Source organism: Mustela erminea, chromosome 8, assembly GCF_009829155.1.
Source record: "Mustela erminea isolate mMusErm1 chromosome 8, mMusErm1.Pri, whole genome shotgun sequence".
In the NCBI taxonomy this organism is placed as follows: Eukaryota; Metazoa; Chordata; class Mammalia; order Carnivora; family Mustelidae; genus Mustela; species Mustela erminea.
The window spans coordinates 69,261,245-69,333,333 of NC_045621.1; the positions used below are offsets into that span (position 1 = coordinate 69,261,245).

Genomic DNA, 72,089 nt, shown 5'->3' on the forward strand with positions numbered 1-72,089 from the left:
ATCCTACAGATTTGGCTGCTCAGATAGGCTGACTGATGTTCAGATATTTATGAGTAAGCACATAACTGAGGGATACCCTTATAATGCAATAATTCTTAAGTCCACATCTGCCAACCTCCAGGGCATAATTAACATTATTTTATTTTATTTTATTTTTAAAATTGCGCCCTGTACAACACAGCCCTCAGGTGCTTCTAGAGAAAATGAGCACATTATAACAAATATAATATTATAGAATAATAGCTTCAGCGAATTAAAAATAAGAACCCATAAAATAGTCCTATTGCCAGGCCACAGGGGAGGACCAAGTCCTTTAACCACTAAGACCATTAGATGCTTTAAGACTTTTCCTTTCTTCAAGCCAGAGACACTGGAGTTGGTAGAGGGAAGAACAACTAGAAGAGGAAAGCCGTGAGCTTCATTCAGAGCGCACGGTTTCCTAGCGGGACCACGACAAGTTCCTGAGTCACTTACGGTAAAGGGCTGACGATGCCCTGATGCCCATAGAGTCAGGTTTGGTTTCTTTTCTCGAGACGCATGGTCCAACTTTAAATAACTAACTGAAGACTTCAGTGCTTCGCTTTCCTGCTAGACTTAGATCTGATGTCATTTTCTTCATTTTCCCAAATAGGAAAAGTTCCATATTATTTTAAAACTTAAATAGACCCTATCTATTCCATACTACAAATCATAACACTGACTATAAATATATAAATGTACACACGCATACACACAGGTACACACATACACTCCCACGTCTACACCTGAACTTACAGCCCTTCTGTGGATGACCACACAGGATAACAGGACTCATCGACTAGCCAAGATACAAAGCCAGTCCACTAGGGGTTTTTAAATTAAGAGTGTACTCTAATTTTTCCTTAAGCCTCCACAAAGTTTTGCATTGCTATCAAAATATTTTTGGAAATTCTGTAATGTTTCTCCTTTTCCCTTGGCTTCTTATTTCTGGCAAGGACTAAACCCCAAAATATCTTTCCTCTGGGACACTGAAATAACTGTCCCAAAGCAGCTGCCAGAGCCATAGCTATTCAGAGATTTGGGACAGATTTCCAAGGAAGGCCACTTGCAACTTGAATTTTTTAGTCAAAAGCTCCACTTTCTGAGATTCTCAAAGAACAGGTGTGCGAGGCGGGGGGTGGGGTGTTGCTGTCTCCTGGATTCTCTCATTTTCGTTCATGACTCCTTCTGCAGTTTCACTTCCCTTTCTTCCCTCCTCTTGTCTGCCGCCCACCCTCCTCTGGGTTTTATTTTAGATGTAAAGAAAAAAATCAACTCATCTCTCCTTCTCCCTGGCCCCCGCCTGCCCCCGCCCCCCGCCCCGTGCTCTGAGGTTGTATCTCTCCTCTGCTGATTTTCCAAAAGCTCCCTTACTATAATGGTGCCATTACTGGGTTCTTCTTACCCAGCGCTGCCTCCCTTAAGTTTAGAACTCTGCAGAGGGCGTATCTGGTAGACTGAGAGAAGAAGAAAGAGGTCTCCACCACCAAGCCCAGCTGCCTGACTGGCCCAGACTTGGGGGTTTCCTGCAGACAAATAAGGTTTGGACTCGTTATGTAGCACACGGGGACCTTTACATCAGTGGTTCTCAACCCTAGTCACATCTCAGAAGCGCCTGGGAATTGTTCCCAAAAATACCTTTGTCAAAAAAAGGAGAAAAAAAAAAAAAAACCCTTTGTCCAGGCCCCGTTGAACTGAATCTCTGGCCTGGGCCTGCGCGTTGCAATTTTTTTTAACAGCTCCCAGATGATTCTATTGTGCAGCAGGATTAAAAACCACTGATTTAGAGTCCGCTTGTGGAAGTTATCCAAGCCTGAGCTTTCTCCCTTCCTTCCAAATACACCCCAGGAGATTCCTCTGCCTGCTCTCACACCAGAGATTTCTGGGAGCCAGGAAATCGAGTATGGCAGCCTCGGGAATGCAGTTTAGTTTTAGAAAATAAGAAGGCTGAAGAGAGAGGATGGTGCCAGGACTGGAGGAGGCTGGTCCTGGAGGTCCCCCCACCCTGCCCAGCCTCCTCCCCCCTGGGCTGCAGCGGCACACAGCTGGTGTACATGAGGCCACCTCCTCTCCCTGGGGCCTGAAACTCCTAGAACTTGGCAGATGAGACACTTCAAGCATCGTGATGCTCAGTTTCTTGCTTGCCTGCGTGGGAGAGAGGAAAAGCGAAGTCGTGGAGAACAACTGGAGACTCAGAAACTACGATACAGAGACTCGGGAGAGGAGCACATCCCAGTCAGCAAAAGCACAACTTAAAAATGAAGTCATAGCTATCTTGAAAGGGTTAGGATGCAGGAACAAGAATGATTTCACATGCAGATTGCAGTCAGAGAGACAGACGCTCAGCTGCTGCGGTGACATAGTCCACTCCTGGTCACACAAAAGCTGGGAAGAAAGTGGTTCCTGAAGCCCAAATCACCACGACGGTCCCTTCAGACTCTCCAGCTGCTCACCAGGCTGTTAGGAAAGGATAAGGAGTCCCTCCCTTGAAGCCCAGAGTTCTCACAAACTCCAGGGGTTTTCAAACCTCCCCCACCCCCCACCCCTGTTGCTGAGGCAACTGGCAGGCACCATCCAGCTCTTCTAGGCCAGTGACTCTGCTGGGCCAGGGGCCTGCCCCATGCTTAGCTTTTGCTCAGAGTTCCTTGGCTCTCTGCCTGCCTTCTTCTGGCACACTGATGGCTGATGTTGCACTCTTGGCTTAGTCCAAACAGAGAAGGTTCTCCCTGCCTCCACCCATCGTTCCTCCAATCTCTCTCTCTCTCTCTCTCCCCAGACGTCTCCGAGTTTACATGGGAAAGCATACTCTCACAGCCTATTAAAGAAACCTTCTAAAGTCATGCCTTCCCCACAGCCTCTGGCATCCAGTGTATCCCCTGTATCCAGGCAGTGTGTCAAGTGGGCTGAATGGGAGGGGGTGACTCTTTTGCATGCTCCGGATTGAGCTCCTAAATGTTTCTGGGTTTCCTCTGCCATGGTTTCGATTTCTGAACATTTAGAACTCAGGTCCTCGCCCTGAGAAACAGCCATGAAAAGCATGGGCAGAAGGACTGATGCAGATGTGCGATGTGGATGTGTTCCAGACACCAGGGAGTGAGGGCTTTCCGTTGTCTGTCCCTCCCCCGTTCACGCAACCTTGGCGCTTCCAACATAAAAAAGTTCCATTACTTAGAACTTACAGTATGTTTCTTCCATGTTTCTTCCCTCCCCCTCCCGCCGAAAGCAAATTCAAGCAAAGGTCAGAAGTAACTGAATGATCTCTCTTTCAGATTATGAACTGCCAAGAGTCCTGGCCCCTGCTGAAAAGTACCCCAAACCAACAAATGTCTACCTGGGCTGGTCTCCAGTGCTCCTTCCCGGAAGGACACTAGTCACCCAGCCTGATGCCTCTGGGGCTAGGGCTGGGCCCTTCATAAAGCTTCATCATAAATTAGCAAACATGTGCGGCTCCCAACTTTAAGATAAAGGTTTTTTGTTTTTATTTATTAATGAAATGAAACCATGTAACCTACTGCATTTTTATTTAACGCCAATAGTTAGATCTGGACACTGAATGTGATATATCTTTTAAACTTGCCAGAGTGATCACATACCAAGATTGGGGTCAGGGAATGCCTTAAGGCAGACCCTCCTACAGGAGGAGCCCAGCAGGGAATGCCCTCCTGGAACTAAGGCTCCCTGCTGCAGGGGTTTCTTGCCTTGTTTCATTTTTAGAAACCAGAAAAACACAGAAGGGTTCCAGTTCTAACCATCCCACTCAGGCCTGGCCTCAGGCAAAGGAAACAAGCCAGGAGAGTCAGGCCAGGCTTCCAGCCCCTACCTGTCACCATGAAAGTCAAGGACCCAGTCAGCGACCCTATACTCCCTAGCCCCGGGTAGACAGAAGTAGCTCAGGGGCACACACATTCCAGAAATCTCTGAGTACAGGACAGAAGGGAAGAAAAAGCAGAGAAGTATGTCAGAAAGTCAATATAATAATCATGATGATGATGATTATGATAATAATAATAATAAACATAATGGCCACTAGGACTCTTATCCTGGCTCTCCTACTTAGAGGCTTGGTGACTTGAGCATTTCACCTCTCTCTTTCTCCACCTGTTACATGATGATGATTATCTACCCAGAACCTTGTCCCAAGAGCCGTGATAAGAACCAGATGAGATCACGTAAAAAAAAATTTTTTGAAGACGACAAAGTTGGTTTGTAAACTGTTCAGAATATTCATTCTTTTTAAGACTATTTAACATCAGTATGCAAAACCAGATACCACACCTAAATATTATACCAGGTAAATGAAATCTTAGCCATCTATTGATGGTTAAATAGGCATACTGTATATTTCTTAAAATAAATTAATGTTACTGGGAAATACATAAATACCCCCATTGCATAAAGCCAGTTACAGCATTTGCTAAAGTGGGCTTCTACCTCTTGGGCCAGTACAGTTTCAAGGGTCCCTAAGGCGTGCTCTATACAACTTTGAGTGGGTGGTGCAAGTCTTTAGCTAAACCACATAAAAATTGTTTCTATTCTCATTGAATGCTGCTATCTCTATGATTTGTGAGTAGGCTGCTCAATGAGTTCAGAAAAACATTTCCTTCTAGCTCCAGCTGGCAAGATGTCAAGATTGAAAAACACATTTCCTGATTCTCTTTCTTGCCCCAATTGGGATGGATGACCCTAATTCTCACCACCCCATTTCCTTAAGCCATTAGCAGTGATTGAATCTCTGCCCATCCCAATGAGCCTCACACAGACGATTTTAATGCACAGCGGCACCCGTAATAGAGAGAACTATGTTGTGAAACTTCAAATTCACTTTTAATTTCATCTTTGACAGACCAAATTGAAGCCATGGGTTATACTTTGTTATGGCCGCTTAACACTAGCTGGAGATTTCAGGCACCCTCTGCTTTGTAAGTTTCCCTCTCCCATTAGCCTCAGATCAACTAAGAAATCTTCCACCTCTCTCCTGATGGCTTTCAGTTCACAGGAGTCCATCCATCATCATGGGGGGAGGTCATATAGAAAGACAGCCAGAAGCCAATGTCCTTGAGGAGTTGGGGATCCAGCAGAAGAAACGAGACAGTCAAGTGTCCTCTGCCTCTCCATACATTCACACACACTTGTTGCATGCTGCTGAGTGAGGAAGGAGTTTCATGAAACACACAAGAGCACTGCCAGCAAGATTCACTCATTCTTAACCAGGCACCACTTGCCGCAGAAGCTTGAGAGAAGACAAAGATAATACAGGCAACCCCACCATGGACTGCTCCCCCTTGCCACACCATGGACTGCTCCCCCTTGCCACTCTCTCAATAAGCCCACAATGAACTATGATCCCCATTAGATCCCCACTAGACAGATGAGGCACCAGAAGGCTTGCAAAGGTTGTGTACTGGGGGCACCTGGGTGGCTCAGTTGGTTAAGCATCCGCCTTTGGCTGAATCCAGGGATCAAGCCCTGCCAAACCTCCGGCTCCCTGCTCAGCGGGAGTCTGCTTCTCCCTCTAACTCTCTCGCTTCTCATGCTCTCCCTCTCTCTCTCCCAAATACATAAATAAAATCTTTAAAAAAAAAAAAAAAAGCTTGCATACCTTGCCTAGTATATCATAGATGCTTGCTGCAGAGCAAAATTCCAACCGAGATTTATCTGATTCCCAAGCTTCTGCTTCTAAACCCTTATACTCAGCCGGCTTCCTTGTCTACAGGAGTCAGTCAGGAAACCTTTGGGCTCTTCAGGGCGGTGTGTGCCTTGCACTGAGGGAAAAGAGGGGATGACGTCACGCAAACTGCACAGTGTGTATACCCAGGGCCCAAAACGCTGCCCAGTATACGGTAGAAGCTCAATGTCTATTGAATGAATGAACAGAAGGAAAAATGAGAAATGGTACAAACAAAGGCAAGAGATCAGTATAAGGACAGAGAGCAAAGGCGGGGAAAGGGAAAACGAGAATGTAGAAGGGGAAAGAAGAGCAGAGACCGCAGCGCAGCGGAGCTCACGGCAGCAAGGCTTAGGTACCGAGGTCAGCCAAGCCCAGTGGAGTGAAGAAGGCTGCAAATTCTGGGGTGAGGGGCTTGATTCCGTTCTATGCATGACTGCTAACTAAATTCCAAAAGAGGGGCCTCATAAGGCGGACGCCATCACTGAGAAGGATTAGTCCAGCTCTGTTGCGTGGGAGGGGCTGGAGGTAGAAGGACCAGAGACTGTGACACCAGCAGGTGACTGATGAACTCACTAGGGAGGACCCCGGGGGCTCTGACAGGTGACCCAGGTAAGAGTTGAGCACAAAAAAAAAAAACCCAAAAACAAAAAACAAACAAGCAAACAAAAGCAAAACAAAAGAAAATGGAGCTAAGCACCAACTTGTGTCTCAGTTAAACAGACGAGAGCGTTGGGCCTGCCATTGTGTCCGCATTGTTTCCAGCAAGCAGAGGACAGCGGGGTCCTGCAAGCCCTCTTCCTCCCAAGCAAGCAAGGAGATGGACATACTAAGAAAATAAGCAGCTCAGCCTCATGGCACAAAGAATTACTTCTAAAAATCTCTGGTCGCCAGGTCAAAAGAATTGGCGAATTGGCTACCAGTCTGAGCAAGTGGTTGGTTGCAAGTGCTTTTAATAATCTTCACGCACCAGAGAATTTTTTTTTTTTAAAGCCCTCAAATAGGAGCAGTTCCTTTGTCAAATTTAGATGGATCATCTCACTAATAAGAGTCATGAACCATAGGTAGCCATTGCTATAAAGACTCCCCCAGCCAATGGCAAACATGTTGAGAACAAAGGCAGAGCCTTCTCCTTTTGGGGGAACCTCACAGTGGGTTCAGGTCAGAGGATGCAGAAATGAGAGCCTCACAAATATTTACTACACTGGAGTTTTAACAACAAGAGCAATCAGAAAACTTAATTTTCTGGGGTAGAATGTGCTAAAATACCACCCCCAAATCCTTTCTGTGTAATGAAGCTCTCCCTGTGAAAACTCGGGCCCTACCTTGCAGGGCTATTCTCTGTCAGGTACCATTTCTCCTCCGAGAACTACAATCACGGCTGCTCTTTTCTCAGGATGAAAAACAGATACCAAGCAAGTCTTTGCGTTAATTCAGCAGCACAAGAACGAGTTGTGAAAATTCCCTTTGCCAGAGAAGCAATCGGCTGTTTTACTACTCACCCAGCAGCCTCTATTTCCCACTTGGTACTATATTTATGGCTTTTATGGGGCTAAAAGAGGCTAGGAACTCCGTGTTGGACAAATTTGATATCTGTCCAACTAATGATAACAATTCACATTTAAGTGCATATTGTTAAAATCGTAATCTCTGTCCCAGACTCGAAGCTATTTTGTAATACAGGTATTTTCAAGACTTTCAGATGCCAAACGGCTCCCCACTCTAGCAAATGATCTTACTGTTCAGCCAGTCAGGGGTTTGGTCTTGCACAGAGTCAGTTTCGACAAAGTTCCTGAAACACAACGTGATCTGAGAAATCAGAAAGTAGGCAGTGCATGTTGCTGTTATGTGATTATCACTCAGTTTCTGGGGGGGGGGGCTCGTGCTGAGTGGTTCTGCTCCAGCATTCACCCCCAACACCTCCACGCACTTACCTACCTGCCCGCTTTCCTCTGGTGGCTCATAGACCTTTGCTTTGGACTTTGCACGACACAGTTCGGGCCTTCCCTAATTCTGAGCTGCCAAGACTACAGTACGTAGCTGAAACACTTGAACACTCATGTGGAAGGAACTCAGCTTCTGCTTTTGGGTCATTTAGTAACGGTTGCTCTATTTCCTTTTCTTCTGTTAAGCAACTCTATTTCCACAGAAAAAAAATATAACCAATGAATGATTCTTTTTATTGTTGTCTTACCAAGTACTGAAAGCAGTGATCATGAACTAAACCATGCCAGACGGTTCCATAACCTACCCTGTGCTCAGAAAGCAATGTCACATCTGGCTGTGTGACAGGAGCCCTTTCAGACGGGAAATAAGAAAGAACTTAAATGACACAAAAAATTGTTTTTACAAGGGAAAAAGAAGCATGGTTTAATTGTGATTTGATTCGACAGGAGACACACGTCCTGCTTGGAGCAAAAATACTGAGACTCTTGGGCAAATTATCAGGTTGATATTGAGTACACCTGTTTATTTTTTCTGCCTTTTGCCAGATGCTCAGCTCCACGGCCTGGTCTAGAACCTAAATATATCCTGTTAAAATATAGGAGGAAAGTGGTTGCTTTCTTCCACAGGAAGACTTAACCTATAAATAAACACTATCACTGCCGCCATCCATTCTCAGGACTGCATTCCTGACTTCCTACCTGCACCAAGCAAAGCTGTGTCTCGGTATCACCTCAACCACCCTGCTATTGTGTAGGTGAATTAACTGCGACAAGATGAAGCGATTTTCTCGAGACCCAATCACCAAAGCTAGAACCCAGGTGTTCTTTGACCCAAGGTTATACAAGTAATGATTGAAAGGTGGTATCATTCCCTGATTTCCAGCTTCCAGCAACACCCAACTTTCCGGCCCATAGCGTCCGCCTCAACACACCTAACCTGGGCGTTGCACCCAAAGGGAATGTCTTACTGTTGTTGTACCATGTGTTTGGATGTAGTTTCTTCTAGGCCATTTGGTTGACTGCTGCCTGTCTCAGATGCAGGGGTAATATACAAAATACTTAACAACTAAGATGGCCTAGGCACTCACCAATCAGAATGGATACTGGGAAAACTCCAGAGCCCTGCTCCCTGGGAGCCCTCTCATTTTTCATCGCTTCCCAGGCATCCCTCCCCCCACTTCTGACCCTACTAGAGAACAGGCAGGCATTGGCCAAATGGCTTAAGGGTTACATGCCCTTGCCGGGCTCTAATGGGCCAGGGAAGAACTGGTGACTGCACACGGCCCTTGGAATCGCTGCCTGGGAACAGGATGCCTGGCCCGATTGGAGGCAGCCCAGCACTGAGTCTGGCTCCAATCCAGGCTGGTTCCAAGCCAGGAGGGAGTATGTGACAATGGGTGGCGAGTGCTCCCCAGTTCCTCAGTTGAGGCTGGAGGTGAAAAAGGGGAGGGTTTGTTAAAGGCAGATCTAAAATAGGAGTAGCCAGAGAATATGGGGTGAAGTCATTAGAGAAGAATGATGGATTCTCAGAGTCTGCTGTAGACTGCACTGGAAGAGATTTTTTTTTTAAAGTTGCTTTTATCATCTCCTAGAGAATATAAGGGTCCCTCATAATTTTAGTTCAGTGATAGAAACTAGGCACATGCTAACTGGAAAGAGCATGCATAGGCTTTAGTGTTCCACCAATCTGGTCCAAGCTCCTTCCTCGTCAGGAAGAGAGCACACTTCCTATTTACCTAGAAATGATGCATTGGCAGAGAGAGTTCACGGATTCCAGATGAGTGTAGGAAAAAGGAAGTTAGTGGATAATAATTTGTCAGTGCTTCTCTACCATAATGCAAGAAAGATGGAACTCTGTTCTCCATGACTGGTAGTTTTAAACAGAAGCATTTGTAGGAAAAGTACAGCTAGGATAACAAGCTCCCCTTGTCTACAGGCTATGTTCCCTGAGAACAGCCAACTCCCTCTGCCCTTATTCTACACCCAACAATCTGCCTTCAGATCTACAATCCAGTTTCCTGAGTAGACTTGCTTTAGAGCATCCTGTATACATAACTGGCCCCAATGTTCAAACAAAGCCTTCTCCTATTGCATTGTTTTTCATACTGGAGTCTTTAATCAAATACTCAGAAGTCCATGAATTCCTTAGGATAATCTTCAAATGTTGTGTTTTCATTTGAAAGATACATACAAAAATGTTAGCAAAAGTATCACCTGGATCACCACCTTTTTACAGAGTAATGCCATGTACTATCAATGCCCACACTGGATTTACCTTTAGGGCTGTCTCAATCAGGTGACCATTTAACGTCTCATAATGTAAGTATGAAAGCAGTATTTGTCAAATGGGGATATAGTCAACGGTCCACAAGTTCAAGTCTGAGAAACACTTCCTATTATAAATAACATGACAAGCCAATTTATACATCAGTCTCTTGTAAGTTTGACTATGATGAATTAATCCCTCTCAACTTAATCATCCTGAGTGAAAGGGCCCAATAATTCTTGCATTTGGAAAGCTAAGGATCAGATCTGTGGTATCTGTCCCAATACACTTCCAGTCAGTGAAGCAACAAGCCAGGTGGCCTCCTCCTGCAAAGCTCTGCTCTCTTCTATGTGACACATGGTTTGTGACCAGCTAATCAGACAAACTAATCTTAGAATTGAAATAGAAGACCTTTTGATCTCAGGTAAGCCCTCTAATCTCCGCTCTCAACTTTGTCAAATGCAGGCACAGCTACTCCTACTACTAACAGGGATGTTGGGCTGATCACTTCAGACTTTCTGCCGTGCCAGTCTGTCTGGCCTTGCTCCTGCAGTACCCTTAAGGGGATGACAAATGTGCCAAGGGACCGATGAGACGGGAGAAGGATGAGAAAGAACATTTGTAGAAAGACCCCTGAGGTGTGAAGGGTAGCTCTGACAGGACTCTGAGAAGTTTCTTTAGGCAAATGGTGGATCTGAAAGACACCTCCCAGTCTGCCGGCAGAATAGCAGTCTGGGATGCAAAAAACAAAGAAAGGGGACTGGTTGGCTCTTGTGTGTGACTGGAAGGGCAGAGGTGGATCAGGCTTCAGGTGTGGGCTCAGCACTGCCCTCAGAACAATTTCTTCCTGCTACTCTGCCCTGCCAAACACAGCATTGGCTCCACCCTCAGGCTGGCTCCCCTCATGAACACAGGATGGCTGCCAGCAACATGCAGACCACACAGGCTTCCTTATTGGGACATGTTTCTGCTCAGCATTCCAAGTGAAAATTCCAAGATTCACCCTGATTAGAGTCCTCATTGATACCTCTCTTCTCCAACATTCACATCTAATCAGTCAGAAAAAGATTGGTTCTGCCTTCAAAATATATACAGCATGCAACCACCTCTCCCCACATCCACTGCTACCCTCTGTTCCCAGCCATCAGCATTTCATCAGGCTTATCAGAGGCATTTTCCGGCTTCTGCTCCTTTCCCCCCTATAGCAGCCTGGATGATACTTTAAAAATGTAAGTCAGATCATGTCACTGCTCAGAATCTTCCAGTGGCTCCCCATCTCACATGAGTATAAGCAAATGGCCTTGCAATACCCTGTAAACACATGACCTGGCTTCCTGTACTCTTTCAGACCTCAGCATCCATCACAACCTTCCTTTCTCATGCTAGGTGTACTCAGATTCTGATCAGGGACATTAGACTGACTGTCCTCTTTGCCTGGGACATGCAGCTTCTGAAGAGCCACATGGCTCACCTTCAAGTCACTCTGCCAATGAGACCTACCCAGGATGGCCCATTGAAAACCAAAAGGCCCACAAGACTCCCTGCACTCAAAACCTCCCTATCCTCCTTATTTTTTCCTACAGTACTGCCCAACTCATGTATTTATCAATTTATCAGTTCTTTCCTCCTAGTTAGAAGGTAAGAGATCTATGTCTGTTTGTTTCACTGATACAGGTGCTCAAAAAACTTTGTTGAATGGTTGGTTGGATGGATGGATGGATGGATGGATGAATGGGACAGGCTCTGACACCCTATCTACCTCTGAACTCTTTGTAGCGGGGAATGCCTACGGCCATGAAGTTAGGAGTGGGACCTACCAAAGTTGGGCCATGCTGTGTGTCTCCAAAGCCTGGAATTTCAATTATGCTCTAAGAAAGAAACTGATAAGAATCAACAGATAATCAATGAGGTGAGCCGTACCTGTGGTGCTTATTAAAAATGATCACTCTCAGATCTAACCACAAACTTACAAATCAAAATTTCAAAGGGCAGGGATTATAAATCTCCTTCATTAGTCACGTGTATAAACACATGGCAGGAGCAATACAGGTATACTATGAAGCATAACAAGTATGACAAAGAGAACTGAGATATAATAAACAGTATTAACTCATGAGAAGAAAGAGAGTTTAAATGGAGCAAAGAAGATGTTCTTGGATTTAGGAAAAGGAAACCCAAAGGCTCAAACCTGGGAACAGTTTTCTAGTACCACCAAAGGGACAAAAACTAGATCTTGGGATTACAGATAATCTGGTCCCTAGACAGGACTCTGAGGTAATTCATCAGACTCCACAGTGGGAACCAGTCTGCAGAAGCATCATATCAGCTTATTAGGGCTACCCTAACAAAGCTTAAACTAACTAGCTGGTTTAAACAGTTTATTATCCCACAGTTCTGGAGACTAGACCTTTGAGATCAAAGTGTCAGCAAAATTGATTCCATCTGAGTAAGGGCTGTGAGGAAGCATTCCTTCTGTGCCTGTCCCTCAGCTTTTGATGGTTCACTGCTAATCTTGGGTAACCTATAATCTTGGTGTGTAGAAGTATCACCCCAATTCCTGAATCTCTGCCTTCATCTTCACATCATTTCCTCCCTCTGTATGTATCTGTGCCCAAATTTCACTTCTTTTTTAAAATTTATTTATTTATTTATCTGAGAGCAAGTGAGCAGGGCAGGGGGTGGGGGGGGGTAGGTGGAGAGAGAAAGAGAAGCAGACTCCATGCTGCACATGAAGCCCGACCCGGGGCTCAATCTCAGGACCCTGAGATCATGACCTGAGCCAAAACCAAGAATCAGCAGCTCAACTAACTGCACCACCCTGGGGGCCTCTCCACTTTTTGCTATTATAAAGAGATGTTATGGGGGGGAAGGCGGATGTGGAGAGGGTGGTTGGGTTATGGACACTGGGGAGAGTATGTGCTATGGTGAGTGCTACGAAGTGTGTAAGCCTGATGATTCACAGACCTGTACCCCTGGGGCAAATAATACATTACATGTTAATAAAAATAATTAATTTAAATAAATAAATAAATAAATACAGGATAATTGTATTTATTGTAATGTTTAAAAAGAAAAGGTAATGTTACAGAAGCATATGTACTGATGTATACGGCTGTTTACATCCTATTGTTAAGGAACAAATGCAGGATTTATATTTATACATATATATGTCTATATGTGTAATTATACATTTAAAATATTTCCTTTTGGGGACACCTGGGTAGTTCAGTCAGTTAAACATCTGCCTTTGGCTCGGGTCATGATCCTAAGGTCCTGGGATGGAGTCTTGCTTCAGGCTCCTTGCTCAGCAAGGAGTCTGCTTCTCCCTCTCCCCCTCCCCCTGCTTGTGCGCTTGCTCTCTCTCTCTCTCTCTCTCTGACAAATAAATAAATACTTTAAAAATTTTTCCTTCTAAATATTTACACACACAGGCAAAAATCTGGAAGAATATATATATTTTTTAATTTGCAGGAGAGAGAAAACACAAGAAGGAGGGCAGAGAGAGAGAGAGGAGAAAAAGAAACTTAAGCAGACCCTGCACTGACACAGAGTCCAACACGGGGCTCGATCTCATGACCCTGAGATCATGACCTGAGCAGAAACCAAGAGTCAGTCTCTTAATAGACTGTGCCATCCAGGTTCCCCATGGAAGAATATTTCTAAGTTGAAACTGTTATGATTTTTGGGAGCTGGGGTTCTGGTTAGATTATTATTTCCTTTTGTTTGCTTAAATCTCTATTTCTTGATTTTTCCACATAAATATGCAATATTCAAAAATGGTATTTTTGTCACTTATATATAATTAGATTACCATTTTGTTAAATTTCATGCCAGTTTATAGGACTAGAATTTGCTTTTCACATTTTTATAGTCATATTTAATTAATCTCTGCATCTGAAGGAGAGTTTTTAAGTGTTTCTTCTTTGTTCAACAATAAAATTATCATTGTTTTTATTCTATTTATTTAAACTAAAAAAGAAGAAATGTTCACCCATTTCTCTTACTTCCACCAGCCTTGCCCCTGTTCTCTGTATCTATGAGCTTATTTATATATTTTTTTGGTTTATATGCCATATATAACAGAGATCATAGGATATTTGTCTTTGTCTTATTTCACTTAGCACAATACTCTTAAGTTCTGTCCATGTTGTCACAAATGGCAATATTTCAGTCTTTTTTATGGCTAAGTAATATTCTGGGGGGGAGGGGTATACCCTAATTTCTTTAGCCATTTAGCCATTTATCCATGAATGGATACTTAGGCTGCTTACATGTCTCACATTGTAAATAATGCAGCAACGAACATGAGGGTGCATGTATCTTTTTGAATTAGTGTTTTCATTTTCTTCAAATAAATACCTAGAACCAGAATTGCCAGATCATGTAGTAGCTCTATTTTTAATTTTTTTGAGGATCCTCCACACTATTTTTTATCATAGCTCTGCTAATTTACATTCCCATCAAGGGTACAGAAGGGCTCCCTTTGCTCCACAACCTCACCAACATTTGTTATTTCTTCTTTTTGATAACAGTCATTCTAACATGTGTGAGGTGTTATCTCCTTGTAGTTTTCATCTGCATTACCCTGATGATTAGTGATGATTACCTTTCCAAGAACCTCCTGGCCATCTGTGTGTCTTCTTTGGAAAAATGTCCAGATTCTCTACCCATTTTTTAAATTGGATTCTTTGGGTTTTTGCTATTGAGTTGTGGAGTCCTTTCTGTATTTTGGAGACTAGACCCTTATTAGAGATATGATTTGCAAGTATTTTGCCCCATTCAGTAGGTTGAGCTTTCATTTTGTTGATTGTTTCCTTTGCTGTGCAGAAGCTTTTCAGTTTGATGTAGTTCAACGTGATTATTTTGCTCTTGTTGCTGTTGCTTTTGGTGTCAGATTTAAAAAATAATCACTAAGGGGAGCCTGGGTGGCTCACTCAGTTCAGTGTCTGACTCTTGATTTTGGCTCAGGTCATGATCTCAGGGTCGTGGGATCAAGCCCTGTAACGGGCTCTGCACTGAGCGTGGAGCTTGCTTAAGATTCTTTCTGCCCCTCCCCTCACTCCCTGTTCTCACATGCACTCTCTCTCTCTCTAAGATTTTATTTATTTACTTGACACAGAGACAGAGAGATCACAAGTAGGCAGAGAGGCAGGCAGAGAGAGAGGGGGAAGCAGGCTCCCTACTAAGCAGAGAGCCCGATGCAGGGCTCGATCCCAGGACTCTGAGATCATGACTCAGACGAAAGCGGAGGCTTAATCCACTGAGACACCCACGCATCCCCTCTCTCTCTCAAAAAAAAAATCATCACCAAGACCTATGTCAAGATCTTACCATCTATGTTTTCTTCTAGCAGTTTCACAGTGTCAGGTCTTACATTCAAGTATTTAATATTTTAATTTAATTTTTGTGCGTGTTTTAAGATAGTGGTCTAGTTTCATTCTTTAGCATGGGACTGTCCAATTTTCCTAAGACCATTTGCTAAAGAGACAGTCCTTACCCCATCGTATATTCTTTGCTTTTATAATTGACCGTATGTTTGTGGGTTTATTTCTGGACTCGCTACTTTGTTCTACAGTCTATGTGTCTGTTTTTAATGCCAATACCATATTATTTTAATTACCATACCTTTTTAATAGTTTGAAATCAGGAAGTGTGATGCCTCCAGCTTTGTTCTTCTTTCAAAAGATTGCTTTAGCTATTTGGCCTTTTTTATAGCTCCATACAAATCTTAGGATTTTTTCTATTTTTCTAGGATTGTTCTATTTCCGTGAAAAATGCCATTAGAATTTTGGTAGAGGGGCGCCTGGGTGGCTCAGTGGTTTGGGCTGCTGCCTTCGGCTCGGGTCATGATCTCAGGGTCCTGGGATTGAGCCCCGCATCGGGCTCTGCTCCGCAGGAAGCCTGCTTCTCTCTCTCTCTCTCTCTCTCTCTCTCTCTCTGCCTGCCTCTCTGCCTACTTGTGATCTCTGTCTGTCAAATAAATAAATAAAATCTTTAAAAAAAAAAAAGGAATTTTGGTAGAGATATGGGTAGTATAGACTTTTTAACAATATTCATTCTTCCAACTCACGAGCACAGAATATTTTTCCATTTATCTCTGTCTTCTTCAGTTTTTTTCATTAATGCCTTGTAGTTTTTAATATACAAGTTTTTCATCTCCTTGCTTAAATTCTTTCCTGGGTATTTTATTCTTTTTGATGCAACTGTAAATGAGATTGTCTTAATTCTCTTTCTGATAGCTCATCATTAGCATATAAAAATACAACATATTTTTGAGTATATATTTTGTACTCTACACTTCTATTGAATTTGTTTATTCTAACAACTTTTTGGTGTATTCATTAGGGTTTTCCTGTATATATTATTATGTCATCTGCAAATAGTGAATTTTACGTCTTTCTTTCCAGTTTGGATAACTTTTATTTCTTCCTCTTACCTAACTGCTCTGGTTACTACTTTCAATACTATGTTGAATAAAAGTGCAAGAGTGGTCATGCAGGTCCTATTTCTGGTCTTAGAGGAAAAGCCTTCAGATTTTTGGCACGGAGTATGATGTTAGCTGTGGACTTGTATATGGCCTTTATTATGTTGAGGTGCATTCCCTCTACACCCACTTGGATGAGAGTTTTTATCATAAATGGATGTTGAATGTTGTCAAATGCTTTTTCTATATCTATCGAAGTAATTATATGATTTTTATCCATCTTGTTAATGTGGTACATCACACTGATTTGTGGACATTGAACCATCCTTGCATTCCTGGAAAAAGCCTGCTTGATCCATGGTATACGATCCTTCTAATATATTGTTGAATTTAGTTTGTTAGTATTTTATTGAGGATTTTTGTGTTCAGCAGGGATATTGGCCAGCAATTCTCTTTTCTTGTGGCATCTTTGCCTGGTTTTGGTATTAGGGTAATACTGACCTTGTAAAATTTGTTTATAAGAGTTCTCTGCTCTTCTATTTTTTTTGGAATAGTTTGAGAAGGATTTGTATTAATTCTTGTTTGAATGTTTGGTAGAATTCACCAGTGAAGTCATCTGGTCCCAAACTTTGATTGTTGGGAGATTTTTGATTATTGATTCAATCTCCTTATTAGCATTCAGTCTATTCGGATTTTCTATTTCATCATGTTTCAGTCTTGGTAGGTTGTATATTTCTAGGGATTTATCCATTTCTTCTAGGTTGTCCAATTTGTTAATGTAAATTGTTCACAGTAGTCCCTTTGATCTTCGTATTTCTGTGGTATCAGCTGTAACATCTCCTCTTTCATTTCTGATTTTATTTGGGTCCTCTTTTTTGCTTGGTGAGTCTAGCTAAATGCTTTCAATTTTGTTTATCTGTTCAAAGACCCAGCTCTTAGTTTCATTCATCTTTTCTATTATCTTTTCAGTCTCTATTTCATTTATTTCTGCTCTAATCGTTGTTTTTCCCCCTTCTACTACCTTTGGGCTTCATTTATTCTTTCAACTTGCTTGAGGTGTAAAGTTAGGTTTTTACTTGAGATTTTTCTTGGATTTTTTGTTTTGTTTTTTTAAGATTTATTCATTTGAGAGGGAGAGACAGAGACAGAGTGGATGAGCAGGCAGAGGGGCAGAGAGAGGAGGCAGACTCCCCACTGTGTTGGGAGCCCAACATGGGGCTTGATCCCAGGACCCCAAGATCATGACCTGGGCCAAAGTCAGATGCTTAACCAACCGAGCCATCCAGGTGCCCTTCTTGTTTCTTGAGGTAGGAATTTATCACTATAAACTTCCCTCTTAGAACCGCTTTTGTTCTTAACTATAGAGAACAAACTGATGGTTACTGAAAGGGAGGTGGGGGAGGATGGGCTAAATGGGTGATGGTTAAGGAGGACATGTGATGAGCATCAGGTGTTGTATGTTAGTGATGAATCACTAAATTCTGTATCTGAAACTAATACTGTATGCTAACTAACTGGAATTTAAATAAAAACTTAGAAAACAAGATGCCTGGGTGGCTCAATTGGTTAAGCATCTGACTGGGTGGCTCAATTGGTTAAGCATCTGACTTTGGCCCAGGTCATGACCTTGGGGTCCTGGGATCAAGCCCCACTTTGGGCTCTGTGCTGAGCATGGAGTCTGCTTAAGATTCTGTTTGTCCCTCTCCCTCTGCCCCTCTCCCTGCACTTGCTTGATCTCTCTCTCTCCAAAAAAAAGGGGGGGGGGTGGAGAAAAAACTGCTTTTGCTGCATCCCATAAATTGCAGTATGTTACATTTCCATTTTCATTTGTTTCAAAATTTTTTAAAATTTATCTTTCAATTTGTTTGTTGAACCACTGGTTATACAAAAGCATGTTGTTTAATCTCCACATTTGTGAATTTTCCTGTTTACTTCATGTAATTTATTTCTAGTTTCATACCACTGTGGTCAGAAAAGATGCTTGATATGATTCATTCCTCTTAAATGTATTAATACTTGTTTTGTGGCATTTGATCTATCTTGGAAAGTATTCCAGGTATACTTGAGAAGAATGTATATTCTATTGCTTTTTGGATGGAATACTTTGTATGTATCTATTAAGTCCATCTGGTCTAATGCATCATTTAAGGCCAATGTTTCCTTACTGATTTTCTGTCTGGATGATCTACCCATTATTGTAAGTTGGCTATTAATGTCCTCTACTATTTTTCCTTTAGGTCTGTTAATATTTGCTTTATACATTTAGGTGCTTCTATATTGGATACATATTCATGTTATTATCTCCTTGTTGGATTGACCCTTTTATCATTATGTAACACCCTTTCTTGTCTCTTAGAGTCTTTTGTTTTAAAGTCTATTTTGTCTGCTAGAGCTCTAGCTATTCCAGCTTACTTCTGGTTTCCATTTGCATGGAATGTCTTCTTCCATCCCTTCACATTCAGTCTGCGTGCATCCTTACATCTAAAGTGGTCTTTTGCAGATAACATGTTTTTTTATCCATCCAGCCACTCTGTCTTTTGATTGGAGAATTGAGTCCATTTATATTTAAAGTAACTATTGACCGGTATGTCTTTATTGCCATTTTGTTCATTGTTTTCTGATTGTTTTTATAGTTCCTCTCTGTTTCTTTCTTCTGTTGCTCTCTTCCTTGATGGTGGGATGACTTTTTAGTGATAAGCTTACATTCCTATGTTTATCTTTTGTGTATTTATTATAGTTTTTGCTTTGTGATTATATTAGGCTTATTTGTGACAACTTATGTATGACAACTTATAGCAGTTTAAGTTGATAACAATTTGATCCCATCCCTTTTTATAAGGCATCCTTTTATATAATCCCAGTCATATTGGACTAGATGCTACCCTACTCTTAATCTTAACTAATTTCATCCACAATGACTCTATTTCCCAATAAATTCACATTCCAAGGTACTGGGGATAGGACAACAACATATGAATTTGTTGGGGACACAATTCAACCCACAACACATCCATTTCTCTTGTGATTTTAAGATCACTAAACAACCTTCTGATTACTAGGAAGGTTCCCCAAAATATTCAGGATTTAGCAGTGAGGATCCAGGAGAACATAGATGAGTGCTTTGATTACTAGAGAAGAATGTCTCTATTGTGAACTGGCATTCTTTTCTTTCAAGAGTCTTCAATGAGCATGAATCAATCCCAGGGAGCCTGGTCACTCTGGTTGTACTGATAATGAGTTTTGAGGACTATACAATATGATAACCTCTCATTAGGCACTGTTTGCAGAATTAGCTAACTTTTCTCTCTGACATTACTGTATCCTCTCTATAACTGGTAATCACTCTACAGCTCTATCTTAGAAGATTAAAAAAAAAAAAAAAAGGTGTTCAGCTAGTAATGCTAAACACGCCTAGTACACATTCTTCACCAGTCCTGTTTCTCAGTAGTCTCCAAACCTAACCTATTTCTAAGGCTCTTAGGCCTGACATCCTCAGATATGAAGGCTGTCATACTGTGTGCCCTCATTAACAAGGGAATAGAGGTACCTGTGTGACAAGTGGAGGATCCCATATATTTTGCCACAGATTGTCCATTCTTTCACCGGCCCCATCTTCCCTGAATAACAGGTATTTTGAAAAGGAGTAATCTTCTGAAAGTTGGTACTGCAGACCAAGGTAGATAGAGCTATCAACCCATGAAATATCCACCTGCCTTTACTACACTCTGGCAGGATAGCCCTCAGTACCCTTTGTTACTTGGGAGCCTCCACTGAGAAGAATGAAATTCTTGATTTCAACTTAAACAAATAATTTTGTTTGTATATACTTTTCTGGCTCCATCAAATATCATTCAAGTTCTATGTCTGTGGAGAGAACCCTAGGCTAAGACCTAAGTGGAGGTTCTTAAGGGCCCCAGACATTACCATAAACTGGGACAACTGTTTTCTTTCTTATTTATTTATTTATTTATTTATTTATTTATTTATTTGATAGAGAGAGAGATCACAAGTAGGCAGAGAGAAAGGGGGAAGCAGGCTCCCCACTGAGCAGAGAGCCCACTGTGGGGCTTGATCCCAGGATCCTGAGATCATAACCTGAGCCAAAGACAGAGGCTTAACCCACTGAGCCACCCAGATGCCCCAACAACTGTTTCCTTATATCAGCTTAGGCATTTTATCAATCATACTCCTTGTTCTATCCGTGGAAAAGTATATCAAATGGCCTTAAAATGGCTGTTATGGTTGGTTAAGCTTATTACATGAATTCTGTGGGCCATAAGCACTAAGTTTAGAGTTTTAGATCCACTCCAGCTTTCTTCAAAACTCAAAACAGAGCAGCCAGAACTTGAGTGCAATGAGATTTCCAAACCCTAGTGGTTCACCCAGAAATTTAATACAACAAAATTTTAATACAGTAGAAGGCTCTTAATGAAACACTACTTAACTAACTTATGGGATTAATCTTCACTCTCTAACTATCTGTAACCCCCACTGATGCCAGGTGCATCGAATACTAAGAGGCTACTCTTAAACACAGTATTTTTCAAAATGTAAGTCTTCATGTCAATTTACTTGGTTAACATAAATTCGCTAGGTCATGACTGGCATTTTAAATTAAAATAATACAGTATAGGACAATTATGCTGTATGCTTAAAATCAGTTATTTATTCTAAAATGTGTTTATATCTATTATATAAAAAAAGGAAGTATGAGTGCAAAAAAAGAAAACTCAAAACAAATATATTTTAAAACCAGACATGAAAAATGATATAAAAAGAAGCTGAATTCTTTGAAAAAGAGGACGGTCACTAAAAAAATAATACAAATAAATCATAAAAATCTGGTGTCCAATTAGTTGCAAGCTAGAAAACTGTAAAAGATGAGGAAAGAAATTATAAAGACTAAAATAACTCCACAGTAATACTGTTTTACAAGTGCCCTGAAGCTCTCCCTACCACTGTAGAAAAGCAAAGGTTGGAAATCCTAAACCCAAAGTATTAAGAGTGGGGCTTATACAAGAAAAACAAGGAGTATTTCCAATCATCAGACCCACACAGTGAGCCCAACACCTAAAAACTGGGGAATAAACATGCAATTATATGCTTCAAGTAAAAAGAAAAAGTTTAAGGCTTAAGTTGTCTTGTAAGTCTAAATCATACATGTTAAAAGGACTCATATTTTTAAATTTTGGCCAGTCCTTAGAATATGATGAAATAGAATTTGAATGCTATAAACTCATCTTACCTATCAACAAAGGAAGGAATTACAAGGCATACCTTTAATGTATCAAAGAACACAGTCAGATGGCTAGAGTATAAGACAATAGGATCACACCCAATACAGAGAAAGTAATAGTCTCACATCAGGAAGGACTAACCATTTATAAGCTAAAGATTTGTAATCAGTCTAGATAACTAGTTTTCTGTGATGCTTTTCTGCCTCCTCCTTCTTGCTATCATCTTGCTCCACTAAAACTGGCTACTCCCTCATGTCCCACTGGCTGCTGTGTTTGTCTAGTCAGGGACCTACCAAAGCCTCTGAAATAATTCCCTATACATCATTGTTTATACACACATGTCTATCATCTAGACACTAAGCTCCCAGAAGACAAAGGACCAGGTCTTGTCTTATATTTCTAGCATCAGCCTGAGGCCTGGTACTTGGTAGATATTTAGTAAACTTTGGGGGAAAGATTTTATTTATTTATTTGAGAGAGAAAAGGGGAGAGCACAAAGGGAGAGGGAGAGGGAGAAGAAAGTGAGCAGAGCCCAACGTGGGGCTCGATCCCAGGACCCTGAGATCATGACCCAAGCCAAAGGCAGATGCTTAACCGATTGAGCCACCCAGATGCCCTAGTATTTAGTAAATTTTAGTTGAATGAATGACTATGCACATATAAGACAAGGTGTTGTCCTAATTTTTGTCCTAATTTTCAATAAAAATGGAAGGTAACTCACTTTGAAGTAAACTGTAAATTTTGCAATTAAAAAAAAAGAGGGGGGTTACAGTAATACAAGCAGGAGGGCACTGGTGCATTTTTAAGCTCAAAAAGAGAATCACTAGAAAGGTCAAAGTTCACTAGACTTTTACAGCTTTGTTGAAATAACCACTAAAAACATTCTACTCACTTTGCCTTGACTCTGGATTTAATATGAACCCTTCTTTGATTTTTGGTTCCCTGTTTGGGATCTTGACACTTCAAAGGAAGTCCCCCTAAATAGACAAGACAGGATGCTGGTCACTGAAAAGGAAATGCAAAGACATTTTATGTTTCTAGAGTAGAGATAACTGATAAGCTGATTTTCTAGCACAAATCGGAGAAGACTGGCTAGCCTGGGAAAACAATGGAGGAAAACTATTGCTTTATTTTTAGGTTTGTCCCTCCATCTCTAAATACCCAAAATATGGTCATTTTTATTAGCTAAATTACATAAACGACGTACTTCTCCTGAATAACAGTGTAATACGTACTGACTGTAGAAAAGCTGCAAAGGAATAAAAAGTATAAAGCAAGAGGAAAAAGAAAAAAAAATACTCATAATCCTATGACACCAGGACTTCTAATCATTTGGCACATTCACTTCCAATTGTCTCTTTTGCTGTTTTCTTTATATAGTTGAGATTACTATACATGATGCCTTTTTATGGTCTTAAGCTAACAAGGGAAGTCCTCATATTTAGTTTTCTTCTACTTACCCTGTCCCATGAAGTTTTCCTTTTCCACAACTCCAAATTTTCTAGAAAAATCTTTCTCTAGATAATAAAATCAGTGAGATTTTATCAATCAAAAAATGTTTATTGAATACAAGCTGTGTACAATATATCAAACTGATATTGAAATAAACACACAGAAATAAAAAGTGACTATGTTTAAAGAACTTAAAAAGCAGGCTGAGAAAACAAACCATCTGTACACAAAGAAAACTTGTCAAATAATCCCCATGTAATTAGGTGATAAAGGGGTACAGAAGGGGCGATACCAAAAGTAGCTTAGAAGTAAGTGGGCACTCATGACTCTGACAGCTAAGTCTAGATAAACTTTACATGAATCCTTTCACTGAATCCCCCAGTGAACCTTGTGAGGTGGATACTTTTTCTCCATTTTACAGCAGTGGGAAGGGCACTACAAGCAAATGCATAATTTGACTCAAATCAAAAAGCTAATTAGATTCAACCAGTCTGTCTCCAAAGCTGGGCTCTTAACACTGCCTTCCCGATGTCCAAAAGCTTAAGAGAAACGGAAGAGTCAAAAGAAGAGGGGGACACATCCAATCAAGTGGTGGTAGCATAAAGGAAAGGAACTTGCAACCTACGGTTGGGAGTAGAGAACGGGCACCAAGGGGTAAACAAATGCAATACAGGTCACTTTGTAATGATGAGCTTTGAGAAGATCACCATGGGCAGGGCAGGAATGAAGGCAAGTTGTGTCCCTGCCAGTTCCCTGGGGACTTCCTGTCCTTTTGAGATCGGACTAGCCGCCTCACCTTCAGGCAGCCCTGACCTTTCACCCCACCATTCCCTACAGGTTTGGGGAGATGGGGTTTCTGGAACAAAGACCCTCATTCTTCCCAGATGCTCACATACCTCGGTCCACGCTCACACTCACACACCTCCTCCCGGGAAAGGAGCCCCTCGCGACTTCCTGGGCAAGTTTCCGACATGGGCCCCCCCAGAAACGAAGACCTCACGTTCCGAACCGGGAGCGCCCGGGCTCTCCCTGGATGCGTGGAAGAATCCGGCAGGAGTCCCACTGAAACCCCATCGAGCTCCCGCCCCTCAGTCGGCCTCCGCCTTCCACCCAAAGCACAGCGAGGCCGCGCTCCACTCGGAAGCCCACGCTTAATTCAGCGGCCAGAGCACAGGGGAACCGGCCCCGGCGGGCGGCGGCGCTCTCCGCCAGCCGCCCCTCCTTCGGGGTTTCTGCGCGGACTTCTGCCGACCCCCGTGCCGCCCCCGGCCCTCGGCAGTGCGTGCGCCCAGCTAGCCGGGACGCGCGGGCCCCGCGGGGCGGAAAACCTGGCGGCGGGAACCCAGCTGGAGTGCCGCTAGCAGCGCGGGAAACAGAGCTCGACGCCACTTCCGACGTCAGGAAGCGCTCTACAGCCCCGCCGTACGCCTTCCCGAAGTCCGGCTTTGGCGCGCGGGACGGTCGGCGGGCGCGGAGGGGGCGTGGCCACCCTCTGCCCCGCCCCGGCCGCGGGCCTGCCCCGAGCGCCCTTGCCCCGCCTCCTGGGGCCCCTCCTCGAGCCCTCTCCGGAGCCCTTCTCCACCCACTTCCCGCTCGGTTGTCGTTCCTTCTTTCCCGAGCCCCGTCTCCTTCTCCACCCCTCACTCACCTCGCTCGGGAGGGAAGGGGCCCCGGGCGGAGGAGCGGACCCCTTCCTCCCGCGGCTGCTGGAAGCTGTGGAACTTGGAACCCGGCCGGGCAGCCCGCTGCGTCCCGGAGCTTCCGGACCCAGAATCTGTAAACACGGAGCCAGTGACACTCGGCCAGCAGGTTAAAGGCGCGGAGTTGGGTTTCCAGGAGGCTGTTCTGGCGAATTAAGCTTTTCACATGGGTGGCCCCTTCCTTAGGAGCGGGGGAAGTGAGGCCAGGTTGCGTGCGGCTCAGAGGAATTGTCTGGACGCGGAGGGGGCTTGTGGCCCTGAGGCGCGGTGGAGAAAGGGCAAGGTGTTTAAAGAGCAAAAGTCAGAGCCCCTCGCGGTGTGGGCCGGCGGATCCGAGGGGACCTACGCCCCCTTGACTCCCCTTCGTGTGCCTTCCAGGCCATTGGCTTGCTAGAACCATCTTTAACGCCTTTCCTCAAGGCTTCACTGGAGACACTAGAGCCAGTATTTTAGGTGGAGGGGAGGGGATTACAACACCAACTCTTAGAAATTTAGAGTCAACGTTTTGATTTGACCAAAAAGCAAAACGATGTGCTCAAAAAATAAAATAAAAGCCAGATGGAACTGCAGAAAGATGGTCGGATCTAGAGTAAAAACACTGGCTTAAATCTTGGTATTACCTCTAGGTAGTTTTAGGTCTTGTAATAAGTCAACGAAGCTTTTTGAGACCACTTCTTCTATAAAATGGAATAATAATCCCTGTCCTCGGTGTTGTAAGGAAAAACAGACAATGCATGTGACAATGTAAACTATAAAATGCCGTACAAATGTAAGCTATTTTATCTTCAGAGATTTATGGCCTAATCCAAGGAGAAAAAGAAACAAGATAGCTTAACCTTGACTTCCAACAGCACCACAATGAAAGCCACATTTCCCAACACTGTTTTAGCCGTGCTTTGAAGAAGACCCCAGGGACCTGTGAAACAGTCACAAAATTCTTGCAAAATTGTCTTAACCAGGGTGCTTGTATTTTACCATCATTTAAAAAAAAAAATAGCTTGTCATTTAATACATCTGAGAAGAGAGAATGTTCTGAATCAAAGACAGTGACAAAATAGTGAAAAAGTAGATAAAGACTAGGAAATACTCAGTTAAGCCAAATAAAACACTGTGTGTTGTTTTGCTACAGAATTCCTCAGAGCCTTAGGTATGCATGTTGTGACTCAAAAGAGATTCCCAGGAATCAGCAAGCAAGGCTGATGGATCTGTTAAGAAATGCACTTGAACACCAAGCCTGTCCTTTATTCACATCTTCATCACAAACACATTGAACTAATCTCATACCCTGGATTTCTAAGCTTTAGGACCCCAGGCAAATCACTGCAATTTCCCCTTCTTTATCTGTGGCCAAATGCTTGCAAAGAATTAAACCTCATAGATTCATTAACTAAGCTTTTATTGAGTGCCTGCGTGCCACTCCTAGCACAGGACTATTGGTACACAAGCACTTCAAGCAAGTAAAAACTTCAGCCCTTAAGGAGTTCAAGTTACGGAAGGAGACAAGCACAAATAATGAAGTGACAGTGCAATTGGCCATTCACTTTGAACAGCTGTCAGTTGGCCTAGAGCAGGCTTCTGGTCTCAAACTCAAAGGTCTACTGAGAAGAGACAGGGAATTCAAAGGCGAGAAGCTGAGACTGCAGAACCAAAAGATAGGTCTGCTCTGCAGGGAGAACCACCATAAGCTTCCCCTGATTGTTGACATGGAGGACCATGTTACTACATCTCCCAGTCTTCCAAAGAAGTCAAAAATCTGGATTGTTAGCTGAAATCACCTTCTATCTAAATGTCAGACTTTTAAAAACCACTTGCAGGGCCTTTAGAACTCCTTTCATGCACTGCCATTTGTGACTTCCGGCCTGCAATGACCCATGTCACCAAAAATTACTCAAAAGTGTGACAAGAACACAAGAAGTTTGAGAAACACTGCTTTGTAGCTACTATCAGTAAAGGAAATATAACTGCCAGGTAATATTCGATCTTCATGACATGGAGAAATATTTGTAATGGGCATAATAGATGATGGTCTTATTACTGCTTTGTTTGTGATAACCTATGTGAATAAGTCACCAGGATACTCTACCTCAGTTTATCCATCAACAACAACAATAGATTGTTTTTACCTTGATAGGAAAAACCTACATTTTCCAAAATAAAGCAAATAGATTAGAAATGGTGAGGGAAACCAAACCTGCATGTTTGCTGAATACAAAATATTGTTTTATAATTCCACCTACATTCTCAAAATACTTGAGTTTGGGGAGGAATTCTGGTACACACATACTATATTTATATCATTACCTGTTGTTTCAAAACAGCTACCCAGTACACTTTGCCTTTGTTTTGCCAAACATGTCACCCAACTGTAGTTTTTTGGTCTGTTTTTTGAGGGCTAGAATTCAAAACAAATATGCTGAAGGGCTACCCAGTTTGGCTAAGATTACCTCAAGGAGAAACAAATATAGACAGTTGATTAATTTGGTCTCCCCTATTTCTCTGCTATTCCCTCTCTCCTTCCTTGGGTTCTTAAAAGTTAACCCTCCCCTTCCTTCTTCCCGGAGAGGTTATTCATGCCCACAGCTTCTATTAAAGGAGTCCTTGGGACTCCCAAGTCTGTTGCTCGGGCCTATCTCTCTGTCCTGAATCTCGGTGAATGTGTCCAAAGGCCAGACATCTCCTAAAAGGATCCTACAGATCCCTCAAACTCATCATGTGAATAACAGAAGATAGGGTGCCTGGCTGGCTCAGTCCATAGAGCATGCGACTTGTAATCCTGGGGTTGTGAGTTCAAGCCCCATGTTGGGTCTAGGGATTCTTCAAAAATAAAATCTTTAAACAAATAAAAAAATAACAGAAGACATCACCTTTACCCCAAAGCCCACTCTCTTCATCCTCTACTATCCTTGGTTATGATACCTGTTACCTATGCTAGAAACCCAGGGTTTATCAGAAGCTCCTCTTGTTCCTACACCCCACCCCCAAAGTCAGGCTTGCCATCAAGTTGGATCTTGTTATCTCCTCATCACCTCCACAAACTACCTTGGTTTAGTGCCCCTCTTATCTGGACTTTATTAGGATAAGGTTGAAATACCTTGCCCTGCCAACGGGACCCTTTACAATGGACCCCTCCAGCCTCACTTGTCACTGCTTCACCCCTTGCATGTTACGCTCCAGTGAAAACTATTAGTGTTGGGCTAATGTTGATGGGATCCAAATGTTCACAACTCAGCACCTTGTCAGCCTCCAGCCTTGACTCAGACCCCAGTTTCCTTACAGTGGGTAGTAAGCAAACCAGAGAGAACTGCAGACTGCCAGATCACCAGAACAGGCTCTCGGGCCCACTCCTAAAATACTGAGCCTCCACCACAGTGGCCTTGAATGCCTTTTCAGCCCCCTTGCCTGCCTCTGCCTGGTAGACCGTTGACTCATAGAACAATTTCACCCTCACTCTCCTCGGCCACCTTGCCTCTTGTCCACTCAGATCTTAGGAACACTAATGTTTGCCAATAATGAACACACATATATCCCCCAATGTTGCTGCCAGGATCGTTGTCTCAGAATCTTGGAAAAACTACCCCAACTAAGAGGGCCTAGTTTTCTTTTACAGGCCCTTGTCCATTCTGCTTCTGCTCCCAGCCAAGGTGGATTTTTCACTGTAGGGAGGAGGGACCTCACCAAGCCATTGGCCCAGGGCAACTGACATTTCTCACCTTCATCAGAGTCCATGGCTCCGTGGATATTGTTAATTAAGCTGAGGCTAACTTGGGCATTCGTGGTTTTCAAAAATAAATTTATTAAAACAAAAAAATGTATATTAATAATAACCCAACCTCATGTAGCTTCAGCTGCACTTTAAGGCCAATAGTTAGAAAATCCTGACGTTCTTGTCTACGGCCATACCACCCTGAACGCGCCCGATCTCGTCTGATCTCGGAAGCTAAGCAGGGTCGGGCCTGGTTAGTACTTGGATGGGAGAAAATCCTGACATTCTTAACAACAACAAAAAAATCTATTGGGGTTTTCAGCGGGTGGGAAGGAATTTTCATGACACTCTATCCTGCAATTAACACGGGGCAGAAATTGCCTTTAGATGCTTAACTCATGTGCATAGAGGAGAAGGGAACAACTGTCACTCCGCGGCCATAAATTGTCAATTTAATTATCTATTAATGTCCTGCAAACTGAAAGTCATTTGATATTTTCTCCAAGAAAACATCTCCAAATTGTCAGCAGTCTCCCCTGCGTCCTAATTATTATGTCACTAACTGTGTTGGTTTCGTTTCTTTTTTTCCACAAAATGGGTCCCTCAGCATTGGCTGATCATAGTTATCATTTTTAATGGCCAAATTTGATGGATTTACAAAGAGTTTCCCCAAAGCCGCGGGCCATTTGGGCCTCGTGCATCAGTGCAAGGCAAATGTGAATCGAGTAATTCTGTCTCCGCCTTTTGTCAGCACCTCAGAGCAGGAAACGTCAACAGCACAAGACGGTGATCAAGCTAGTTATGAATTTGAATTTGGTTGTTCTTTTAAAGATGATAACCATGTGATGTTAATCATCTATTACCTTTCAATTTTATAGTCTCTCTCTCTCTTTTTCAAATTAGATTGTTTAATTTTTATGCCATAATTCTTGGCCTACCAACCATGGGGAGAATAACACCAGAGGAACTAGGGATTTAGTCTACGATAGTAATAATTACAAAAACAGTAACAGCTAACAGGTTTCAAGGGCCAGGCCCTGTTCTGAGTGCTTCGTGTATACGGACTCACTTAATCCAACACTCTATAAGCTGGGGTTTCTTTGTTTGGGGATTTTTTTGTTTTGTTTTTTGTTTTTGGCTTTTTAAAAACTCTTATGAAGTTGTTTTTTATTGGGATATAAGGGATGGGTTGGGAAAGGTCAGGTTATGAGCTGGTTTTTGTTATTATCCCCATTTTACTGATGAGAAACTGAGACACAGAGAGTTTTATTACGGTTTCAAAGCAAGGCAGTCTGCCCTTAAAACCAGTTGCTGGCACCAGAAGTAGCAGCTTCTTCGTTATCATCAAAAACATTGTTATCAGATACTTAGAACAGGCATATGAACTGCTTTACATGCGTTCTCTCATTTAATTCTCATACCCCATAGGAAGTAGGATTGTTACTCCCCATTTTACAGAAGAGAACACTGAGGCTTACAGAGTTGTGTGCCCAAAGTCACATAATGGCAAGTGCCAGGCCAGGGACTGGATCTGTCAGACCCTTTACCACTGTGAGAGTTGCCTGTCCAGATAGGATTTTGATCCTGGCAGAGCAGCAGTTCCTAAATAAAGTCACCAGCCTGTCAGCAAGGAAATTAAAAATGCCCTGGGAGGCCCTCTAGGCTGAGGCAGCTGAAGCTGAAAACACATGACAGGCTTGGGCATTTCACACCTACAGAAAGTAAACTCATGTTCGAAACAAAGCAAAACACAAAAAGGATGAAAGCATGTCCGAAGAACAAAGGAACAAAGTGGAAGAGGTTCCCAACAACCAACACTGGAACAATTTGAGCACCAAATGAAGAACAATAGTATCAGATTATAACTCAAAGAAAATAAAGACCCAGGAGCCCATAGTGATAACAATAAATGACAGAATAAACAAATAAATAAGCAGAAGACAAAACTGTCCTGAGGAAGGATTCCAAACTATAAATGAGGAAGGAAAGAGGAAGGGACAAAATCTCCTGAAGCCCGGAGCAGTGATGTGATGGTGGCAGGCAGGATCCCCTGAGGAACGAGAAGGTTAATGGGTGAGGCTTTAAGGAGATACAGGATCTTTGTAGAGCCTCAGATCAGTTACCCGAAAGTATTCATTAATACTGCAGTGGTTTTCACATACGTCCACAAATGCTTTGATGATACCCCTTACTCCAGAGTACAAGGTAGTACCTTTTCTCCTGAGTGTGGTCTGGGTTTCATGACTTGCTGGTTACAGAGTGTGGAAGAAGAAAAAGAGTAACTGGCGGGTACCACCCTAACAAAATGAGCAAGGTTAAGGTGGTTTGTAGTTCAGGTTTGCTCGTCTCATGACACCCCCACAGCCCCACACAATGTCTCGAGAAAGGCACTTCCCCGTGTGGTCTCCTTCCCAACAATTCATAATCCCCGTCCAGCCATGAGCAAACAGCAAACAAACCCAGACTGAGGGACATTTTACGAACTACCTGACCAATACTCTTCAAAAGTGTCAAGGTCATGAAAGACAAGGGAAGCCTGAGAAACGGTCACAGACTGGAGAAGGCTAAGGAGACGTGACAAGTGACTGTGGTATCCTGGACTGAATGCCAGAACAGAAAAAGGATATTAGTGAGACAAATGGTGACATCTCAGTTACAGTCTGCAATTTAGTTAATAGACTCCTATCAACGTGAATTTCTCAGTTTGGGTAACTGAGCCATGGTCCGTGAGGTATTAGCGTTAGGGCACTCTACGGTGGCTACAGGGAGGGCAGTGCCTAGGAGGCATGGGACTGAGTAGGAGGCTACAGATAATGCCTTGTGTCTGGAGATTAACTGTTTAGAGCTTCCATATCTTCTCTCGTCAGACTGGACCGGCTCAACCCCAGTTTTGTGATTTTTCTCTATTAGCTTTCAAAAGCCTGGAAGGGAATCAAGAAAACAGGTAGCCCTAGATTAGAGAGTGGCACAGTAGGCTTAGAGACATCTCCAGTTCATGGAAAAACTGAGAAAATCAGAAAACAATATGGGCTTTAGTTAACAGCGTATTGTTATTGGTTCATTAATTGTAACAAACGTACCATGCTAAGGTACGTTCATAATAGGGAAGCTAGGTGTGGGGTTATGTGGGAATTCTCTGTGCTATTTTCTCAACTGTTCTTTAAAATTCAAACTATTCTGAAAAATAAAGTCTATTTAAAAATAAAAATAAAGGAACACCTGGGTGGCTCAGTCGGTTAAGTGTCTGCCTTCGACTTGTCCTAGAGTCAAGACCTGCTTCAGGCTCCCTGCTCGATGGGGAGCCTGCTTCTCCTTCTCCCTCTGCCCCTGAATGTGCTCTCTCTCAAATAAATAAATAAAATATTTTTCAAAAGATAAAATAAGGAGGCCATGGGTGGCTCAGTCATTAAGCATCTGCCTTCGGCTCAGGTCACAATCTCAGGGTCCTGGGATCGACCCCCATATTGGGATCCTTGCTCAGCAGGAAGCCTGCTTCTCCCTCTCCCACTCCCCCTTCTTGTGTTCTCTGTCTCACTTTGTCTCTCTCTGTCAAATAAATAAAATCTAAAATAAAATAAAATAAAGCAGAGCATAGGGACTCCCTGCAAGTTCACCAGAGCTGCCTGCTTTGCTCCGGGGACCTTGTGAAGGTACCAAAGAGAGAGGATGTGACAAGTGGCAGAAGCAGCATAGAGATGGTAGGACTCAGAGGGGACACAATTAGTCATAACAGGAAAGAGAGGGGTGGTGGGAGAGCAGAGGAAGGAGAGCGCGGGCTTCAGGCCATTTGTTTTGCTTGGCTGTCCAGACCTCTCAGTCCTTCCCTCTGACCTCCTCTTCCTCCTGCGCCGTTGCCTTCTAGTGTGCGGCATGATGATGCTGATTCTATTTGTCCACCCAGATTCTCTCTGCACTCTTTTCCATGCTGCTCTGTGCCCCCAGAGGACTCCATGCCTGCAGCTTCCCTGGGGCCCGCCAGTGGGGGGGTTGGGGGGTGGGGGGAACCAGATACAGGCCGGAGCTCTGAGCATGGAGCGATACAGAATCCAGTCCCAAAGCTCCCGCCCCACCTGGGGCGTCATGCCTGGTCCGGTCCCTCTCACAGAGGCTACAGCCCACTCCCCAGAGCTCTCTCACAGGGTTCTGGTGACTGCCCCTTCTCTTGCCTCGTGAGGCCAATGTGTGGGCGGTGGTTCCCCACAGTGGGTGGTTCTCCAGTACAACACCATTTCTTGTTGGTTTCCCTGAAGTCTGCCCACATCTTGGTAAATCCTCTCATTAAAGTCGTCTTGATTACTCAATTGAATGTCATCTGTTTCCTGGGGGGACCACAAGTGATGGAAAAATTTACTCACTGTATTTCTTGTCCCTTGTTTATCTTCCCCTTTAGAACATAAACTCCATGAGGGCAGAGATACTAAGTGCTTCCTTCATGGCCGTGCACTCCGTGAATGAATGAGTGAGGGTTCACTGTATCTGTACTATTTCATTCCGTCGTCCCTCGCTGCATGTGGCTGTTGAGCACTTACAATGTGGCTGATAGGACTGAAAAACCTTTTTTTTTTTTTTAAAGATTTTATTTATGTATTTGTCAACTTTTATTTATTTATTTGCCCCGGAGGTAGGATGGGCGGGGCTCCCTTCCCAGCACCACCAAGTGCACAAGCAGGCAGAGAGGCAGGCAGAGGCGGAGAGAGAGGCAGGCTCCCTGCTGAGCAAGGAGCCTGTTGCAGGGCTCGATCCCAGGACCCTGGGATCATGACCTGAGCCGAAGGCAGCGGCTTAACCCACTGAGCCACCCAGGCGCCCCTGAAAAAAACATTTTAAATTGTATTTAATATTGACTGTAATAGCCCCAGTATCAGTCTTTGGGAACTTCCTGAGCGTAAGGCCGTTCTGGAGCTCTCGAAGCCCACACTGCCCCAAGAGAAGTTTGGAGCGTGGGTCGGCGGCCTCCACTGTTTGCTTTGCCCTGTGGAACGGCAATGCCGGCCTTTCGGGCATGCTTCTAGGCCCGCAAACTCAGGAATGTGTGCCTTGCTTTTATGCATTTACATTTTCATTTCCCTGCAAACTTTCCATTTCTTGGGTAATAGCCTTACAGTGTGCTCTCCGGGCCCTTACAAACTTGCAGCTTACAAAAGGGCTCTGGCCTCTAGCCAAGGGAGTCTCCAGCTGCTGACTGACCCTGCCTGGAAAGTCAACTTGGAAGAGACGCAAATGTCCTAATCCTCTTCAAACCACTCTAAGTAGGTTTTATCCAGTGACCTGTAAAACCAAATTAGTAAAGGGACACTTTAATTCCAGCTCATTAGAGAGCTTCTAAAATCTTTGAGAAAGCCAACACAGCACATTTCTGTGCTGGGGGGCTGAGAAAGGCATCCAATTTTCCATAGCAAAATGTCCTTGCTTTCTGATGGTCCTTGCTCATCATTCGACACACAGAAGATATTTTCTGAGGCTTTCACGGGGCTCCCCAGTGAAGGTGGAGGCGGATTCCTAGGAGGGAGAAAAATATGGTGGCCCAGGGAGGTCAAGTGATTTTCCCCAAGTTCTGCCAAGCCCCATCCCGGCTCTGGTCTCCTGACTCCAGTGCAGGGAACATTTGCACTGTTCTTATTATTACCCCAGGAGCTGGCTTATTGCACAATATCAGGAAATAGTCCATATGGAATCCTGGCCCACAGAGCGTACATGTTCTGCTTTTTATTCTGCAGCTTTTTTTATAAAGTGTGTTTTCCTTTCCCATAATGTCATCTGGAAGCAATTCCTTCCAACAGCTGGATTTGCTTTCACAATTGGTAAACACGTAAAATGGAAGGCAGGGGACGACGCGGAGCGTCACCGGAGGAGCCTTTCCCCCACCCGCTTGGCTCATGTTCTGAGGCTTATCTTGGGTCTCTGCACAAGCCTCATCAAAACGGAGAATGTCTTCAAACAAGCGACCCACACTGCATTCCCTCCTTCAGGGGGTCAACATGTTCTTTGGGGGAGAAATTTTCTGAATACTTTGCAGATAAAATTGATCAGATGCAGACCAGATTGCCAGCCGCCCAGATCTTGGAGCTCCATGTGGAGGCCCACAGAGCACCGTCATCCCCAAGTTCCCACCGCCCTGGTACCGTCAGGACTTCCGGGTCTTGCCAGAAGTCTCTCAGAGGGCACAGCCTTCCCAGCACCCCTGCCACCAGAGCCCATACAGGACCAGAGCCCAGAGAATGCCGACCTGGTCATCAAAGAAGATGAGTATTCCCTCAGGAGCCAGTTTTCACACAGGCGCAGACAGAAGGCAGCCAGGACTCCGGAAGGCCAAGAGAACAGCTGTCATCTGGGTGTTGGCTCACACCCTCTCCACTCTGGCTCCAGGGTCTCCGGGGGCCGCTTCTCTAGGGGTTCACAAACACGGTTCTGGTCCAAGGGGTTTAGGGCATAGTTGAAGCTGGAATATAGTGCTGGGGGACAAAGCTCAGGCTTCAGGCACTCTCCCCCCACATAAGAAATGCTACTCTTTGATCAAAGTTTCAGATTTGGAAGAAATCAACCTAGCATATGGCTGAACTCTCAGAGGGAGCACGCAAGGATGCCGTTGACCAGGCAGCCCTACAGAGACGGAGAGGGTGCGTGTCACCTGGCCCTGCTCACTGGACGCCCTTACCACGGTGCTGGCCTGCTGGGGTGGAGGGGGGATGGGAGAGGCCCCCTTCCCAGCACCACCAACCCTCTAGGTAGCCGGGGTCCCCCTCCCCAAGCAGGGAGCATCCCTGTGCTGTGGCCCTTTGGCTGCAAAGCTCCCCTGGAAGAGATGGGTGTCCCTCCCACCGAACAAGCAAAAGGAACTATCAAGGGCAGTGCTCAGCTGAGGACCCCGAGGTGGCCAGCTGCCCAGCTCCTCGGCACAAAGGACAGATAGAGCCCCTTTGCCCGGGCCCATGACCCGTGGAGTGCTCTCCCTCTCAGTTCCGCTTCTACCCTGGCATCCCTCTTCTCTCTCCCTCCTCCAGGAAGAAGCTGTATCTTGTCCGGAGCCAGGGCACAGAAATTTCATCGTACATTTTTCCAAATGTCATGCTTCATAGCTGAAATTTTGAAACCGCGTGTTTCTGGTTGCATGCCAAGGCTGCCTCGTCCAGACCCCAGTCAGTCCAGGTCTGGTGGCCTGGACTGCTGGGAAGGGCCCTCGGGGTATACCTGGAGAGATTCGCTGAAGCCCAGGACAGAGGGGCGGGTGAGAACCACCCACTGGTGAATACTTCAAAGTGATTCTCTTACATTAAAGCAGCTAGACACATAACAGCCATATGCAATGTGTGGACCTTGTTTGGATCCCGATTCAAACGTACCAACTATAGAAGATATCTTGGCATAGATCAAGGAAATTTGAGTTTGGACTGGGCATCAGAAAATATTTAGGAATTTATTATTAATTTTGATATTGTGATAATGGTGTTGTGGTTATATAAGACAACACCCTCATCTTTCAAAAAGTACATACCGAACTATTTGGGGGTGAAATACGATGTCTATGATTTATTTTAAAATACTGAAGAAAAAAAGCCTCATGAAGCAAATACGGTGTCTTAGTCCACTCGGTCTCCTATAACAGAATAATGTAGTCTGGTTATGAACAACAAAATCTACTTCTCGATGTCCTGGAGGCTGGAAATACAAGGTCAGGGTGCCGGCGGATCTGGTATTTAATGAGTGCCTGCCACCTGGTTCGCAGATTGTGTCTTCTCACTGTGACCTCTGGTGGCAGACAGGGTGAGAGAGCTCACTTGGATCTCTTTTATAAGGGCGCTTACCCATTTATGAGGGCCCCATCCTCATAACTTAATCACCTCCCAAAGGTCCCACCTCCTAATATCATGTTCAGGGTCAGTTTTCAACCTATGAATTGACGGGGGGCCCATAATCACTCAGACTATAGCATATGGTGAGATGTTAATGGTTAAATCTAGATGATGGGTAAATGGGACTCTTTATACTATCCCCTCTACTTTTATTTTGAAAAAAATGCATAATAAATAGCTTAAGGTGCAGAAAATTTTATCACAAAAGCTCAGAGGAGAACAGAACACATCTGTTGCCTCACCTCAATGTGACTGAATTCTGTAATGAGGTTCACAGTCCTCCTGCTGGTTGGGAGGGGGATAAGGGGGAGGTGAGGGGGCGGTCAAATCTAATCCCTAGGAAGTTTGACCAGGGATCGTAGCACCACCCTGGGCTCCTCTGCCAGGTGAGAAAGGGGAAGGAGCTCCTCTTCCAGGACAAAGGCAGCCTTCTGGGCCCCAGCTCTCACTGGCTTTGGGGCCTGTGGTTCCCTCCCATGTGTGCTGCATTGCTTCCCAAGCAGTTCAGGGGCCTGTGTGGGGGAAAGTAGAATGCAGGCCACAGGCTGCTGAGTAACCACCAGGTTCTAGCAGTTCTTGGTGCTACAGCTCCCGATAGCTCTTGCCGCCCTCAGCCACCAGCATTCTCTGCCGACTGATCTGCTCTCGGGCCATCATCCCGCACCCACTCACGCACAGACATGGATCCAGGTGATGCTTTGCTGGGCCCCTTGGGAAGTTGAAGACTGTCTTCTAGGGGTGATGGAAAGGCCTCCAGTTAGAAAAGTCAAGGCAAGCCCAACACTTAATCTTTTCCTGCCCTGGCCCTTGGCACCAACTTCTGTGTTCTCAGTCTGGATTTGTCCATAATCTTTAGCCTTAACCTGGTCTGGGGAAGGAAGATTCTTTATTGTTATTTATCTCCTCTTTCTGGCTGAAACATAGGCTTTTTCTCCCATCCAAGTACTAACCAGGCCCGACCCTGCTTAGCTTCCGAGATCAGACGAGATCGGGCGCGTTCAGGGTGGTATGGCCGTAGACCATAGGCTTTTTCTAAAACACCATTTTTTCCCCTTCCACTTTGAAATATTCTGGGTATTCTGCTTTTTTTCTATCTTTGAGTAAAAGGTAAGTGCCCTTTCCTGTCTGTCCTTTCTTCTCTTCTTTCCTTTCCTATCTTTTCCTTTCCTTTTCCTTTTAGTTCCTGTGTAGTTACTATACAGTGTTATATTCCTCTCAGGTGTACAAAAGCGTGATTTTGTACACAGGTCCCTATAGGGCTCAGTGCTCAGGACAGTAAGTATGCTCTTAATCCCATCTCCTATTTCACTCAAGCCCCCCACACACCTCTCCTCCAGCAACCACCAGTTCGTTCTCCATAGTTAAGAGTCTGTTTTTTGGGTTGTTTCCTTTTTCCCCCTTTGTTCATTTGTTTTGTTTCTTTAATTCCACAGATGAGTAAAATAATATGGCATTTGTCTTTTTCTAACTGACTTATTTTGCTTAGCATTTTACTCTCTCAGTCCATCCATGTTATTGCAAATGGCATGTTCCATTCTTTTTTATGGCTGAGTAATATTCCATTATGTATACATACCGTATCTTTTTTATCCATTCATCTATCGATGGACACTTAGGTTGCTTCCATAATTTGGCTATTGTAAAAAAATACTGCTATAAACATTTGGGTGCATCCATCCCTTCAAATTAGTGTTTTTGTTTTCTTTGGGTAAATATCTAGGAGAGTGATTACTGGATCATAGGGTAGTTCTGCTTTTAATTTGTTAAGGAACCTCCATTCTGTTTTCCACAGTGGCTACACCAGTTTACATTCCCACCAGCGGTGTAAGAGAGTTCCTTTTTCCCCACATCCTCACCAACATTTCTTGTTTCTTGTGTTTTTGATGTTAGCCATTCTGATAGGTATCAGGTGATATCACATTCTCGTTTTGATTTGCATTTCCCAGATGCCAAGTGATGTTTAGCAACTTTTCATATGTCTCTTGGCCATCTGGATGTCTTCATTGGAGAAATGTCTGTTCACATCTTCTGCCCAATTTTTAAATTGGATTATTTGTATTTTGGGTGTTGAGTTATATAATTTCTTTATGTATTTTGGATACTAATCCTGTATTACATGCATATAACATTTGCAAATATCTTCTCTCATTCCATAAGTTGTCTTCTAGTCTTGTTGGTGGTCATGTCTGTGCTTTCTCAGTAATGACCACAGCACCCAGTCCAAGTCCAGACCCAGACTATAAAAGGTGATTTGAAAAGGTCAACATACAAAGGGCCAAGTGTGGGTTGTTCAAAAGCTGAAAATGTGCCCAGCGCCTGCTAGATTGTAAGTGCCTTGCAGGCAGGAATGTTGTCCAGCATGTACAAATCTATATCCCAGTGCCCAGAACAGGGCCCAGCACACAGTAGATGCCTAATGTTTTCTGGATCCATGCACTGTCTATGCTTTGGAAGGCTTGTAGCCACTTGTCCCACCCTGCTGTGCATGCCACATCTTACTTCCAGTTACTTGAAAGCAGAATAATCTTTTCTCTTATCAACCTCCATCATCCCTAATTGAGATTCAATAAATGTATATTAAATAGCTAGAAACGCTTTTGTTCTTTTGGGATCTAGCTAGGGATTACATAATTGTAAAACAAAATCCCTCACCCATCAGGAGAGAAAACCATGGCTCGTGCTATAGAAACGGACAATTGCTGGAGCCCCCACAAGTTTTACAAGTACTGTGTGGCAGCGACGTCGATTTCCTGCCCCAGAAATCTGGCGAAAGAATTCACTGGAGGACTTAAGTCTGAGAAAAAAAAAAGACCCAAGAAAGGAGGCAGAGAAGGGGAGGTCTTTTCCAGGGCCTAGAGATTAAGGGTATTTAGATATCACTTAAGAAAGGAACCAGATGCCAGGCAGGTTTGTGCTTCCGTTTAACCACGTCCCCTGCAAAACTTGCTTATGGGAAGATCAGAAGCTCTGACGATCATTACTGAAGGGGATTCAGAGAAATTATCGTCTACTCCCGGTTGAAGAGAGAACAAGTCCTGATCTTTTTTTGGTGTCAACCTCTACTGAAATGTGCTGTTGTCAAATCAAAAAGGGGATAGATTCGAATTTTACAACTCTGATGAAAGTGAAATAAAAGGAAATCTGTATCATCTTAATCAAAGCCTGTGCCACCTGAGTTGGCTCCCTGTCTCGTCCCTTGGCCTTGGTGACTCTCATGTGCTGGAGGTTAAGGGTTTGTTAAAGAAGACGGGTTTTGATTAAGTGTCACATTTAGTGTGATGTGACATGCTCTTTATCATTGCAAGGGAAGATTGGGGAACAGGGGGAGCTTTATAGCTAGTTCCCAATATAAATTAGGAGTCTTGGGGAATGGGTACTTTGCAGTTGGCCTTGATCTTTCCAGGGCCCAATGAATGTGTGTATGTGAGAGTGCGCACCCGTGTATGTGTGTGTGTGTATAGAGATGGCAGAAAAGCCAGTTTTCACAGGCCTGCGCTAATGGGCTGGTTACCCCACTTGGAGTTTGACTTGCAATTGTAACACAAGGCTCCAGTTCTAATGTATCCATGTTCTTGATGTGCTGGTCAAAGGTCTCCCCACCTTTCACTCCTTTGGAATTTCAGTGTTGCTTAGGGAAATCTCAAGCATTCATTCATCCCTCTTGGGGACCATACCACAAATTCAAAGATGGAGAAGCAGGAGGAAGCATTCTAAGTGCCACATGCCATTTTTAACCAGGGGCCATGGATATTGCCTCCCCTGACTTCACCTAGACAAAGGAGAGCGGGCAGAGCCAAAGCCTCCTCCCTCCAAATCTAAGAAGTGCCACACACCTTCAGACTCAGATTCTGGCTAAAGCTGGAGTAGTGAGAGCACAGCGAAGATGGAGTACAGTAAATCCCCAGAGTGCTCATGAGGAGGGAAAGGCAAGGGGAGGGGACTGAGGAAAACATCCCAGAGGGGACCACTCCCACCTGAAAGGCACCCCACCTCCAGATTAATCTTTCTAAAATGTCAACTTTGGGGGCACCAGGCCGCCTCAGTCAGAGAAGCCTATGACTCCTGATTTTGAAGCCATGAGTTCAAGTCACACTTTGGGTGTAGAGATTACTAAAAATAAATAAATAAACTCAGAAAAAAATTATTTGCATAAAGTCCTTTCCCGCTCAAAACCCTTCCATAACCGCCACTTCCCTACCCTTCCACTGCCTATGGAAGAAAATCCACACCCATTGTTCCAGCATCCAATGTCCTACATCCTGGCACTGCCATATTGTCTACTCACTGCCTCCCAAATGACCTAACTTTCTCCTACCTTCTAGCATTTGTTCATCACTCCTCTATGTGGGATGCCTTTTCTGTTTCTCTCCCCTAGGAAAGGCTGCCCATCTTCCAAACACTGGCTACAGCCCTTCCTGTTTTATGAAGGAGTCATAGCCACTGAGATGGTGCCTCTTTTATTCCAAAAGTATTAATGGAGCTTCTACTGCTTTCTCTTTCAGAACTGCTCCCAACACCTGGATTAGGTCAGAAAACCAGACACAAAGGCACCTGCCTCGAAGAGCTTGCACTGTTGTAGTTGGGGTTGGGGGGGATGTGCTGGAAACTTAAAAGACAATGCCTCAAAGTATTACTTAGCGGTAACAGTTGCTGTGGAAAAAGGAAAGAACAAAATAGAGCAGGGTACGGGAGGCAGGAGCTCCCGCAGTGTAGTGGCAGGGGGCTGGCGGCAGTATTACAAGATGGTGAGATGGTGAGAGACTTGAGGGAAGCAAGGATGTTAGCCAAGATACCAGAGGGAAGACAGGTGTTGATTTATTTTATCTTATTTATTTGAGAGAGGCGGGGGAACAGGCAGAGGGAGAGGATCTCAAGCAGACTCTGCACTGAACGCAGAGCCCAACAAGGGGCTCCGTCCCATGACCCTGAGATCATGACCTGGGCTGAAATCAAGAGTCAGATGCTGAATTGACTGAGTCACTCAGGCTTCCCTAGAGGGAATATCCAGAGTAAAGGCCTCCAGGCAGAACCGTCCTAGTCTCCTTCCTCCTCACTTTTCCAGGGGACTCTACACACAGCATTGCCCCGGAAGAGGATCTGTGAGTGATGACAATATAAGAAAACCCATAATGTTGAGTAATGAAGAGAAAGGCCTCCAGTGTTTGGTACCGGTGGTCTGCATTAAGGGAGAAGTTAAGTGAGTCATGGACATGTGCTTAGCTTTTTAGTGCTATGTTAATTGGTAATATTTTTTATTAGAAAAATTATTTAATTCTATTCCTTTCCTACTCTATTGTTCAGGAAACCAACTTACATACATTTATCTGCACTAATGTTTGGTTCCCACTCTGTTGAAAGGCAAAACAGTACAGGTAAATGCCATCTCAGCTTACAGGATCTTGCTTCCTGATTTTACAATAATTTCTGAAAACCAGAAATCTGTTCTCAAAAAGGAGAAAAAAAGGTATTGTAAAAAACAAAACAAAACAAAACAGTTGCCTGGGTGGCTCAGTGGGTTAAGCCTCTACCTTTGGCTCAGGTCATGATCTCAGGGTCCTGGGATGGAGCCCCACATCTGGCTCTCTGCTCAGCAGGGGGTCTGTGTCCCCCCCCCCACCCTGCTACACCTGCCTCTCTGCCTGCTTGTGATCTCTGTCAAATAAATAAATAAAATCTTTAAAAAAAAAAAAAAGGAAATGAGAAACTAAGGGGCACCTGGGTGGCTCAGTCGGTTAAGCATCTGCCTTTTTTTTTTTTTAAGGTTTTATTTATTTACTTGACAGAGAGAGAGATCACCAGTAGGCAGAGAAGCAGACTCCTCGCCAAGCAGAGAGCCAGATGTGGTGCTCCATCCCAGGATCCTGAGATCATGACCTGAGCTGAAGGCAGAGGTTTAACCTCTGAGTCACCCAGGCGCCCCAAGCATCTGCCTTTGCCTCCAGTTGTGATCCCGGAGTCCTGGGATCAAGCACCCCCATCAGGCTCCCTGCCTGACTTCTTCAAAGGGAGCCTACTTCTCCCTTTGCCTACCGCTCCTTCTGCTTGTGCTCTCCCCCGCGCTCTTTCTCTGTCAAAAAAATAAATAAAATCTTTAAAAGAAAGAATGAATGAATGAATTAAGATAACTAATAAGTAAATGTCACTTTATGTTGTTGAAAAAACAAGTTTGACAAGTTTGTCTCTTCCTTCCCAAGACATCTAGGCCAAGCTATGAGAGGCTTTCTTTTCAGAGATGCTTCTTTTTCTCTACCTTTTCCACATTTCAGATGGGAGGATGAACACAACCTTTAAAACTTCACGATCAGGAGCAAATCCATAGCCGCTGATTTCTTCCCAAAAGGCACGCAAACCCCTCAGATAGACAGCCTGGCAGGTTCATACGTACTATGGGTCTGGTCATGAAAAAAAACCAACAGGACACAGATGAGTCCAATGAATAGAAGAAATCTACTGAGTTTTGGAATGTTGGATGCACTGCATTGATCCAGGATTATGAAACAGAAGCTTTCCAACTTCCCACTGTAAACTAAAAGCTGGATGCAAGTCCTTGCACAATGTATTTCCACCAACTCTGTAGGCCAAGAGAGCTGCTGGCCTCTCACACCCATGTTCATCAGGCACAGAGCCTACAAGCTGGGCAACCACACCATCAGGGTCCCTCCCGTGATGAGGAAATCAGACCCCATCTCCAGCACCGTCTTTGTCCGGCACCCTGAGGGGGTGGGGAGTGGGGAAGAGCTGGACTTCTCAGCTTCAGGTTGGGACAATCAAGGAAAAGAACAAGACTTGGCACAAGCTGTCCATGTTGGTGGCTGCATGGGCAACTCTTGGCCACAAGCTCCATGTGCCACCTGGAAGAAGCTCTAGGGTGATTTTTTTAGACATTAGAAGGATGAAAGTATTAACTGGCGATTGCTTCTTGATGTGAGAAAAATAGCAAATACACTTGCAAAATTGCAAATACCCCTTTGCTCCATGAAATAGTCCCTCCCTGTCACCTTTCTTCCCCTTTCCGTGACTCTGCAATTCTCCAGCTGCTCGGCTGCAGGTCCTCACCCCACTGCCCCGGGGGCTTTCTAGTAACCGGTTCCTAGGGACACTCTTCCAGCCTCAGTCTCGCTTAGAGGCAACCCAGCGCTGGGATGGCATCCAGAGCCGCATCTCCACGCCTGTGCTTCCTTCCCATGTGTCCTTGGGCAGGTTCCTCAGCCCACCTGTGCCCATCTGTAAACGGGGGCTTGTGTTAGCATTGTTCTGCAGCTCACTGGAGGGTTAATTCCAGCCTGGCCCAGAGTCCACGGGCCTTTGAGTGCTCACTGTTGCAGGGCTGGCCTCCAGGGGTCTCATGCCTCCGGGTAGTACTTTTTTTGCTCTTTCTGCTGGAAGCCCAAGAACCTCACAGCCCCTGCTGTCTTCAACTCTTCTGCCAGGCCCACGAGGAGTGGGGATCCTCCCTGGTGTGGTGGCTTTGCCCACATTTTTTTTTTTTTTAAGATTTTATTTATTTGACAGAGAGAGCGAGCACAGGGAGGGGCAGGCAGAAGGAGAAGCAGGCTCCCAGCTGAGCCGGACCCCCCAATGGGGGACTTGATCCCAGGACCCGGGGCCACGACCTGAGCAGAAGGCAGACTTTTAACCAACTGAGCAGCGTAGGGGCCCCTCTCTGCCCACCCTTGTGAAGTGGGCTCCTCACAGCCACAGCCCTGGCTTCCACCCCAACCCACCCCATTTAAATTGGTGGCCACCTCTTGGTTTCTCTATCCCAGCCCCTCCCCGGGCTTCAGACTGGTAGAGCCATGCGTTCTGCCTACCCAGAGGTCCAAACCTGCCTCACTTGTCCTGGGGTTTTACCCCCACCCCAGCCCCTTCCTGAGCAGTGTCTCTCTTCCCACTCCTCCCCCTTTCTGTCATTCATGCATAACCTCCTCACCTCCAGGAGTGTTTCCAAGGTTAAGAAAGATCTTTACGGAATGGTCTGGGCTCTCAGAGAACTCCCAGGGCAATGGGTGGAAGGTGATAAGGATCCTCCCATAAGGACCCTGGGGGAAGGAAAGTGGTTTGGCAAAAGGAAGAGGGTGGGGGGAGCGGGTATTTAGGGGAAAGGGCAGGGGAGGGGCCTACCCGGCCTCAGGGTCAGCCCAGACTTCTCTTAGGAGGGCTTGGGGCACTCCTGTAGGATGTTTACCAGATGCAGACTTGGAGCAGGGCATGGATGGGATGGGGATGGGAAGCCCTTTAATAGTCGCCATTACCTGAGGGAAGAAATAAAGATGGCTTGGCGGAGGCCCTCTCACTTGCGGAGACCCCAGTCTACCTGTAAACAAGCCTGAAACCCAGCCTATGCCACAAGAGACGCAATCATATTGCTATTTCTGAGAGATCTCTCCTAATTCTGTGTTCTTTTTAAAAGTATACGGCTACCAAAAAGGAATTTAATATATATTAACTAGTATTTCTTTCAAAGGTCATGAGGAGTCAGAAAATCTTGACTATAACAAAAATTTAACTGACAAATTGGTCTCAAATTTAATGCAATTTTTTAATGAAATCAAATGTTAACAGTTAAAGGAGCTGATGTAATTTACATTTTATAGCTATTGCAATAAAAATTGGTGAATTTTAATCTTACACTTCTATTTTTGAACCAACAGTTGTCTCCCCACCCCCACCCCCAGATTTCAACTGTTTTTGTAGGACCTTGGCACATTTGTAGCCCTGGTAGTGAACTTGAGGAATTTTCCTGGGCCATTGGAACCAAGTGGTGGTGATATTAGGCAGGAGTGTAGGGGACCTAGAAGAACCAGAGGGCAGCACCCTCTGAGACTGAGTAGAAGGCACAAGGCTTACCCCCCACCTTTTTAAAAAGCTTTTATTTATCTATTTGACAGAGAGGGACAGCTAGAGAGGGAACACAAGCAGGGGAAGTGGGAGAGGGAGAAGCAGGTTTCCTGCTGAGCTGGGAGCCTAATATGAGCCTTGGTCCCAAGACCCTGGGATCATGACCTAAGCCAAAGCAGACACTTGACCACTGAACCACCCAGGCATCCCCACAAGGTTTACTCTTTAAATATTACTTCCTTGACTGAAGTAATACAGACTCAGGAAACAAAATTTGGCAAACATGGGATAGTAAATTAGAGAAAATATATTGCCCATAGTTCTGTTACCCAAATGTAAACTTTGATCACTTTTTTTTATCTTGTGATTTTTCTCTGCATAGGGGTGTTCCTTTTTTTTTTTCTAAACCCATTTGTAATTGTGCCTACAGTGTTATACCCTGCTTTTTATACTTGCTACATTCTATTTCCTTTTGTCATTGCTCACTTTAACTATAAGTGATAAAATGTCATCGTGTGGCTTTTTCAAACTTCACCTGTTGCCCTATAGTTCGACATTTAGATTACTTTCAATGTTTTACTAATATACATTTTTTTAATTGTAAATGACATTGCAATGCATACATGCACATAAACCTTTTTGGTCATTTAGGATTATTTCTTAAGATAGAGTCTCAGATGTGGAATTTCGTAGTTAACAATACAAACGCTTCTAAGATTTTTAAATTCATATTGCCAAATCGCTCCCCAAAGAGGAGGCCAAAATAGAGCCAAAGAGGGCTCTATTAATGTACACTGCCACTAGCAATATGTGAAAATTGCAGCTTCATTATGGCTTCAGCTGCACTGGCGTGCTCGCTTGCATGCTCTCTCTCTCTCTCTCTCTCTCTCTCTATATATATATATATATATATAACTTAATAGGTAGAAAGTGAGCTGGTTTTCTTTTTTTTTTTTTTTAAGATTTTATTTATTTGACAGACAGAGATCACAAGTAGGCAGAGAGGCAGGCGGAGAGAAGAGGAAGCAGGCTCCCTGCTGAGCAGAGAGCCCGATGAGCTGGTTTTCTTATGTAGACTTTTCGGTGAGGCTTATCACACACTCAGAGAAGTACACAGATCATAAGCGAATTTTCTCAAAGTAGACTTCTAAGTAACCAGCACCCAGATCAAGAAACTGAACATGACCAGAACCCCAGAAGCACCTGTCATGCCCCCTTTGGCCCTTCACCCCCGACTGAAGGGTAATCGCCATCCTGACTGCTCCCAGCATAGGTGAGTTCTGACAGTGGCATTGCTATAATGTTCACATCTGTGATGACTAGAGGAGCTAACCTGTTTTCCGTGTATCAGTCGATGAGCCAAGTTCCTCTTTTGTAAATTGTCTTTTCAGGTACTTTGGGAAGTAGTGAATTATGGAGAATCTCCCAATGTCAAATCGGGCTGAAGTCGGACTGCAGTCACCGGGACACTGTTCCAGCCTGGAGAGGTGTGAGGGCGAATGTGTGTTTCTGCTTCCAGGATCTCACTCTGACGACCCTCCTCATACTTCTTCAGACTCTCCTGCCCAGCGAGGTGATTCCTCTGCAGGCAACACCTGGCAGGGGTAACTTTTCAGTGACAGAGCTGAGCCTAAATAGACTGCTGTTCTTTCAGTGTCTGTGAGAATTACAGAAATAGGTCACTGAACCTTTTTAAAAATAGCACTGACACATTTGGGGAAAGCATTTTTTTCTGCTGAGATAGCATACAGTATGAGACGAAATGATCTCTAGAGACGAGATGAATTGAGACTTTTGGTATAAGAAATAAATGTCCTTAATGGCAGTAACTCACAGGAAATCAAACGTCTTTCATAAGAAAGGTCTCTAAATGTCGTTACCTGAACAGCCTGCATCAAGCTTTCCTACTTCAGTCCAAAGGGGGTTCTTCTGGAGAGCAAGCAGCAGCCGGCTAAGCCCTGTCCAGCCACACCTGGCAACAGCTGAGGGAAGAGAAGGGCCACATCATCACCCGAGGTCAGTATTTGCTCCTCCACCAAAGCCAAGATCTCCCATCTCGCCAGATTTGCATTCTTTCCTCTGAAGTTACTCGACAGCCACCTGCTACCCTTGTACCAATATCCCTTCAGCCAAACAGCGGGGACAGGGACAGCTGCCCCGGTGCAGCTCTGTTCCAGTCCTTTCGAGGGCTTCACTGATTTGTGGCAGGCCAGGCCCAGCATCTCAGCCCATGGGCCCTCCCTGGAGCTGTCGAAGGGCCCAGGTCGGCCCTTGGGGGGTCCTTGTTGGCCCTCTCCTGAGACATCTCAGTAAGCTTTCTCTGACATACCCACCCTGTTGCCTTCAGAGGCCCCGTGCACCTCAGGGGCAGACAGTTATGTCTTCTCCCAGAATTCCCAAAGAGCTGCTTACTCTGCCTTGCTTGGGCTCTCCTAATGAGAGAGGCAAGATCTGTAAGCTGCAAAAGCAAAGCTTGGAGTTAATATGGGGAGGACACTTTGATTCAGCCCCAAGGAAGGCCAGGAAGACATATAAAGGGTTCAGTTGTCCCAGGAGTGGGGGTGAATGGGGACAAGGGAGGAGGGTATGGGCTGGGGCAGGGACACCTGTGTTTCTGGAAAGTCTTGGGCAGCAGGGTGAGAGGAACAGGGCTAATAATACCTAGGCGACCGAGCTTCAGCTGTGGGGGTGGGGGTGGGGGAGCAGGAGGGGACAGAGGAAAGGTGGCAGACATTTCTCAGAAGTCGAATACGCAGGTGGGACCTGAGGGCTTGGACATGGGCACCAAGGGGAAAAGAAGAGTCCAAGATGCTGACACAGTACTTTCTAATAAGAACACAGTTCCTTCTCGAAGACACGTATCCACTCAGTGAGCATGTGTTGAGTACTTGCTTTGTGTTGGATAGGATTGTAGGCTCTGGAAATAACATGTCATTCCTGCCCAAAGGGTGCTTTCACTCTGCTGGTGTGCAGCGGGGGGGGGGGGGGGGGGGGGGGGGGGGCAGTGCAGACAACAAACACATGAGCAAATTAAAAAAGATGATTTCCCATGGCACTAGGACTCTTGAAAGATAATTTTGTGCTGGGAGGGTGCGGTGGGTTGTGAGCAGAGAGGACTTTTCTGAGAAAATGACATTGGAGTTGATATGAAGGAGCCAGTCAGGAAGAGCCAGGGCAAAGAACATTCTAGATAATCAAAATTGCACCCACAAAGGTCCTAAGTAGGAACGGCTTTGGCACATTTGAGGAACAGAAAGAAGACTACTGTGGCATGACAGAGTTTTACAACACAAAATTGTTTTCTGACAGACGTGCAGAGCCATCACCGCCTTGGAGTTTCATATTTGGTTTCTACACACGCCACACCCCTTCTAGACCCTTCCCCATCTCTCTTCTCTCTCGCTCCAGACCAGCTAGGGCGAGAAGTGAGATCAGGAGCCGTAAATCTCATCTAGGGGTTAGGAAGGGACTAGAACCAGTTAAGTCTTTATAGAAGCCAAATGGGGAGGAGGCCCCGGGGCTGGCTGGCCTCCCTTTTTCAGATCTATCATTCTTAACCACTTTTGAACTATGAACCCCTTTAGTAACCCGATACAAGCTGTGAAAAACATACAGATAGATAATTTCCTTTGCACACAACTTTGGGGGTCTAATGGCTGAGAGGAAAGCTTGTCGTGGGCACCCTGCCAGGGTCTCTACTTTGGCAGTCCTTAGGCCATCCAAGTCCATTTTCTCACTAAGCACAAGAGAGAGGATACATTTAAAAAATAATAATAATAAAAAATAATAATAATAATAAATAAATAAATAAATAAATAAATATAAATAAATAAATAAATAAAAATAAATAAAAATAATAATAATCACCTGATCAACAGCAAATTAGCCTAGAAGTACAAGCTCTTCCACTGTAACTTCCATAGTGACATATCCACAAATGGTAAAATGTAACCATAACGACAACAAAAACACGTTTGCACGTTTCTACTTGCATCGTTTTATCACATTGACATCCTTGGCTCATGGGTAAGGAAGGCATTGTCCTACCATTTTCCAGATGAGGAATCGAAAGCTAAGTAGCATGTGTGCAATAACAGGGCCCATTGGCTCTAGCTTTGGGACAGGAATCATGGTCTTGTCACCCTCTGTTCCAGGCTCCCCAGGAAGAACAGGTCAGGACAGAGACCATCCTGACCTCTTCCTGACTTCTTTCCGGATGACCTTATGCCAGGGCCCACTCACCACAAAAGCAGTCTTTGCACGTACGGGCACTCCTGGTGGGAAACAGTGATATGGAGGAAGTGATATTTTCTAACAAGGGCAAAGAAGCGCAGAGTCTGACTATAGACGTCAAAATCGTGTGGCTGGAAGGGAACTTCCCACTGGGGCTTCCTCTTGGCCAATTAAACCTAGCTAGTCATTTCCTTTTTCTTTTGAAGACTTAGAGCGTTTCCTCCTAGTCCCACAGAAATGAATCCAGAAGAGTGCCACCTAGTGGCTCAGACTAGAAGGATCACAGATTATTTTCCCGGGGTCATCCCACCCCCACTCCATGGGGCCACCTTGCCTATCAGAAAATTGAACCGATACCTCTTACTATCCACCAGGATAAGTGCCAAATGGACCAGAAATGTAAATGTAAAAAAATGAAACCACACAAGTATTAGAAGGAAATATAGATGGATTTATTTACACCTTAGCTGTGGGGGAATTTTCCCAAATCCTATACAGGCCAAGGGCAGCTCTGGGTACTTGCTCCTATGGAAAAGAGAAGATATGAGGCAGCCTTCTCTCTCATGAGACATTCATCTTCCCCAATGAGAGCTAAGTGTCTGTAACCCTCCCCAACCAGGACTCCTTCAGTCAAGGAGAGGCAATGTTGACCTCTTGAAGGAAAAACAGATGAAAAAACCAATCAGACCGGCTTGCACACAACTCCCCATTACCTCCTTGGCAGAAGGGAAAAGAAGTGTCCATTACTTTACCTCACGAAAGGGAGAGACTTAGGACATCAGGATGCATGGGAATCCAGTCCAAGTCCAGCCCAAGTCCCAAATAAAAGCTTGCTAGTGAAAAATAAAATATCCAAATGCAATAAAAGAAAATATTAGTAAACTCAGCAGCATTTTTTGCTGCTCTGTGGCAAAGAGAGAGAGAGAGAGAGAGAAAGGTAGCACAATGATAGAAAAACTTTGCAACATTTACCACAGATACAGGCTAATCTATAATACTAGGACTATAAAGAACATTTAAGTATTGAGAAAAAGAGGCCAAAATAAAGGCCTTATATGAAAAACCCACAGCTAACATCATACTCAATGATGAAAAACTAAGATCAGGAACAAGACAAAGCTATCCATTCTTACCACTTTTATTCAACATAGTACTGGAAGTCCCAGCCACAGCAATCAGACAAGAAAAAGGAAATGCATCCAAGTTGGTAAGGAAGAGGTAAAACTTTCACTATTTGCAGATGACATGATATTATATTTGGGAAACCTTAAAGACTTGACCAAAAAAAAAAAAAAAAAATGAATTCAGTAAGGTTGCAAGATATAAACTCAATATACAGAAATCTGTTATACTTCCATACACTAATAATGAAGTAGCAGAAAGAGAAATTAAGAAAACAATCCCATTTACAATCCACCAAAAATAATAAAATACCTAGGAACAAACTTAACTAAGGAGGTAAAAGACTTATACCCTGTAAACTATAAAACACTGATGAAAGAAATTAAAAGCAATACAACCAAATGGAAATAATTCTATGCCATGCTCATGGATTGGAAGAACAGATATTGTTGTTGTTGTTTTAAAGATTTTATTTATTTATTTGACAGACAGAGATCACAAGTAGGCAGAGAGAGAGGGGGAAGCAGGCTCCCTGCTGAGCAGAGAGCCCGAGGCAGGGCTTGATCCTAGGACCCTGGAATCATGACCGGAGCCGAAGACAGAGGCTTTAACCCACTGAGCCACCCAGACACCCCAAGAACAGATATTGTTAAAATGTCCACACTACCCAAAGCAATCTACAGATTTAATGCAATCCCTATCAAAATACCATCAACTGTTTTCACAGAGCTGGAACAAATAATCCTAAAATTTGTATGGAACCACAAAAGACCCTGAATAGCCAAAGCAGTCTTGAAAAAGAACAAAACTGGAGGTATCACCATCCCTGATATCAAGATATACTACAAACAGTAGTAATAAAAACAGTACTGGCACAAAAAAAAAAAAAATAGATCAATGGAACAGAATAGAAAGCCCAGGGGCACCTGGGTGGCTCAGTGGGTTAAAGCCTCTGCCTTCGGCTCAGGTCGTGATCTCAGGGTCCTGGGATCGAGCCCCGCATCAGGCTCTCTGCTCTGCAGGAAGCCTGCTTCCCCGTCTCTCTCTGCCTGCCTCTCTGCCTACGCATGATCTCTGTCTGTCAAATAAACAAATAAAATCTTTTAAAAAAATTTAAAAAAAAGAATAGAAAGCCCAGAAATCAATCCACAAAGATATGGTCAATTAATCCTTGACAAAAAAGGCAAGAAAAGGACAGTCTCTTCAACAAATGGTGTTGGAAAAACTGGATAGCCATATGCAAATGAATGGAGCTGGACCTCTTTCTCACACCACACACACACACAACTCAAAATGAATTAAAAACCTAAATATGAGACCCAAAACCATAAAAATCTTAGAAGAGAGCACAGGCAGTAATTTCTCTGACTCAGCCATAGCAATATTTTTCTAGATTTGTCTCCTGAGGCAAGGGAACCACAAGCAAAAATAAGTTATTGGGACTATAGGAAAGTAAAAAGCTTTTGCACAGCAAAGGAAATAATCAGCAAAACAAAAAGGACAGCTGGGTGGCTCAGTCAGTGGAGTATGTGACTCTTAATCCTTCGGTTGTAAGTTTGAGCCCCATGTTGGATGTAGAGATTATTTGAAAATAAAATCATTGGGCACCTGGGTGGCTCAGTCGATTAAGCAACTGCTTTCAGCTTGGGTCATGATTCCAGGGTCCCGGGTTTGAGCCCTGAATCGGGCTCCCTGCTCAGGAGGGAGTCTGCTTCTCTCTCTCCCTCCGTGCGCTCTCTATCTCGCTTTCACTTTCTCTCAAGTAAATAAAGACAACCTACTAAATGGGAGAAGATATTTGCCAAAGACGTATCTGATAAAAAATTATAGCCAAAATATATAAAGAATTCATGCAACACAACACAAAAAAAAACAAATAATCCAACTGAAAAATGGGCAGAGGGCATAAATAGATATTTCCCAAAGAAGACATCCAGATGGCCAACAGATACATGAAAAGAAGCTCAACATCACTCATCATCAGGGAAAACCAAATCAAAACCACAAGGAGATATCATCCCACACCTGTCAGAATGGCTAACATCAAAAACACAAGAAACAAGAAATGTTGGTGAACATGCGGAGAAAAAGGAACCCACTTACATTGCTGGTGGGAATGCAAACTGGTGCAGTCACTGTAGAAAACAGTATGGAGGGTCCTCAACAAATTAAAAATAAAACTACCCTATGATCCAGTAATTCTACCACCGGATATTTACCCAAGGAATACAAAAACACTAATTTGAAGGGATACATACACCCAGATGTTTCTAGCAGCATTATTTACAATTGCCAAATTATGGGAGCAGCCCAAGTGTCCATCAATAGATGAATGGATAAAGAAGATGTGCTATATATACACAATGGAATATTACCCAGCCACAAAAAATAATGACATTTTGCCACTTGCAACAACATAGATGGATCGAGAGGGTATAATATGATGTGAAATAGGTCAGCCAGAGAAAGACAAATATCATATGATTTCACTTAAATATGGAATTTAAGAAATGAAGGAATAAAATAAAAAGAGAGAGAGAGAGGAACCCAAAAACAGATTCTTCACTATAGAGAACAAACTGATAGTGACCAGAGGGGAGGTGACAGGAGACAATGGGTGAAACAGGTGATGGGAGTAATGTATAGAATTGTTGAGTTACTATGCCGTACACCTGAAACTAATATAACACTGTATGTTTTCTATACCAGAATTGAAAAAGAAAAAAAAGAAGCCAAAACTTGATAGAAAATTGGGCAAAAAGCATAAACAATTCACACACACACACACACACACAAATATGTAGATGGTTCTTAAAAATGTGAAAGATGGGGACACCTGGGTGGCTCAGTTGGTTAAGCCGCTGCCTTCGGCTCAGGTCATGATCCCAGGGTCCTAGGATTGAGTCCCACATTGGGCTCCTTGCTCAGCGGGAACCTGCTTCTCCATCTGCCTCTGCCTGCCACTCTGTCTGCCTGTGCTCACGCTAACAAATAAATAAATAAAATATTTTAAAAATAAATAAATAAATTTTTTAAAAATATGAAAGATGGGGGTGCCTGGCTAGTTTGATTAGAGGAGCAAGGGACTCTTGATCTTGAGGTCCTAAGTTTTAGCACCATGTTGGTTGCAAAGATTACTTAAGAAAATAAATAAATAAAAATTAAAAAATAAAGATGTGTACTTTAAAAAAATTGTCTTAATAAAAATATAAAAAGATACTCAGCTTCACTCGTGATATAACACATACTAGAGCTACGTTGACATATTAGTGTTTACTAAATTGTCAAAAATTCAAAACTTTGTTAATATACTCCACTGACAAGGCTGTGAGGGAAAAGGCACTCTCACAATCATTGGTGGGAGTGCGAACTGGTGCAACGCCTAGGGAGGGAATTTGGAATATCTAGCAAGACTACCTGTGCATCTACCCTTTGACCCAACAATTCGAATTCCAGGAATTCCAGGAATGCACCCTGCAAGTACATTGCCACAAATGTAAAACAGTATTTTTATAAGGTTCTTCACTGAGACTTTTTTTTTTTTAATTTTACTTATTTGTCAGGAGGGAGAGAGTGCGCACAAGCAGAGGGAACAGAGGGAGAGGGAGAAGCAGACTCCCCGCTGAGGAACCTGATGCAAGATTCAATCCTAGGACCCTGGGATCATGACCTGAGCTGAAGGCAGACGTTTAATGGACTGACCCACCCAATATTATTATTATTATTATTAAATTAATTATTAATAAAGAATATTATTATTATTAATATAATAATACCTAAAATATTAGAAACTATATAAATGCTCAATCCATTAGGATACTAACTGAAGAAACTATGGTAAATTCACACAATGAAGTAATATAAAGCCAAAAAAGGTTGAGGAATATTTCTACGAATTAACATGTGGTGATTTCTAATATATATTAAGTGAAAAAAATCAAGGTGCTCAGCAGTGGTATATAGCATGTTACTTTTTATTTATTTTTTTAATAATCTCTACACAAGGCTTGAACTCATGATCCTGAGATCAAGCCAGGCACCCCTAGTATGTTACTTTTTGTATAAGAAAAAGAAACCCAGGAAGAAAAAAATCAGAAACTAATAAAAACCTTGCTTATAGTGGATAGGTGGGAATTGAGTGGAAGGAATAAAGATGGGAGTCAGACTTCTAAGTGTACTTTATTATATATAGTTTTGACTTTTAAACCTTGTGAAAGTTTGGTATATTAAAAAATAAATTCAGGGGTGCCTGTCTGGCTCAGTACGACTCTTGATCTCAGGGTTGTGGGTTCGAGCCTCATGTTGGGTGTGGAGATTACTTACAAAATAAAATCTTTTTTTTAAAAAATTCAATTTTAAAAGATTTGAAGAAACCAAGCCCTAAAACTAAAACTAAACACACATAGAAACAAAAGTACCTGACTGCGTATCAGACTGATAATGGAAACACACACACACACACACACACACACACACACACACACACACGCAGAGTTCATTTCAATGGTTTGTGAATACTATACTCTGTATACCTTTCTTGGGATCATTCTAAGAACAAATAGAACTGCAAACAAGTCTTGAATTTTTTCTTAGAAGGCTTCTTGGAAATGGTATTGAAGGAGTAATTCTGAAACTATTTTGAGGGCACTGTAAGAGCAAATGATGAGATGCATTGATGCGGTAGGAATCAGGGTTCTCATTATGGAGGAAGAGAGATACAGGCATGGAATGGGACGGGGAGGAAGAACCCTATGGAGCTGGATTTGAATTGAAAGAAATTAAAAAAAAAAAATTTAAGTACTTTTTTTGGCTCTGTCCACTAAAATGTTCTATAAATGATGGTGCAAACGAGCAACCTAGAGGCCAAAACTTGGTTCCTTAATGCCAGTCTCCACTAGAAGACCTTGGAAAGATGGCCGACTCCAGGTTTGTGACAAGGAAAATACAGAGTGAACAAGTGCTCAAGGACTGAGGGGAACTCGTGGGAGGGATACAGAGCTCAGCTTGAAAGAACTTCTACTAACCAAATGTGGGAGTTTGACTGTCAGAAAGAAGTTGTTACAGTGGATTATTTCACTCAGGTGGCTGTTGCCAGCCTCAGCAGAGTCCCATCCAAGATCACTCTTGCGGACCTTTCCCCGCAGCCACCTCACAGCACAGCCGCGGGCTTCCCTCAGGACAAGCGATGCAAATAGAAATTCGAGAAAGAACTCCAAAATGAAAACCACTGTCTTTTTGTAACCCAATTTCAGAAGTGGCAGTCTGTATCTCCTGTCATGTTCCAGTCTTTAGAAGTGAGTCACTAAGTGTAGCCCACACTCAAGGAGGGCTGGGGCGGGGGGGCTAACCGGATGTGAATATCTAGAACTAGGGACCATTAGGGCCATCCTGGGGGCTGCCTACGACACCAAGTAATCAAACATAATAACATCACCTATAATGGGACAAACTGACATTATATGCCTCCTGATACACGTGGCAGGAAGTACACAATGTCACCTATGTTGTATTCCTGGGGAGAACTATGAGGGAACAAACAGAAATCCAGAATATGGGACACTCTACAAGAAAATTAGTCTGGGGGTGCCTGGCTGGCACAGTCGGTAGAGCATGCCACTCCTGATTTTGGGGTTGTGAGTTTAAGCCCCATATTGAGAGTAGAGCTTACATTAATTTTTTTTTTAAGATTTTATTTATTTATTTCACAGACAGAGATCACAAGTAGGCAGAGAGGCAGGCAGAGAGAGAGAGGGGGAAGGAGGCTCCCTGCCGGGCAGAGAGCCTGATGCAGGGCTCAATCCCAGGACCTTGGGATCATGACCTGAGCTGAAGGCAGAGGCTTTAACCCACTGAGCCACACAGGCACCCCTAATTCTTTTTTTTTAAGAAAAGTATTCTGAATTGAAAAATATCAGCATCTTGAAAAAGAAAAAAGTCAAACTGAGGTTACAGGAGAGTAAAGAGAAAAGGTAACTCAATATCTGTGAGCCCTAATTAGATCCTGGATCAAAAAGCAAAAATAGCTATAAAGTGACATTTATAGACTAATTAGCAAATTTGAATATAGACTGTGTATTAACGATTAAGTATATGTGAAATTTGTTGGATGTGATATGGTGTTATGGTTATGGAGGAGAAAGTTTCTCCTTAACAGAAACATGCTGAGATATTTAAGAATCACTTGTCATGATATCTCCAGGTCATTTTCAAACAGGTTAACAAAAAAGCCCAAAAAGGAAAAAAATCCAAACCCTCAACACAGAAATACATATATAAGCACATATGTGTATTGGCCAGTATGAAAGATATACTCGTGTTCATTGTTGTACTCTTTCAACTTTTCTCAAGGTTTGAAGTTTTCCAACCAAAAGATTATGAAGGGGTTGGTCATCAGGACCCCTGGGATTCACTAGACCATTCTGGAGATTCCAAGAAACCCACAGGAACCATAAAGCGTCGTTCTCTATGGTGTCCGGTGTACACACTGCAGATTCTTTGAGTCCTCACCCCATCCTGTAGGGTAAAAAGGTGATTTGGGGAGTCAGACAGACCTGAACTGTAATCCTTGCTCTGTTCTTCCTTGGCTGTGTGTCTTGGGGCAAGTTACTAACGCTTCTGACCTCATTTGTGAAAAGAAAGAGCCATGCCTGCCCGGCACTGGGTTGTTGTAACGTGCTCAGTAAATAATACTTCGCAGTCACTCCTCCCAAACCACTAAATTCTTCCTTCCTTCCTTCCACAACCATTTATTGAATTTAGTGACCCTAGGGAACTCCTAATCAAATGGGGGTTATACGCTGTGACCGGTGCTAAAAGACGCGAGCTAACGCGGTTACAGCAGCAGAGCGGGGAGGGTGCAGTGAGGGGCTCCCGCGAAGACTTCTCAAAGGCACCGATGTCCAGTGGCCTCCATGGGGGATGAGGGAGGAGCGCGAGCTGCACCGAGGGGCCTCAGGGGCAAAGGCAGAGAAGACTGGAAGAGAGTTTGGCAGAATGGATAGGGCCAGGCCAGGCCAGGAAATTATGGCTTTTAAGAACGCTTGAGAAAGGAGAGTTCCCCAACACAGAGATTTTTTTTTTAACTATTTTTTAATTAAAAAACAAAACAAAAACCAAAAAACTTGAACTGACAAATAAAAGGAAGTTACGTACCCTAAGCTTTTCCCTATTGCCCTCCTCCCAGAAGTGGGGGAGGAGGAGGAGGCGCGGATGGGGTGCCAGGTCTGGCAATAGGGGTTGTTTCCGTTGAAGGGAGATGGTGACCCCCAAAGAATGAGACTCATTTGTCCCTTGCTACCACCACCTCCTCATCCAGGGTTTGTCCCCACGCACCTGAAACTGTTAGGTCTACCCACCACCCCAATTCCCCTCTCCAAATCACACACTTCTGTAATGCACCAATGGTCCGCCTAGCTGGGGAAGCACGGAGGCCCCCCACCCCATGCCTGAGAACTCTGCGGGTCCCCTGCCCCCGCGCCTGCCCGAGGCCCCGCGCTGCTGGGGGAGCTCGGCGGGCGCAAGCGCTGAGCCTGGCTGGGTACGCAGACTCCGAAGGAAGCTTCTCGCCTAATTCCAAATCATTTTTCTAAGAACAAAAACTATGTACAAATGAATATTTCCATCTTTATTTCAAATTCTAGGTTTCAACTGCAATATTAATGCTACTCCACAGTGTAATTTACTTGTAATAATATATCATTATTTCCATTTTACAGTTCTCTTCTTAAAGTAGTAAAGCAAATGTTTAAAACAGCACAAATCCGCAGCCCCACAATTCTCCATTCAGGCTCAGAATTTGTGCGCTCCTTTCAGAATTGCACATAATTGAAAACAATGAAAACCCCCGATGGGCTAAATGCTCTAGTCATTAAAGCATTTTTTTACTTTGGAATAAAAGACCGTTCTTGTGGTTGTAGTTATTATTTATTTATTTATTTTTTAGAAGCCCCAAACAAGCTGCTTCCTGTTCCCAGACTGACATCTGCTGGGGATGGCAGGCTGACCCGCTTCCCGGGCAGGCCCGCAGCCCGCTGCCACTCCTGCCAGCCTTTGGGGGCAGGGGACCGCACCTGGCAGCCAACCCCCCGCTCCCCGGGACCCAGTCTCTCTCCTGCTTCCAGCAGCTAGGATAAGTCCCAGAATGGCAGTGCCTTGGCCCGAGGTCTCCAGTGTTGGTGGCTCCTGCAAGGGGCTGATGGGCAGGAGAGAGATTGGAGGACGAAATTAGTCTCATGGACAGGATGAGTGTCCTCTGTGGGCAAACAGGCCTGCAGACCCTCAAGAAGCCTGCCCTATTTCTTTGCTGTGTCTGGGATATCTCTGCGGTCATCTTTCATCATCATCATCATTGTACTGGTTCCTTTGCCTATGATAGAACAGCTTCGTCTCAAGCAGCCCTGGGCGTTGGGTCCTAGGGGAGGGTCCCCATCCTTAGCAAATTAGATTTTCATTCTATCAGCTTCCTCGTCGACCACCAGGAACCAAGCTTCCTTTTCCATCCAGAGTGAGGGCCCCTCTGCCGACTTCCCAATTTTTAAGAAGGCCTGGTCTCCCTCTCCTCTGCAGTTTAAACCACAGCGGGCCAGGGTTAGGGACTGGGGGACAGAGGGTCCTTCTGGAGAGATCTTCTGGCTCCTAGCTCCCTTTGATCTGTGTCTCTGGCTCTGAGCTCTGGGTTCCAGCCCCACGAACAACATTTTCGGTTAGGTACTTTGGGGCCTCTCAAAGTCAGCATCCTGCCCCCAGCCAGCCCCCTAACACACTCTCCCACATACTCCTGCCCTGCTCAAGCACCTCCCATGGGCCCAGATTCCTGCCACTTGGAACCCTCCCCCTCCCCCCCATCTGTCCTACATCTGTCCCTTCATGACCACCAACTTTTCGTTCCCCCCTGCCCAACTTCTTCCACTCTTGCCAAACTGCTCACCCTTACACCCCAATAAAGGTACCCCCAAATCCATTTAAACACCTTTAATGAAACCCCACAGTCCACAGAGAAAACCCCAAGGGTTTAGCCCCAAAGACATTCGGAGAAAGCGCAGCCTGGCCCAGACCCAGCCGAGGTTTCCCAAGGCCCAGAGCTGCCCTGGGAGAGGGGGAGAACTTCAGGTGGCACCAGGAGGCCTTAGGAGACCAGAGGACCACAGGAGAAAAGTGAGTTTGCTTTTCATTCTCTTTCATTTCTCAGCATCATGGAGGAAGTCTGCTTTGGTGTTAGTCAACTTTTGTATTTTTAAATAAACTTTTCACGTTAGAATTGTTTTAGCTTTACAGAAAAGTTGCCAGAGTATCACGTGGGGTTTCAGTACTCGCAGCACCGGTCCCCATGGTTCACATGGCCGTGGAGGCTGTCACACCTCCTCTGTGACATTCCCTTTCAGCCAGAGCCCTTCCAAAGCCACAGCAGAGAGGCTGAGCAGGATGCTAGTCTAGACGCATTGCTTCTTCTGTGATAATATATTTTCTGTTACCTTTTATTTCCAGCAAGTGATACGACTCATCCACATTCTAAATTCCAAAAAGCTCTGAAATAAAAAAAAAAAAAAAGAAGAAGAAGAAGAGGAAGAAGAAAGGTTTTTTTGTCAGTCTGGAGCCAAAGCTGATTTGAGGCAAGCTATAAATAGTCTTTATCCCACTTGGTGTAAATATTCATACATTTCTCTGCAGAAATATTCATTCATTCTCAGGCCCTCTGGGGATGTTAACAAACATTGCATATATATACCATATCACCTTTCGAAATCAGAAAAAAATGTGAATTCTGAAACACATCTGGCACAGTGAGCTTGCCATTTACAGTTATGATATAAAGTTTCTTTGAAAAATAAATTTATGTAAATACATTTTTCGAAAAAATTGAATAAAAAATTAAAATAAAAAAATATATATACGTAAAAAAGGGCAAGTTATTTCAAGAGAAATAAATTTCTCTTGAAAGTTATTTATATATAGTTATATATATAGAAAGTTATTTATTATATAAAGTAAGTAAATTTAAGTACAGGCGATCTAGACTTTTAAGTTCCTCTTTCACTTTTTCCCACCCTTCATAGAAACATATAGCTAGCACCAAACAGAAAACAGAATCCGCAAGGCCTCCAGGATCCTGTCGCAACACCTCAGGTGCTCTGCATCTGTGCTCCTGTGCTCCCGCCCTACTCACTCCTCCACCCACACCCATACCTCCGTACCCTCCACACATGGACTGGTGCAAGCCTCCAGGCCTTCACACAGTCTGCTCCCTCTACTTGAAATGCCTTTCCCTGGTAAGCTCCTGACCCTTCTTCCAGACTCAGCTCAGATGCCCCCTTTGGCAGGAAGCCTTTTCTGGGTGCTCCCAGTCTTGCTTAGGTGGTCAGCCTGTGTGGTCCCATGGCGCACAGCAAACAGAACTGTGGATGAGGAAGCGGCTTGATTCTTAGTTTGACTCCTGTTTGGGTGTCTTTTAGCTCGGTGATTTGCTCATTTGTACTCACTAAGATTAATCAGTGGGATTAGTAATGATAGCTGCTGTGCGTTGATCTCACTCTTCTAAGTGCTTTCCGTGCATAAATTCACTTCATCCTCACAAGCCTGAGAGGTAGAAATTGTTTTTGGTTTGGGGTTTTGGATTTTTTTTTAAGATTTTATTTATTTTTCAAAGAGAAAGAGCAAGCGAGCAGGAGCAGGGGTTGTGGCACGCAGAGGGAGAGCGAGAAGCAGACTCCCTGTCCTCCATCCCTCTTGGTCCCCACCACAGAACAGCTCAGGAAGTGCTTGCATCACAGGGCTGCCCGGAGCAGTTTTGGGGTAACGCTGGCCGGGTGCTGTGCCTCCATCTCACAGGCTACTTCTGGCCAAACTTACACTGGGCACCACAGGCCCGGGACACTGATACGTTTCAGAGGGTGGCTCAACCCCAGGGCCTGTAAGCTGTTGCTCTCTCCTGCTCCTCTGCGCTCTCTCCTGTCGTCTCAGTGGAATCTTCTGGCCCAAGCCCAAGCCAGGTGGGGCTTGCCCAAGGCTTCCTGCTATATTCAGTATTTACGATTTTGGCCTCTGTCTCTGAGCTCAGCAGGAAAAAAAAAGGTGCCACACTTTCATCAAGCACCCTGTACAGGATCTGATCCAAAAGTGTTTGGTAAACAAATACAAAGAAAAAATGATGAAGTGAATGGATGGATGGATAAATGGATGGATGGATGGATGGATGGATGAATGGATGGATGGATGATGGATGATGGATGGATGATGGATGGATGGATGATGGATGATGGATGAATGGATGGATGGATGGATGGATGATGGATGGATGATGGATGGATGGATGGATGATGGATGGATGGATGGATGATGGATGATGGATGGATGGATGATGAATGGATGGATGGATGATGGATGATGTATGGATGGATGGATGATGGATGGATGAATGAATGGATGATGGATGGATGAATGGATGGATGATGGATGGATGGATGAATGGATGATGGATGAATGGATGGATGGATGATGGATGGATGAATGGATGGATGATGGATGGATGATGGATGGATGGATGGATGATGGATGGATGGATGGATGGATGATGGATGATGGATGATGGATGGATGGATGATGGATGATGGATGGATGGATGGATGGATGATGGATGATGGATGGATGGATGATGGATGGATGAATGAATGGATGATGGATGGATGAATGGATGGATGATGGATGGATGATGGATGGATGATGGATGAATGGATGGATGATGGATGAATGGATGGATGGATGATGGATGAATGATGGATGGATGGATGGATGATGGATGAATGGATGGATGATGGATGGATGAATGGATGGATGGATGGATGATGGATGGATGATGGATGAATGGATGAATGGATGGATGGATGATGGATAATGGATGGATGATGGATGGATGGGTGGATGATGGATGGCTAGATGGATGGATGGACAGATGGATAAAATAACAACGAATGGACCCATATTTGTCCTTAGAATTTCTAATGCATTTGACATACCATGACTAATGAAAAATAACATTATCCAGTTAATATTCCTGAAAGACTTACAAAGGCTGAAGAGAGAAGGAGAGATACAACCCATCGTATCGCACTGTTTGTCTGCATTTCTAGTCAAATAGTATGGTTCAACCCTTGAGATGGGAAGCTGGGAAGGGAACAACTGGCGTCTATGATAAAGCTGAGACATTTCAGCTGTCATTGGATAAATGTGATGGTATAACACAACTTAGAAGTGAATCTGAAGTGAGATCCTCAGTGGCGCTGAGAGGGGCCCGGCAGTGCAGGCCTAGCTCTGAGGCCAGCCCCATGTCAGCTCTAACAGTCCGACCAGATGGAACCCAAGGTAGACGGTCTCGTGTCCCTGGTGACAATGGAGTGCCATGTCACCGACATCCAATTTATTAGCCTACTGTCCCTTATCTTTCTTCTTCTCTCCTAACTTCGGCAGTGGAAGAATAACATACTCATTAAGAAGTACAGTTTGTAAAGGTACAAGTGTCTAATTATGGGATAAGAGGAAATTATTTAGCTGGGGAGCGCAGAGTCAGGGAGTGGCAGCCTCAGGCCCCGCAGTTGAATTTATATGCTATTTATCTCCTCACCTACACCTGGCAGAAACAATTAGCACTTGGTAATTTGCTGACCTTATCAAGGCCCTAGGATTTGTCGTCATAGTTGCCACCAATATCACCGCTGTGTGTGAAATAAACGATTTAGAAATGGCCTGCTCCTAAATCATGCCCACGTAACTGGGTTTGAATTTATTTTCGTCTGGTGGAGGCTTTGCGTTTTGTCACTTCTTGATCAATGTGTTGATTTTCCAAGGGATTTTAAGGATACCGTCACTGTGGGAGTCAGGATGCTTTCACACATGCCAACAGAAACACGAATGCAACAGTGAATCCTGCAGAAGGGTTTTCAGGAACAGCAGCCTCTCCCCCTGGCCCTCACCTCTCCCCAGGACTCCTTTACTTCAGGGGACTTCCTCCCTTCTGCCTCCTTCTGCCTCTGCACCCATTCCAAAAGGCCCGCCAAACTGCAGAGCGCTTCCCCAGGCTCTGAGCTCTGAGTCATTCCGCTCCCGTGGCACCTCCGTGGTACCCCAGCATGTTTCTAAGTCCCCCCAGGGGCACCTGGGTGGCTCAGTGGGCTGAGCCTCTGCCTTAGGCTCAGGTCATGGGCTTTCTGCTCAGCGGGGAGTCTGCTTCCCACCTCTCTCTGCCTGTCTCTCTGCCTACTTGTAATCTCTCTCTCTCTCTCTCTCTCTCTGTGTCAAATAAATAAATAAATAATCTAAACAAAAAACAAAAATCAAAAAACAAAGTTTCCCTGAACTGTGCTCCCCCAAACTGTTCTGAAGTTAAAACACGTGTGATGGAGTGAGTGGTATTTTTAGGTCTGAGCTTCTTTACTCTATCTCTCCCAATTTCAAGCTTTCTGTCCCCCATTTAAAGCTGGAAGAGGGTATGAGCTCCTAGCCCAGGGGAGTTTTCTATTAGAATAGAAAACAAAACAACCAGGCTTTCTGGCTTTAATTCAAAACCTAAATCCTTTGGAGAATTCAGCTGATTCTCAAGCAAAGTCTGGATGAATAGAGGGGGATTTACACCAGCCTGGAAAGTTCTTGAGCTGGAGGAAGGAGAGCCTGGGAAGGGAGGAGGGGAGGAAAAGAAGATGGAGAGGAGGGGTGGGGAGGAGTCAGGGAAGGGGGAATCTGAAAGAGAGAGGGAGGGGGGGAGGGAGCCCGTGTCTGTGTGTGGTTCAGTAGAGTTCAGGGAGTCGGTTCCACGGAGCCCAGGAAGGTGGCCAAGGACTTGATCAGCAAGGTCACCAGACCAGGGTTTGCACTTGGAAACTTTTCAGAGCCAGACAGTATGGGTGAAACAGGCCTGAGAGGCAGTAGGAGGTGCTGTGGACAGTGTTGCTGGAGAGCGAGTGCATCCTGTCCAAGGACAAGGCTTCCTTTATTCCGAGTGGAGTGTCGCAGAAGGGCCAGCCCCAGACCTCAGACCTGGCAGGGCCACGTGGGCTGGGATCTGGGGCATCTGAGCAGTGTCTGGATGGATCAGTGAGTGAGAACCACAACCAGAACAGCACCCTTCCTGCCACCTGGAACTGGGGCACAAGCTGGGGGTGGGGGGCGGACGGAGGGCTGGTGAGGAAATTCCTGGAAGAAGGAACCTTCTGTCTTGATTTTTTTTCCTCCATCAATCCAGAAGAAAGGGACTCAGAATCTGAAATTACATAGCTTCTGATATGCTTGAGGATGTGGACTAAGATGTATATCCATGTCCTATCTTTGGGGAATGCTTATCCACAAAATTAAGCACATTCCCTTATTGTAGGACTTCTTAGAAATTTTACTATGGGGGCACCTCGGTGGCTCAGCTAACCGTTAAGCAGTTAAGTGACTGCCTTCCGCTCAGGTCATGATCTCAGGGTCCTGGGATGGAGCCCCACATCTGGCTCTCTGCACAGTGGGGGAGCCTGCTTACCCCCTCTTTCTATGACTGCCCCTCTGCCTACTTGTGATCTCTGTCAAATAAATAAAATCTTTTTTAAAAATCGGGCGCCTGGGTGGCTCAGTGGGTTAAGCCGCTGCCTTCGGCTCAGGTCGTGATCTCAGGGTCCTGGGATCGAGTCCCGCATCAGGCACTCTGCTCAGCAGGGAGCCTGCTTCCTTCTCTCTCTCTCTGCCTGCCTCTCAGTGTACTTGTGATTTCTCTCTGTCAAATAAATAAATAAAATCTTAAAAAAAAATAAAATAAAAGACATTTTAATATGCTAAAATAAAACATTCTGGATCTCAGAGAGAGGGATTCAACAGATCCCAACACATCAACAGCACATCTCCCAGTTATGTGCTGGTAGATGATCAACTCAGGGATCACACCAGGGATTAAAAACCCTGCCTTGCAGGCCCTTGCCAATTTCCATGGTATCAGTAGTCCAAATACAGCCTCCCCGCCACAGAGCCGCCTGGGCCACAGCGGAGGCCCCCCCCACCCAGGCCCTTGGTGGAGTTGTATGACTCCCTGACACACACACACACACACACACACACACACACACACACCCCTCCTGCCTTCACTCTCCACACACTGTGGTCTCCGCACAGTGGTCCGCAGTGAACTCCCACAGGCACATCTCTGCTTTTCCATTGTTGCCCCCGGTTACCTGGTCTAAGACTTGTCCTTATACACCTGTGTCATAGGTTTGATTAAAGCAACCAGTTTCCTGTTCACTAGGGTATTTCTACAGAGTTAAGGGTTTGTTTTGTTTTTTTTTTCAAGATTTTATTTATTTATTTTTGCAAGAGAGAGAGGATGAACTCCCTGAAATCAACTGAACCACACAGACAAGGGCTCCTTCCCTCCCTGCCTTTCCCTTCTCTTCCCGATTCCCCCTTCCAGTGATTCCCCCTCCTCCTTTCCCCTCCGCCTCCCCACCTTCCTCTCTGTCCTCCTCTGCTTCCTTCTTCCCTTCCCCTGCTCTCCTTCGGGCAGCTCGGTCCCATCGCGTGGTGGGGGTGGGGAGCCCAATGCGGAACTCATCCTAGGACTCTGGGATCATGACCTGAACCAAAGGCAGACGCTTAAGGACTGAGCCAGCCAGGCGCCCCCACGAAGACTCTTGAGTAGCTCCAGGAAGGAGTCCCATACTCAGACCCTCCCTAGCATCCGTTTGCCACCCGTGAGAGCTCCATGCTGGAAGCAGATCCCCCAGCTCCAAGAAGCCTGTCTTTGGATGACTGCAGCCCGGAAGGACCGCCCCCGGGTCTCTGGCCCCTGCAGAAGCTGGGCCAGATGATGAGCACTTATTGTTGCTTTAAGCTGTGGAGTGTGGATGTACTTTGTTGCGTGGATGTTTAGAAGTAGCGGAACACCGGAGCAAGAGGAGTTCTACAACTCTGAGCATGGGAGAAAAGAGGGATCTAGACATACAGAAATATGGAGGAAGCCAGTGTTCAGTATCCTCGGATGCTGACTGTGGCATGTTTGGAGAAACCGAGAGGGGAGGGAAGAGGTTGTGCACTGGAAAAACAAGGACCCCCTTTAGGGAAGCTCTCAGGAGGTCCATTTTGGAAGAAAAGGAGGTTTGAAGAAACACAGTACCACATTTTGGCGGGCGGGTTGGTGGGGGAGTTTCTCCTTTTTGGAGGAATCAAATTTCTGGAGTTTATACAAACGTTCTTTGCGAAATGTGAAATTCTCTTGAAAATCAATGTATCTTTAGGACCTTATGGGTCCACCTGTTTTTAGTGAAATAATTCAGTCTTAGAAAAACTGCAAAAAACTTATCAAGACACAGCGTTGTTACCAGTTTGCTGTCTACTATCGCTTACATTGGGTGAGAAATACCAGAATATTTATTTGTTAGGTGGGTTTAAATTACAGAATAAAAAGATTCAGATCTTGGCGGGTTGGTTTCCAACCAGGAAAAATGGGTATAAGCTGAAATAAAGGGAAGGATTTCTATTTAGTTGAAAGGAATAAACAAACAAACAAAAGCCGTTCAATCAACCAGAGAAAATTAGTACCTCTTCCTAGTCCATTGTTTTTCATTTTGCTTTGCTTTTTGCTTTTGTTTTAAAGGAAGTTTAAAGGGGCACCTGGGTGGCTCAGTGGGTAAAGCCAGCCTTTGCCTTACACTGGGGTCACCAGCTTCCCCCCACCCCGCCTGCCTCTCTGCCTACTTGTGATCTCTGTCTGTCAAATAAATAAATAAAATCGTTAAAAAAAGAAAATGAGTAAAGGAAGTTTAAAGCCTAGTGAAAGTCATGATGTGGAAATGCAGGCTGGAAAAGCATGCTGGTGTCTTTTTCTTTTGCCTAATTCTGATTCAAGATACCAGTTTCAAATGACATAGGAAGTTTGCTTAAATCAAATAGAAAATTAAAGCACATGAATTAAGCAGCTGGAAGAAAAAGTACTATAAATATAAAGTAACTGAATAAATATATAAAAAAGATACTCAGCCTCACAATAATTAAAGAAATGAAAGCTACAAGGATTTCTAAAACCCTATTAGATTGGCAAAGACTAAAAAGTTTGATCATGCTCAGTAATTGGGAGGAAGGGGAATCAGGCATATCACAGGCTGGGGGTGGGAATGTAAACTGGCACCATTTTAGAGCGCAATTTGACACCATCTAGCAACATGTTAAGTGCACATACCCTTTGGCGCAGTAATTCCATTCCTGGGTAGAAGTACCAGCTCAAGGATACCCAATGCAGCCTTGTTGGAAATAAAAATGAAAAAATAAAAAAAATAGAAACAGCGATGTACACGAGAGAGGGACTAAATTACAGACAAATCAGAGATACCCAATGCATGGAGTGTTTGCTTTTTTTTTTTTTTTTTTTTAAATTTTTTATTTATTTATTTGACAGAGAGAGAGAGAGAGATCACAAGTAGGCAGAAAGGCAGGCACAGAGAGAGGGGAAGCAGGCTCCCGGCTGAGCAGAGAGCCCCATATGGGGCTCGGGGATCCAAGATCCAGCCTGATCCCAGGACCCTGGGATCATGACCTGAGCTGAAGGCAGAGGCTTAACCCACTGAGCCGCCCAGGCACCCCATGTTTGCTTATTTTTGTGATGAGCACTGTTCTAAGAGTTCTCCCATGTCAGGTCATGTGATCTCTTAAGTACCCTGAGACTTGATTCTCGGAGTGTCTAGAGCCTCACAAACAGCACCCAGTCCCCAAGTCACCGGGGCATGTGCTGACACAAGGACTATTTACACAATAGGAGGGATACAAGGAAGTTTTAGGACAGGCTGTAGAGCACAGTCTCATTCTGATAAAGAAACAATAAAGTGTGTGTATACATTTATGTTTGTGCAGAAAACGTCTAGAAAGATACAGCAGAAAGAGTTGACCATGGGACATTCAGGGGAATTTTCTATTTCTTTATTTTTTGTTTAAGATTTTTTATTTATTATTTGACAGAGAGAGAAATCACAAGTAGGCAGAGAAGCAGGCGGGGGAGAGGGGAGCAGACTCCCAGCTGAGCAGAGAGCCGGATGCGGGGCTTGATCCCTGGACTCTGAGATCATGACCTGAGCTGAAGACAGAAGCTTAACCCACTGAGCCACCCAGGTGCCCCTCCATTTCTTTATTTAATATCTTCTTTACTTGTCAATTTTATTTATTTACTTATTATTTATTTATTTACTTACTTACGTGCCTGTTATTCATATGCAGAGATTTCACCTAGTTAGACCAACGGCAAAGGTCAAAGTCAGAGTTTTCCAGTCTGCCTTCGCTTCCAACACTGACTGCCTATGGAACCGCCTGTTTCCGTGGTTCCCTAGAAGGGCACACAGAACTCACTGAAGCTTTTCTATTCATGGCTGTGGTTTGTTACAGGGAAGGGAGGCAGATTAAAATGGGCCTAGGACAGAATCGGGGAATGTTCCAGATGTGAGGCTTTGGTGGTTCTCTCCTGTGGATTAAGGATACATTACCGTCCTGGCACGTATGTGTGGCAATGCACATGGCATTCTGCCAGCTGGGGACGCTCACAGGAGCATCATTGTCCAGAGGGTTTAGCGGGGTTTCATTACATAGGCACGATTTATTGATGGCCCACATGGTTGAAGTCTCGAAGGTTGACCCATACTACACGGTTCAAAGCCACACCCTAAATAATACCATCTTTCTGGAGGAGCCATGGCCAAAGACCCAGTGTGGCCACCCTGTGCCCTAGACAAAGACAGTCCTATCATGTCATATGAGATATGACACAAATTAATTCCAGAAGCTAGGACACTCCGGAGGGTAAAGGCCAGACTTCTTTGGAGGTAAGGCCAAATTCTTTACTACACATTTTTTGTCATTAAAACCTGCAACAGCTGTGTGGTTGGTTTCCCATGTGCTTGTTGGTACACACGAGTTTCTCAGTCGTGTTATCATGAAAGAGGACTGGTTTTCCCTGAGACTTCCTGATCTTGTGGATTTTGTTGTGTGTTTTCTTAGATTCTGCATTTTTCAATGGTACCCATTGGTCACTGAGTCAGACTCACGGCCAAAGCTCTTTACTTTTCTTCTGTGAGGCGGCTTTCGTGGGACCTGATAATCGTATTACAGATCCTCGGATCAATCATGAGTCCGCACTCCCAGCCCCCTCTTTTATTTAACTCACTTGCCAACCCGCTATTCCTCTGCCCGAATCACGCAGGGTCGGGTAGCCTACTACTAGAGACCACCTCCAGAGCCTGTTGACTCAAACTAGCCAACCTGGAGCTCTTTTCTGTGCCTTGCCTTTGCCACAGGAAACAATAAACGTGCTGGCTCCTGCTCCCCCCTCACTGCCTCGGTCTCCTGGTCAAAACTGGCACTGCCCGATGGGGCCCTGTGCGGCATGACGCACTCCCTTCTCCTAGGAAGTGAGTAATAACCATCTTCCTTCAACGGCATGAGCCTCATTGTATCACCTCCTCAAGTTAAAATCCTGTGGGTGCAATCAAGACGACTTTGAAAGCCTCCTCTGCAGGCCTAGGTTTTAAGAGGGTAATAGCCCTTACTCGCTGGCACAGGCCTGGGCTCCTACCTGCTTTGCTGAATGTACTGAACAAGCTTACACGACGGGTCTTTCCTGGAGCGACGGTCCGTAAACGCTGGGTGCCAGCAGTGCTGTAGGTCCCATTTGGAAGAAAGTTCAATAAAGCCCTTGTGAAGATGCGTATCCATCTTCAAATTCTGCCCTGAGTTGACTGAAATACGAAGTCCTAACCCGGTCAGTGCTCTCCTGTCACTCTTTCTACGCTCGCAACCCCAGTTCGTTTAGTTAACAAATATACTTGTAACTCCTGCCAAGGACTAAACGTGCCTCAGTCAACTTAGAAACTGGAACTCAGAATGAAAAGAAAGTTCTGCTTATTCCATAGGCTTGTTGCATGACTTATTTTAGGCTCTGAGCAAATGTTAGTTTACGAGCGTTTTTGCTTATTGCAAAATGTCAGGGATTTCTTGGAGCTGGCTTTAAGCCAAACATCTTACGTGTACTCTCAGGCAAAGATACGAAAACTAGACATTCTGGTAAACTGAAGATGTACATTTGGTAGGTAATTCTAAAAAAGACAGCGTTTGACCCAGCAGCCCCAAAATGAGGCTTGGCCATATTCGTGCATTTTCAGGGACATAAGGTATAAAGATAGGAGTGGGTTAGAAAGGAGAAAAACTGTAATAATATTAAATAAAGAAAAATGTAAGCCTCTAGCAATAAAAATGGATAAAGTGCTGACGTTATGGACAAATAAGATTATGAAATGCCAAGTCATAAAGAATGAAGAATATTTGGACCTTTAATAATGCAGGTGAGCTTTTATAGCAATTGAAAAAAATATTATGACTGCCTCAGGCAATAGTAGAGGCTGTTTGTAGTTGGTTTCTAATAATTTCCAAGGGCTGACCCAATTAAGAACTCCAATTCTGAACCGGAAAGGTTTAAAAACATTTTAAAGACGACAACTCTAAAATAGCTGTTTGGGAATACTGACATTTTTTCTCTAGATCACTTAACGAAAAAAATAATTTTCTTTATACCACTCCACTTAGCCAAGGTGTGTGTGTGTGTGCTAAAAAACCAGAAAAAATATTTGCTTTTGTAATACTTCTGAATCTTTAGCTAAATTTAACAAGCTATAAAAGAACCGTGCTTTAAGAGCCAAGTGTTAAGTTGGGGAATTGTTTTTGGTGAGTCAGGGTAAAGAGTGTTGGTTATAAACCCTGGAGCCCATGGCAAGTTCCGTGAAGTCACATGTATCTGGGGGCTTTTTAGCTGCAGGTAACAGAATACTCAACCCAAAGTGGCTTAAAACAGTGAGGGCATTGGGTTCTTGCACAAAACAAGAGGTCTGGAGGCAGGCTGACGCAGGATTGGCTCAGCACTGGTCACCTAGTGGTCCTTCTTTGCCCATCTTTTTTGGCCTTCCTTTTCCACAACTCCACATACAGTCCTTTACTACATCTATTTCAAAGACAAGCTACCCCGAGGGCCCTGGAATTTACAAGTTTCCATAGAAGGAGGGAAAAGAGTGGCATCTCTTCTGGTCTCCTCCTCAGACCTCTTTCCATTTCAGAGGCCAGCGCTGGGTCCCCTGCCCATCACTGGCCCAGCAAGGGCCAATCCAATGATGGATTTAGACTCATTTGATTCACGTCCTGGAGCTGGGCGCATTCTCTTTGGAACAAAGTGGAGATTTTTTTTTTTAAGATTTTATTTATTTATTTATTTGTCAGAGTGAGCACGGGCAGACAGAGTGGCAGGCAGAGGCAGAGGGAGAAGCAGGCTCCCACTGAGCAAGGAGCTGGATGTGGGACTCGATCCCAGGACGCTGGGATCATGACCTGAGCCGAAGGCAGCGGCCCAACCAACTGAGCCACCCAGGCGTCCCTCAAAGTTGAGATTTTGATAGCAAGCGAAGAGGGGTGAGCCGGGTATGCGAGGGGAGTGTGGGCAAACAGTCAGCGGTGTTGGGGATATTTGGAGGCATCAGCAGGTGGAAGGTGGGGCCCTGGTCCTCACGTCTGAGCTGGTCATTGCTGCTCAAAGGATGCATTAAAAAAAAGGAAATACATCTTTCATTTGTTATGTTGTTTAAATGGGATAAGGACCTCAG

General features: G+C 44.3%; 1 protein-coding gene and 1 long non-coding RNA gene across 3 annotated transcripts; one reads left to right on the forward strand and one right to left on the reverse strand.

Annotated features, from left to right (window-relative positions):
• The first annotated feature begins 23,979 nt into the window (after positions 1-23,979).
• On the forward strand, positions 23,980-33,123 carry LOC116597072 (translation initiation factor IF-2-like). The gene is made up of 3 exons (XM_032354336.1): positions 23,980-24,008; positions 24,101-24,817; positions 32,802-33,123. Exons 1-2 carry the CDS (start codon positions 23,980-23,982, stop codon positions 24,786-24,788), a joined length of 717 nt encoding a protein of 238 aa, XP_032210227.1. The 3' UTR covers positions 24,789-24,817; positions 32,802-33,123.
• A 706-nt stretch (positions 33,124-33,829) lies between these two features.
• LOC116597788 lies at positions 33,830-49,453 on the reverse strand. 2 transcript variants are annotated; one of them, XR_004288785.1, is made up of 7 exons: positions 48,967-49,080; positions 46,980-47,081; positions 46,433-46,578; positions 44,959-45,052; positions 44,192-44,513; positions 34,638-36,993; positions 33,830-33,910 (listed from the first exon to the last, which is right to left on the reverse strand). It is a non-coding gene; the product is annotated as an uncharacterized LOC116597788 (long non-coding RNA). The 2 variants fall into 2 exon arrangements; XR_004288784.1 differs by lacking the exons at positions 44,959-45,052; positions 48,967-49,080 and adding an exon at positions 49,342-49,453.
• Between the last annotated feature and the right edge of the window lie 22,636 nt (positions 49,454-72,089).

Coding starts and splice junctions, on each gene's coding strand:
- LOC116597072 (XM_032354336.1), top strand. CDS start 23,980: ATGGGCCCCCCCAGAAACGAAGACCTCAC. Junction 24,009..24,100: donor CCCAGAAACGAAGACCTCAC/GTTCCGAACCGG, acceptor CCCGCCCCTCAG/TCGGCCTCCGCCTTCCACCC.